Below are 72,089 nucleotides of genomic sequence, written 5' to 3'. Positions count from 1 at the left end.
ACAGAGCAAGTCCCAAGGACAATTTCCCACTACCAAATATACATATTCTGATCAACAATTACGCCAAGCATGAACTCTAATACTTTGTATATTGCTTCGCGAGTTATCATCAGATTTGGATGGACGAAGAAGACGTAGACAAAACAGCTTTCATGGGGAGTATATTGCTATAAAATGATGCCATTCGGTCTGAAGAATACTAGGGCTACCTATATGAGGGCCATGACGACCATCTTCCATGATATTATACACAAGGAAATAGAGGTATATGTTGACGACGTCATCATCAAATCCAAGAAAGTCGCAGATCACATGGCAGACTTGAGGAAGTTCTTTGACCGGCTACGGAAGTACAATTTAAAACTGAACCCCACAAAATGTGCATTCGGAGTTCCTGCCAGAAAATTATTGGGATTCATCATCAACTGCCGAGGAATCGAGTTGGACCCATCAAAGGTTAAAGCTATCCAAGAATTACCACCACCGAAGAACAAGAAGGACATGATGAGTTTCCTGGGATGCCTCAATTACATCAGCCGCTTCATAGCACAGTCCACAGTAATATGTGAACCAATTTTCAAAATGCTGAAGAAGGATGCTACAACCAGTTGGACCGAGGATTGTTAGAAGGCTTTTGACAAAATCAAGGAATACATGTCCACACCGTCAGTCCTAGTCCCGTCAGAGCCTGGTAGACCACTGCTACTCTACCTCTCTACATTAGATGGGGCTTTTGGTTATGTTTTGGGACAACATGATGAGATAGGAAGAAAAGAGCAAGCCATATATTACTTGAGCAAGAAGTTCACACCTTATGAAGCACGGTACTCTCTACTAGCATAAAATCCGAAAAACCGAATTCCGAACCGGACCGAATTAATTTGGTATTTTGGTTTCGGTTTTTTTGGTATTTCGGTCTAATTCGGTATAACATTTTCGGTATTTCGGTATTACGGCACGGTCCTCGGTATTAGGATCTTGAAATTTCGGTATACCGAATTACCAAATTTTTAAAGACTTTTTATTTTTTTAAAGTTGGACCTATAGTTAGCTACTACACTGCCCAGTGCCCCAGCCCAACAATTTCTAATCTAATTCCCAGCCCACTACCCACTCCAGCACCCCAGCCCAAGTCCACTCTCTATTCTTTGTCTTTCATTCAATTAGGGTCTAAAGATTAGGACATTAGGCAGTCACAACTCACAATATAGAACTCACTCCTCACTCCTCAGAAAGGATTTAGGGATCGGCTACTGCTTTAGAAATTCCGGGCAAACAAAGACCAAAATTCAAAGAGATCGGCTGCTTTTTCAAGAGATCGACTGTTGTGACTTCAAGAGATCGGCTGTTGTGACTTCATATGCTTTCATATATTTCTCCTACATTTTGTTTATGTTTCATATGCTTTCATATATTTCTCCTTAATCACTTTATCAGTAAAATCATTTTGATCTAAATGTTCTCCTTGTTCTATTGGGTTTCTTGTGTTCTTACATTTTGAGTTAATTGAAGAGAGGACTAAGTTCAGCTCATATTTCTTTTGGAGCAGCATGCTTATGTTGTTTTTGCGGTATATATCTTCTGACATTTCCAACAGTTCTTGCTTGATGGGCTGCTACTGTCGCATGTTTATTTAATAATAGATTATGGCATTAAGCCACACGAATATGGGTTGGCTCCAAATGCCAGCATTTAGCGAAATGGCTGTTCAATTTCATGTGTATTTGCTTCTTTCTATTTACTTCTTTCTGAGTATATGCTGTTACTATCATGTTAGGACTTAGAAGTAGAAAAAAAGATATTTCTTTCCAATGATGATAACAGAAACTGTAGATATTGTATACTATGTATTACGAAATGGCTGTTCATTTTTATTGTATTTCTTGGCTGAATAGTTAGACAGCAGTCAGCAGGGCATTCAAACATAGGATAATTATCACTCGTTAGTGTTGCTTATTTAGCGAATATTAAACCGAAACCGTACCGAACCAAAATAATAAATACCGAACCAAAATAATAAATACCGAACCGTACCGAAATATTTTGGTACGGTATTTGGTATACATAATTGATAAACCAAATACCGAAATACCGAACCAAAATTCTTAAATACCGAACCGAAATACTGAATGCCCACCCCTACTCTCTGCTGGAATGCACTTGCTGTGCTCTGACGTGGATAGCTCAAAAATTGAGGCACTACTTCTGTGCCTATACCACATACCTCATATCAAGGATGGATCCTCTGAAGTACATATTTTAGAAGCTTATGCCTACCGGGAAGCTGGCAAAGCGGCAAATATTGTCGAGTGAGTTCGATATCATCTATGTAACTCAGAAGGCAGCCAAAGGACAAGCGTTAGCAGATCATCTTGCCGAAAATCCTGTAGGAGGAGAATATGAATCATTAAAAACGTATTTTCCTCACGAAGAAGTGTCATTCGTAGGAAAGGACATTGCTTAAGCCTACGACGGTTGGAGAATGTTTTTCGACGGAGCTGCAAATTTTAATGGAGTCGGTATCAAAGCCGTCTTGGTATCGAAAACTGGTCAGCACTACCCGGTGTTCGCAAAACTCAGGTTTCCATGCACCAATAATATGGCTGAGTATGAAGCCTACATATTAGGGCTCAATTTGGCCGTCGATATGAATGTTCAGGAACTGCTGGTAATCGGTGACTTAGACCTGCTGGTGCATCAGGTATAAGGAGAGTGGGCTACGAAAAACACCAAGATACTGCCATATCTACATCACGTACAAGAGATTATGAAGAGGTTCACAAAGATAGAGTTACAACATGTCCCTAGAATCTAGAATGAATTTGCAGATGCATTGGCCACCCTGTCCTTAATGATGCAACATCCAGGCAAGAATTTCATCGATCCCATTCCAGTGGCAGCCGGCATACTATGCTCATGTATAAGAAGATGCAGATGGAAATCCATGGTTCCATGATGCCAAGGAATATTTAGCAAAAGGAGAGTACCTAGAGCAGGCGAACCATACTCAGAAACGCACACTACGGAGGCTGTCTAATCATTTCTTCCAAATCGGAGGAATTTTATATAGATGAACACCTGATCTAGGACTATTAAGGTGTGTTGACGCCAAAGAAGCTTCCAAATTGCTCGAGGAAATACATACTGGAACCTGCGACCCACATATGAACGATTTTGTTCTAGACAAGAAGATACTCAGGGCCGAATACTTTTGGATGACTATGAAAACAGATTGCATCTGGTATGCTAGAAATGCCACCAATGCCAGATACATGCAAATATGATACGAGTGCCGCCAAACGAACTAAATGCAACAAGTGCACCTTGGCCATTTGCTTCCTAGGGAATGGATATCATTGGTCCAATCGAACCCACTGATTCGAACAGGCACATGTTCATTTTAGTGGCCATCGATTACTTCACTAAGTGGGTTGAAGTTGCTCCTACAAAGTGGTAACCAAGAAAGTCATCGCAGATTTTGTCTGGGATCATATTGTTTGTCGATTCGGGGTTACCGAGTCCATCATCGCTAATAATGTCACCAATCTCAATAGTGATCTGATGAAAGCCATGTGTGAAACTTTCAAAATCAAGAACAAAATCTTCACAACATACATGCCTCAAATGAACAGAGCCGTGGAAGCTGCCAACAAGAACATCAAAAAGATACTAAGGAAAATGGTAGAGAATCACAAGCATGGCACGAAAAGTTACCATTTTCCTTATTCGGATACCGTATCACAGTCTGTACATCAATCGGGGTAACTCTCTATTTGTTGGTTTATGGTACCAAAGTTGTCATTCCCGTCGAGGTAAAAATTCCTTCTTTAAGGATCATACAAGAAGCCGAACTCAGTGATGCAGAATGAATAAGGAGACGCTATGAGCAATTATCCCCCATAGATGGAAAAAAGATAAATGCAGTGTGTCATGGTCAGCTTTATTAGAATAGAATGTCCAGATCTTTCAACAAAAGGGTCAAACCAAGACAGTTCACACCGGGGAAACTGGTGTTGAAGTGGATCTTTCCACATCAAGATGAAGTCAAAGGGAAATTTTCACCCAACTAGAAAGGTACTTACATGGTTCATAGAGTGTTGGCAGGAAGAGCACTTATACTCGCAGAAATGGATGGAGAAATCTAGCCAAAGCCTATCAATTCAGATGCAGTCAAAAGATACTATGTGTAAACTATTTATGTTTTTTAATATGATATAATTGAAATACGCTTGACCTGATTCCCGTTTAAGAGGGGATACGTAAGCAGCCCTGTGGGTTTGGTCACAATTTAGTAAAATTTCCATTTTCCCACAATCAAAATTGGGGCAGAATTTTGAGGAGGACCCTCAAAATTCCAAAGCAAGTTCAGCCAACAACATTACATACGGAATAGCCAGAAGGTCATTTAGATAACTGGGGCAGAATTTTGAGGAGGACCCTCAAAATTCTATGGCAAAGGAGGTCGCAATGTCTCTAATAACGTCACAGTTACTGGTTCATCTAACTGATTTTTAATTTGCATATTACTATGTCTTTGAAAATCATACACAGATACATTTTGAAAAGAAACTTTATTTTCTAGCCAGTTGTTACCCATGGTAACGTGAACAGGATCTTCGGGTAGAGCGGAGCAAAGCAAGCAGACAAAGGCACAAACCAACCTCCCCCGCAAAACTCACAAATTTTCTTTAGATGCAGGAATAGGTCACCACTAGAAGCATCATCACAACAACCGAATTCCCATGCATAAATATATTGCCATCTAAGAATACTTCACTCTTACTCTTACTCTTACATTTGCAGGAGGCTAAGCCTTGCCTCCCTATTTGCATAAGGCTAAGCATTGCCTTCTCTTTGCATGAGACTAAGCTCTGTCTCAATTTTTGCATGAGTCTAAGCCATGCCTCCCTATTTACATAAGGCTAAGCATTGCCTTCTCGTTGTATGAGACTAAGACCTGTCTCAATTCTTGCATGAGGCTAAGCCCTGCCTCCCTACTTGCATAAGGCTAAGCATTGCCTTCTCTTTGCATGAGACTAAGCTCTGTCTCAATTCTTGCATGAGGCTAAGACCTGCCTCCCCATTTTCATAAGGCTAAGTATTGCCTTCTCTTTACATGAGACTAAGCCTTGTCTCAATTCCTACATGAGGCTAAGCCCTGCCTCTCTACTTGCATAAGGCTAAGCGTTGCCTTCTCTTTGCATGAGACTAAGCCCTGTCTCGATTCTTGCATGAGGCTAAGCCCTGCTTTCCTATTTGCATAAGGCTAAGCATTGCCTTCTTGTTGCATGAGACTAAGCCATTGCCTTCTTGTTGCATGAGACTAAGCCCTGTCTCGATTCTTGCATGAGACTAAGCCCTGCCTTCCCGTTTGCATAAGGCTAAGCATTGCCTTTTCGTTGTATGAGACTAAGCCCTGTCTCAATTCCCACATGAGGCTAAGCCCTGCCTCCCTATTTGCATAAGGCTAAGCATTGTCTTCTCTTTGCATGGGACTAAGCCCTGTCTCAATTTTTGCATAAGGCTAAGCGCTGCATCTCCATTTGCATAAGGCTAAGCACTGCTTTCTCATGAGACTAAGCATTGTCTCCCTTTGCTAAGTGTTGCTCTATTTTAAACATTGCATTGTCCTTGGGGCAAAGCTCTGCTCCCAAACAAGACTAAGCTTTGTCTTGTTATTACCTTTGGTTTCATGTCTTTGCACTTCATGTGCTAATGTATAGCTAACTTGTCCAAAGGCGCCATAGTCTGAAGGCATAATATGGAGTGAGGATCTCTTAAGCTTGCACATCATTATTCAAAGGCATCATGGTTCAGGGGCGCCATTCTCATGGCCTACGAATTCCTTATCTCATGATTCATGACCGGGACGTCATGGTCTAAAGACATCATCCTCACCGTCCAAAGACAACCTTCATGGTCTAAAGGGAATTTGTATCATGTTTAAATTCTCACAATAATCCATATATATTTGCACGCATCGTGTTTTAAGTTTTGAAGGTAATCCAGAAAGTAACTGTTCTTCAAATAGGAGCAATCTTCGCTTCGGTTTCTGTTTGCAACGTTCACATTCCGCAAATGTTTAAACGTAACCAAACCACAATCAATTCCCGCTTCTTACTCTTTGGCCATTCAGATACTTGCTATATAACACATCCGTTACGTTTCAGATTCACATTCATAACTCCTCATAAATCCATCTGATACTATCCTTCCCAAAAGAACCCTTTCCGAAACACACGACTATTCCTATAACAATTCCATCGGTTTGATACCGTTGGGTCCAGAACTACACACGGCTCAATTCCTGTAAAACCAGGGATATGTAGGCAGCTCAGAAAATAGAGTGCGGCCTGTATTTTTCAAATCACTCCATTCGGTCAAAATCGGTCATCATTTCTTTACCTGACAACTCTTTCATCCTTCCCGGGTAAAGAGGAGCAGATGTTGATACCAATTTTTTCCCTCATATATTTCAAATATGCATATATACTTTCAAAATAGTGCATGAGCATCATCAATTAGGGGTGTCAATGGATACTTAAAAATCGACTAAACTGGCCAAACCGTATCGTACCGAACCGATTTTAGGTATTTTTAATAAAATTGTAGGTTTTTATATAAATTGATAACCGTACTGATAATTAGGGTAGGTTTTTTATTTTATGAAAATAAATCGAAAAAATACCGAACCATACCGAATAAATTTACATGTGAAAAACATATTTATTTATTAAGTTTAAAAATAATAAAATATTAAATTTTCTTGGGTTTTGTAATTATGAAAATAATTACAAGCCAACAAGTAATAAATACAAAATTATAATTCTCAAACCTATTATGATACTCCCATCGAAAATAAATTATTTCCAGCATATTCACCACCAAAATACAAGGCAAATAGCGATTATGAGTAGCAAATTACAATGTATTGATTATATTTCCTTTCGTATGATTTAAATTTATTTTTTGAATATTTAATCTTCTATAGACTTTATTTTTGAGTCTCAGTCCCAGTTTGGTTAATATTTTTTCCCTCGTGTGATTTATATTTTCTTTATATTAGATTGTTTAGTTTCTTTTACGCTATTATAGAGTAGTTGATGGATCTATACTCTAGCCATCTTTCATATTTTCTTAATTAATCACCCTTTAAAATGTAAAAATATCTAGAGAGTTTTGCTAAGTCCTATAAAAGTATGTATGTTATTGCATTCTACTTCTACTACTGATTTTTACATGATATTTTAAAAAAATATCAAAAATTAACCGAACCGTACCGATACCGAAGAGAAACCGTTATAATTGGGATGGTTTCGAAAAGTCTAATTTTGGTTATACATAATGAATAACCAAAAAATTGGTATGGTACAAACTTTACAAAATAACTGGCCGAATCGAACCATTGACACCCCTATCATGAAGTATTTTTCCTAATTTTTTCCATAATTTTTAAAGATTTTTTAATCAATTTATTTCCATATTTTATTGTATAAATAATCATTAATTGCATCAAAAATTATTTTTATGATTATTTTATTATCTAACTTCATCACTTATATCCATATTAGCCTTAAATATTTTTTATGCATTTATTATAATTATATTTGCATCTTTAGGCTAAAATTGTGTATTTTGCAATAATAGCCCATATATACTTATAATTACTTTATTTTTGCAAAAAAATAATTTTTTTATATTTTTATAATATTAAATAATTGTTTTTATCTATTTTTACACACAAATAATTTTGTTTACTATTTTATTTATTATTCTATAAATTATTTTATTAATTAAAAATGAGTATTTAACTAATAGCCCTAAATTCCTATTTTTTCGGACCTAGGCTACCCAAACCAACTCAAATTACCTAACCCAACACCTAAAATGCCTAACCCAGTCTGCCAGCCCAAATCAAATAACCCAGTTACGCATACTCATTCATTAAACCCAATCCCAATCCGCCTAAATCCTAACCGTTGCTTAAAATTGATCAACGACCCACAACTAAATGCCTCCCTTCCCTTATATCCTTTCTCTACACCCTAATCCCTCATTCCCTAACCCCGCCACCCCTGAACGCTCTCTTCTTCTCCTCCTCTGAAACCCTAGGCGCTGTCACCCATAATCTTTCTTCGATTCCAATCGGATATAGAATCCCTTGATAATTTTCTTACCTTATCAGTCGTATCTCACTACTGGATACTCGATTATGAGATTGTTTAGTAGCTTGCCTAACGTTACAAGCTAATCTCTCCATTTTCAGACCAAATCTGGTTCGAATCCTCCCCCTTTCTCATCTGTGTTCGTCTTTCCTCTCTCTATGTACGAATATCTGAGATTTTCTCTGTTCTCATTTATCCTAAATATTAGGGTTTAGATCTTTTACAGATCTATTTATAATTTTTTTTATCATTTTTGTTTAAAAAAACCTTTTTATGTTCTCGTATGTCTGTTTTGTGATTTTTCGTTAAAAACCTTGCCTAATTTATTTATCCCTAAAATTAGGGCTCAAATCTCGCTAAGATCTGTTTTGGTCCTATTTTGGTTGAGTATCTTAACCTTCTCGTATATCTGCCTTCTATTTTTCTGATACTATTTTGCCTAAATTATTGGCCCAAAATTAGGGCTCATATCTGTTAAGGGTTCTTATTCTTTTATTAACATTTTTCTTCAATGTTTCCTATATCTATCTATGTGCGTATCATTTTGATTTCCCTTTGATTATTCCAATTAACTGTATTTACCCTTAAAATTAGGGTTTCTTATTTCTCTTCTCTTACTGATTCTGTCTATGGCTGATTGCCTTAGTTGTTCCCAGACCTGTTTGATTACTGTTATTTCTGACTTGCCTTAATAATATTCTGAGTTTTCGTTAAATAATTTGGTAGATTATTGTAAGCACATGATTTTTGCCCTATATGAGAACTACTCCAAAAAAAAAGCAAAATAAAATAATTTTTGTTTGTTTGCAATTGTTGTGAATTTGTGTGGCATTTTTGGATAATTATTTGTATTTGTCTGTACATGTTTACTTATTAAATTAATACAAAAAATATGTTGCATTTGCATTTAGGATTTAATTTTACAATTAGGAGTAATTAAGTTTGTTTTACAAAAATAAAAAAATCACAAAAAATAATGTACTTCGCATTTTAAAGTTTAATGTCAAAATTGTGTGATTTTCTTTTAATTTGGTATTTAATTATTTGTGATAATAACTACTTAGAGTTAATTAATAGTTTTAGGATAATTTGGTCGAGGATTAATTTAGGATTGTATTTTATTTTAATTAGAAAGAAAATTGAAGAAAAAAAAAGAAATATAAAAATAGTTTGGAAATAAATAAAGAAAGAAGGAGTCAAAATTGGCCAATTCTTGAATTAATCCCCAAGCCCAAATCAATTTCACCCTGAACCCAACCAAATCAAGCCCAATGTTATACCCATACCCACTCCACGACCCGACCCACTCCAATTATAACACAAATATACACAACCCTAAAGCCTAAGTTGGGTTTTTTCAGCCGCTACAGTGCAAAAGACCCCCTTTCTCTTCACATCTTCATCTTCCTCATCTCGCACCCCTTCCAACGCCAGCGAACCTCCCCGTCCGCCATTGACGAGCAGCAGAGCTGCTGCGTCGACCACCCTGACTTCTTCTTATTCTTCATCGCACAGCCCCGCCTCACGACCGTGACAAGTTCGTCGACGTGAGCCGCCATGGACGACCACAAGTTCGTCGACGTGAGCTGCTGTTGCGTGCAGCTTCGACGCGTGCAGTTCGTCGTCTCCAAACGACCAGCAGCTTCGTTTTCAACGAACCTTCCCAGCTCTCGTCCCCGTCGCCCATAACCCCGTCCATCGAGCTCCAGCCATCGACGACGAACAGCTCGTCGACCTCCAGCCAACCCAAACGTCTCACGTCCCATGGTTGCCCTTTTTGCATCTGCTTCACGTCCAAATCGCCATGTCTGCTGCTTCTGCTACTTCGTCTTCTTCGTCATTTTCCTCCGCTCACCACTGCCCAAACCACCACCATCACTTCTGCTTCACCTCTCATGACTGCCTCGTCGAGCATCTGCTTAAAAACCAGCTGCACCTGCTGCGTTGCTGCTGCCTTCTACTTCGTCCAGCTTCAACGGGCTGCCACTGCTTCGTTTTTCAAACGACACCAAATGACCAGCTTCTTCGATCGTCTGTTCGTGGTCGTCTTCGGCGTCGAGTTATTTTGGTGCGATAATTATTTCCGGGCAGATTTGTTTTCGTTCGAGTTCATCGTCGTTCCGATCTGGTTAGTTGGTTTAAGTTTCGTTTCTGTCCGTAATTTGTTTGATATTTTCGGATCAGAAATTAGATATGTTTGATATTAATTTCGTGTTTATCGTTTTTTTTTATTTTCTTCAGTTTGTTTCATTTTTTCTTGTTTATTTTTATGTAGAAATTGTTAGTTTAATTATAATGTTGTTAGTTTTAAGTTGAAGTTCAATTAATTATTTCTTCAGTTTGTGTTTATTAATTTAAAAGGATTTAGTTTTAAGATAGAAATAGGTTAGTTTGATAACTTGAATCCTTCGTCTTGACTGTAATATTGTTAGATTTAGTTTGAGGTTCAATTGGTTATTTAATTTAGTGATTTGAATCTGTTTATTTGTTCTGTTTAAGTTTAATTTGAATTTGATGCTCAATGATTTGAATATACTTGTTTGTTATTGTTGTTGAATCTGAAAGTAGATTTGTTGTTTAGAAATATTGTTTAGTCAAAATAATTCCAGTTGTTTCTTTGATGTTCTTCATTTAGTTTGAATTTGTTGATTGAATTTGATTAGGAATTGGTTATAGCTGCTGTATTTTGGTTAAAATTGATTAGTTGAATTGGTTATACCTAATGGGGTAGAATGGTAATTTCAGTAATTTCAGAGGGGTATTTTTGGAATTGAAAATCTGAACAATTATTTATTTTTGAGTGCTCTGTCCAATAAATTAATAATATTAAAATAATGTATAAAATAATTCATAGTGGGAGACAAGACATAATGGTGAGGAATAATGCATTTGTTTAATCAATAATGGGGGAACAAGACATAGTGGGATTGCAGGGCTCAAGAAAAGTTGATTAAATAAATAATAATTGTATTTTATATGTAGTAGTGGGTTTGGTAAGAGAAAGTGGATGATTTTATTATTTGATTAATTGATTAAGGGGTCTGTTTTGAGACATAAATAGAGCAGACTTGGACAGAAATAGAGGAGAAGAAAAAAGGAGCTGAAAATAGAGAGAAAAAAATTCGAAAAATATTAAAAGATTTTTAGGGATTCGAATTTGAAGAGATTTTAAAAGAAAGAATTTTCTGAACATTAAGAGAGAATTAAGGGTTAAACATTAACTGGTCTTTCAATAAAAAAAAAGTTCACTTTGTTATTGCCCGTTGATTATTATTGGTGTTTCTGGATTTTCATGTGGTTTGTTTCTCGAGTTTAATTGGTTATTTGCTACTACTTCACTGGTTAGTGCTGGATTTTATTCGGTTTTCAAATCTGTCACTGGGTGTTCCGTTTGTTGGATATTGCTGGTTATTTGTTGTTGTTGCTGTGTTACATACTACTTTGCTAACTTTCTTCTTCTTGTATTGGCAATACCAGGTACACAACTGTAATTTTGGCATTTTGTAAGCTGAAATGTGAAAGTATGAATACATATGAAGAATGGAATTTTAAAGTTTTAATTTAGCTTTTTCTTTGTTTTTTTACTAATTGTATTTAGGCTATTTCATGTATTATTATTCTGTAAATTTCTGTCGCTCTGCATAACTAGGCATCTGGTAGTGATGTATTAAATAATACTTTGCTTTAACTTGATTATTAGGTAGTATATATTTAAGCATGCTCATTACTATCAAACTGTTTAATAATTGGAATAAGAGAAAAATAACATAAGTCGGTCTTTACTAAATCGGCTTGGCAAAACTGATTAAGTTCACTAGTTATGAAGGTTATAATATTGTCAACATTAAGTTAATCGAAAACATGTAGCTAAATTTAGTTAAAGCATGAATTTAAATTAATTTCGCGAATTAGGCATTATGACATGATTTGAGTTCAAACAAGGCGAGTTAATGTTAAATTTAATAAATTTTAGAAATATGCATTAGTAATTAAGATTGATTCTAATTTTCAGTAGTTGTAAATAATTAATTTCAACAGTTCAAGTCATCTAACAATGCGAGTTTAATCTGGTTATGGGATAATTAGTTTCTTTTAAACATATATTATTTGACAATTCCATATTGTATTTATAATTACAATTTTAGTAATATTCCTTTCCGTTAACATTTGTCTTAACCTAGCATTTAATATGTTATTTTTAAGTATGTAATTAATTAGGATTTTTTTTTCTCTTTTATTTTTTAGAGACAAATTTAATAGGAAAAAATGTAGGCACTTTAGGAGTATCTTTTTAAAATAAAGGAGATGAGCCTCGCCCAATAAAACGCACAAATTGCGGGGCCCTCGATAAATGTTTAATTGAATACTTAGACTTCGGGATGGCCGTTTAGCAAATTTCACGACCTTCCCCAAAGTAATAAAGAGTTAGATTCTTTAGACACGATTTTAATAATATTACATCCCTAAACTCGGGTGCGCATTTATGCGACCCAAATCCAAATCTCAACGGATTCAAAATGTGTCAACAACCACGGGTGCATTGATTGCGACGTGGTTCGAAACGCATTTTCACGACGTTGCAATTCTATTAAAAATAATAATAAAAGCGGTTTAAAGTTGATAAAAGCACATAAATTATAATATGTATTAAAATCAGATATCTAGCCATTACAATAGTTTAAGCGACCGTGCTAGAACCACGGGATTCGGGGGTGCCTAACACCTTCCTTCGGGTCAACAGAATTCCTTACTTAGAATTTCTGGTTCGCAGACTTCATTTGGAAAGTCGAATATTTTCCTCGATTCGGGATGCAATCGGTGACTTGGGACACCATAAATCTCCCAAGTGGCGACTCTGAAATAAATAAATAAATCCCGTTTAGATTGTCCTTTAATTGGAAAAAAAATCCCTTCCGCACCCCTTTGCGGGTGGCGCGGGCGAAAAAGGAGGTGTGACAATTATTTCCATATTTGCTTACCCTAGTCTAAGGCTATTTAGACCACTTCCCTTTCCCCTTTAGGACAAACTGGAATCAATATACTCTCACTAAAAAAAACTTAGGTTTTGGCTCTATATTCTCTTTGCTATCTCGTTTGCTTCTGGTCTTGGCCGGCTGAAAGCCAAGGCCAAGTAATTCTGGACTCTCGACTATTGTGGTGAATTTCTTCTTTTCTTGCTTAACTGGTGAGTGACTATCCTTTTGTCATTTCCTTTCTATGTATCCATGAACTGTGTTTGTGATCCAACATGTTTAAAGTTCATTCTGAGCATAATTCTACCACTTTTATGTTCCTATGATTCCTTTAGTCCTATATGATACTGTTAGTTCTGAGATTGGTTATTTTTTGAATAATATGAATCCTCTTAGAGGTTAACTTAATATCTTTTAACTTGTTTCATGTATGTTGTTTTGCTAGTTCTGAAATTGTCTTGAACTTAGCATCTTTAGGATAATACTAGTACGTTCATCAATTAATCAGTCCTGAATCTTTACAAACTTGTATTGTTATTAAACCTTTCTCTGTCATTCATGTGCTCTGATAACTTGCCTTCTAATGTGTTTTGCATCCGTTTGGATTCCTGTGATTATCTGACTGTTTGCCTTAATACATTGTCTAAATATTTTCTGTGATTGAACAAAGCTGTCCTAAAATATTAGCATGTACACTTAGCCTAATTAGGCCTTTCAGACTTTAACTCATTAGATACTTTGCATGAACAACTTTGCAAATCTTTCCAGTTTGTCTCTCTAATGCAATTCTACCTATATATTCTATGTCTTAAACTCTGTCATGACGGCTTTTTTCCTAAAATCAAATATGTTTTAAAATTTATCCTTTACCATTGTCTCCTTTTATATGCTACTACTTTTAAACTCCTATTCTTAGGTCCTTTAGGTTCTATCCTTCACCTCCTTAGTGTGAGCACTGCTCGGGGTCCATGTGAGACTCTTGTGAACTCTGACATACTAGGTCCTTTAGGAACGCTTATTTGCATCACGTTGCATTTGACTTAGGGGGCTCAACACAGGGGTTGGGTCCGTCTAGGACTAGCAACCTGAAATGAAAAAAGACCATCCTGCTGCATCATGTTTGTTTTGCAGATTTATTTGCTTCAGATCTGCATGCTGACCGGCTTCTGAAATCGAGAATTTTTGAAAAAATTGTGAAAAAAAAAGAAAAAGAAAAATAGCAGTGTAGGGAGATAACTACTTATTTTTAGAAAAATAAAACCAATGTCCAAGTAGTGTCAAAACCCTGCCGAAATTTTGAAAAATGATTTTTTTTAGTTTAGTTTGATTTATTTGAAAAACAAAAGAAAGGAGTCTTGTTTACAAGTTTAGTTTATGTTGGGCGAACTACGCCGGTTTGATTCTCACAGGGCGTGATATACGTAGGCAACCCTCGTCGGGTTCAACCGCCCATTTTGCAAAAATATCCAAAACAAATATGTCAAAATTTTAATTTTTCGTCATAGAATCGAGTGATGCCGTTTTTATCAAAAATACCAAATGTTCCCAAAAGGAACGCCGGAAGGCTAGCTTTGTATAAACGGCCACTTTTGTCATTTTTTATTTTTATTATTGATTGGTTAACTCGCACAACCTTAAAATCTTCGTATCTTAAGTGCTGAAAGGTCGTGTTCGGAAGATCTGGTTTTTTTAGGAAAAATGATCAAATCGTTTTGAGTCAAATAAATTTTCTTTTGTTTAATCATATTAATAAATGTGCAGAATGAGCACGACTCAAAATGAACCTTTTTCAATCATGAATAAAATCCCCCTCCAGTTGCGGCTATGGAGGAATGATTTAGGCAAAGAAGGGCATGCTGAAATCAAGAAGCATCTGAAAGGTCTCACAAGTTTGTTGGGTATCAGGCCTCGAGGGGATATTATAAGGGCACTGATCCCTTACTGGGACCCTGCGCACAATGTCTTCCACTTCTCGGACTTTGACCTCACCCTAACTTTAGAGGAAATAGCAGGGTACATCGGCAGTGCTGAAGTTCCGTTGAGGCATAAATACTTGGTTGCTCCAAGAGCCGTAGCGGTGCATCGGTTTTTGGACTAATTAAAGATAGTCAGAACAATCCATAACCCTGACTTGGCAAAAGGTTTCTGCACTCTGAGCTTCATATACCAAATATACGGCCACATAGGAGGATTTGACAAGCTAGAAAACAAGTTGTGCAGCAAAAGTAACCGTCGAAAGTGGGATGAACATAGATGGGTTGCTTTCATGATAACCTTCTTAGGGCTTTTAGTATTCCCAAGAAAAGACGGGAATATTGACATAAAGATAGCTGGGGTCGTCAGTACTTTGCTCACTCAAAAGGATACCACGCTTGCGCCCATGATTGTATCTGATATGTTCCGAGCTCTCACGACCTGCAAAGCCGGAGGAAACTTTTTCGAAGGGTGTAACTTGTTATTGCAAATGTAGATGACCAAACACCTATGTCACCGAGCCTAGTTCCTGAGCCATGGATCTTCTGAAAAGACCTGCATAGAGGAGTTCTACACCAGAATTAATGAGGTCCGCCTACCTGAAGGAGTCTCGGCATGGACCTCATATTTCCGGACCCTCAACGCCAGTCAAATATAGTGGACGCTGGGATGGTTACTGATCGACGAAGTTATATACATGCCAGCAGCTAGGCCCCATTTTCTCTTGATGGGACTTAAGAGCATTCAACCTTATGCGCCGTATCGGGTTTTGAGGCAACTTGGGAGGTGTTAGATAGTGCCGAAAGATGAGGATCTAAGCACCCAGGTGATTGAGATCAGTACCGATGGCCAGTTTCCTGAAGCAAGGGTCCGCCAGATTTGGAGCCAATATCAATACTTAGAGGCAAATACTTATGTACTGAATCAGGCAAGAGGGGAAGTTTCACCCGGATATCAGGCTTGGTACAAAGGGGAAATGTCATCTGGAAGGCTGGTTAAAAGACCTCACCTTTAAGAATTTGCCAAGTCCTCACAAGAGCATTGGGACTGGTTGGCCAAAGAGCGGGAATATCTTGCCGAAATAGGCAAGCTGAAACAACAGATTAAGGATCTGAAATTTGAGAACAAAGTGCAGGTTGCTGCCGACGAAGGAGAAAAGAACAAACTAGCCGGAGAAATCAAGATCCTCAAAGCTCAGATCCGGAAGATGAAAATGGATGCCGACAACCAACGGAGAAGCCGGGCCGATAAAAGGTTGATAGCAGGGTTAAGAAATCAGGTCGCTGAAAGCCGAAAAGACTTGGAAAGATCCAAGGATAGCATAGCGAGAATACGGGCCAGATGGGCAAAAGGTACAACAGCGCGAAAAAAGCACCTATGGCAAGTGAGAAGGGATTATGAAGGGAACGTTACAATATTAAGAGAAATAAATTCCACTCTCAGTGATCGGGTCCTTAAACAAGCCCGAGATGCTAGAACAAACAAGGAACGCTGCTATGATTCAATAGCCCGAATGGAAGAACAAATGGAGAGGTTCCAAGATCAGCTCTTTGACAACACTCGAGTATTGGGACTAAAGAATCAACGAATAGAACAGCTGTGCATAGAAAGGGATAGAATCAGGGGTAGGATCAATGAGATTGGGCGCTACATCACAACGAAGTGCCTAGCATGTGAAGAAATGCCCCGTGATATCCTTTTTGCCTCAGTCATGGGTTATGTCCACCGGATCATGGAGGAATTAAAAAGCTTGCAAAGAGGCCTGGCACCAAAACCCGCGAAAAGGCCGAGCGATGCCTCGCGGGCACCAAAATTCAAGGCTTTGATGTATCCCTAGTTCAAGTCTACACTTGTTTGTTTTAAGAGTATGTTGTCTACCCCTTTGTTCTCTTTTCATATCAAACAATGTTAACAGTGTGGAGTCTGTATTTCGTTTGTTTCTTTTTCAAATAATAGCTTGTAATAGCATATTTTGGTAATAGAATGCAAAATTGTGTCTTTATTTTACTTATGGCAGAACTACGCCCGGTCTGATTCATGCGGGGACATGATACGTAGGCAATCTACATAAGATTCGACCACCACTAAAAGATAAAAAGAAAGGGCAAAGTGAATAAATAAAGGACATAAGCCGGAATGACGCATGCAATCGAAGCAAAAACATATTAGAAATGGTTAAACTGCCTAGGATTGCATTCCCCAATTGCACTATGTGTTAAGCTCTAACGCTAACAAGTTTGTTGTTTATACCAGAGAAAGAGATTTCAAAACAGTTAGCTCGTTAGAACGTTCTGGCAGATTACCATTACCACACAAGATCAAAAGGGCCCATTCCGGAAAGTATGTCTGGTTCGGACAAAAGTGTTGAGGAGGAAAAGACGGAGATGCAAATGATGAAGGAGGAAATGGACAGGTTGAGACAAGAAATTGCTGGGATGCACCTAGCCTGAGCTAAGGGAAAAACACCACCAATACTTCCCCCTACTCCTACCCTTTCACCAGCTCGAACTCCGGAATACCCTTCCACTGGTCCATCAGCGAGCTTCCCCATTGACCAACACTATCAAGGGGAAACTTCCTATAATCCCCAAGCTTCACCACCTAAACAAAACCCTCCTCCACCAACTGTTCCTATTTTCGTGGCACCTCCACCCGCCATGTTGCAAAAATCACCTGATGAACCAGTGTTTCAGGTTCAAGACAATCAATACTATCCTCCTGAACTCACCTTCAAAGCACCCGAGCCATACACTTACACCCCTCACCTTCAGTTCCCAACAGAAGCTGAGAGGCCAGCTAAGAATCCGGAGCAGGATGAAGTGCTCCGTAAAGTGAAAAGCTTGGAGCAATCCTTCAGGAATATGCATGGATTAGGCAGCCAAGTTAGTGTGGCCTACAAAGATCTGTGTCCCTTCCCCGATGTTCAATTGCCGGTAGGTTTTAAGATGACAAAGTTTAACTTATATGAGGGACATGGTGATCCCATGGCACATCTACGAGGTTTCTGCAGTAAGATGAGAGGAGCAGGTGGAAAAGATGAGTTGCTGATTGCTTATTTCGGTCAAAGTTTAAGCGGGTCCGCATTAGAATGGTACACGAGGCAGGATCCCAGCAGGTGGTATACTTGGGATGATCTAGCACAAGCATTTGCAGGTCATTTCCAGTATAACCTTGAAATCGTCCCCGACCGTGTCACACTGTTAAAACTTGAGAAAAAGCCCGGAGAAAGCTTCAGGGAATTTGGATTCCGTTGGAGAGAACAAGCAGCAAGAGTCGATCCGCCAATGAGGGAAGGTGAAATGGTGGACTACTTCTTACAAACGTTGGAGCCAACCTACTTTGGTCACCTGGTGACGTCGGTTGGTAAATCTTTCAATGAAGTAGTAAAAATGGGTGGCATGGTTGAAGAGGGACTCAGGTCCAACAAGATAATGAGTTATTCGGCGATCAAGGCCACAACTCAGGCTATCCAAAGCGGCACGGAAGGTGCTCAGGAAAAAGAAGAGAGAGGAGGTCGCAACAGTCGAAGCAGATACTTGGTCCAGATCAAGAGGTCCAGCCCCTCGCTATCAAACCAGACCCCATTACCCAAACTATCCACATGATCCATACAACCCTCCACAACTATATTATCCACCACAAGAGCCCCATTTCTCCGTCCATCACGCCCAAACTTACACCCAGCCTCCGGCTCGTCCGCAATGGCATGCGCCGGCTCCCCAACACATATATCCACCTCCACAAAACACATATCCACCTCCACAAAATACATATCCACCACCAAGAGCATACAGGAATCCTTCAGGGCCAAGCTTCCGTGGAAATCAGACTTTCAGGAATGAAAGTATGCAGAAGCCGAGAACATTCACTCCGTTGGGAGAAACCTATACTACTCTGTTCCACAAGTTGAGATAGATAGGTCTATTAAGTCCTATTGAACCCAAATTGCCAAATCCCCTTCCCAGAAATCTGGACCATTCAGTAAGCTGTGAATATTGTTCAGGAGCTCCGGGGCATGATACTGAGAAGTGTTGGAAATTGAAGACTGCCATACAAGATCTTATCGACACAAATAAGATCGAGGTTCAGGCACCAGAGGCACCCAACATCAATGAAAACCCGTTACCGGTGCACCATGAGGCCCACATGATCGAGATAGTGCATTAAGGAGGGAAACTTAAAACACCCTCACAAACGGTAATGATAATTCGTGCCAGTCCAAACGAAAATTCAACCAGTGGAAAGGCAGTGGTACGGTTGGGAAAGGCAGATGATAAGCCATTTGTGGTAATGGGGAAAGATTTGTTTGTTGCTGCGAAGAAACCAGAAACAGCCAAGGCAGTACTGCAGGGAGTATCAAACACACCAGTGTTGGTGGTAAAGGGGGTCCACGTAGAACCAGTTGTTATCAGACCAGTCATGCAGCTGCTGGTAATAAGTGAGAAAGCTGTACCGTGGAGCTACAGTCAAGTGACAGTGATGCATAAGGGGAGGGAGGTGGTGGAAGAAGTATGCGAAACTCAGGGACTAACTCGTTCGGGAAGGTGTTTTGTTCCCGCAGAATTGAGAAGGGTCAATCCTGTAACAATAAAGAAGCCAGTAATGGAGGAAGAAGCAGAGGAGTTTTTAAAGAAGATGAAGGCACACGACTACTCAATTATAGAGCAGTTGAGGAAGACCCTGACGCAGATTTCGTTGCTATCTTTTTTAATCCATTCAAGTGATCATTGTCAGGCCTTAATGAAGATTCTGAACGAAGCCTATGTCCCGGACAAGCTCTCAGTGAACCATTTGGAGAAAATAGCGCACAAAATCTTCGAAGTAAACCGAGTAACATTCTCTGACGATGAGTTACTGGTAGATGGTACTGAACACAATACAGCACTCTACCTGACAGTAAAATGCAAAGAATCGGTGGTCACTCGAGCACTAATTGATAATGGGTCAAGTGCCAATATCTGTCCTTTGGCCACTCTGAACAAACTAAAGGTTGTTGATGATAGGATCCACAAGAACAGTGTCTGCGTCCGAGGTTTTGATGGGGGCGGTACTGACACAGTGGGTGATATCGTACTGGAATTAACCATTGGTCCAGTCGAGTTCACCATGGAATTTCAAGTGATAAACGTGGCGGTGTCTTACAATCTTTTATTGGGATGACTCTGGATCCACGCAGCTAAAGCAGTGCCTTCTACACTGCATCAAATGGTCAAATTTGAATGGGATAGACAAGAGATTGTGGTACACGGGGATGACGGCACACATGCCGTCAGTGATGCTATTGTGCCCTTCATAGAAACCGACGATGACAAGGGCCCATGGGTTTATCAGGTTTTCGACGCAGTCTCAGTAGACAAATTTCCTGAGGGTGAGAGCCTTCCACTTCCCAGAATCACAGCTGCAACCTTCATGATAGCCTCAGAGATGTTGAACAGTGGGTTTGTACCAGGGAAAGGTCTGGGGATTGATCTGCAGGGAATGATCCAGCCAGTTTCCTTGCCTAAGAACTTGGATACTTTTGGGTTGGGATTCAAACCTACCGCAGCGGATGTAAAACGGGCTCGCAAATTGAAGAGAAGAGTCTGGGTCTTTCCTAACCCAATCTCACGCCTGTCTAGATCATTCGTCAAAGCAGGGTGCAGAAAGTTGCCAGTCCCGGAAGTATTTGGACCCTTGATAGGGCCAGATGGAGATTTGAATGAGGGCTTTGAAAGAATGTTCGCAGATGTCAACATGATAGAAGCTAGAGAGGGTTCCAGTAAGGCATACATACAGTTTGTGGGTCCTAAGGCCAAGATCAACAATTGGATAGCTACTCCTCTTCCTACTCGGAGGGAGTCCTGGTAGTTGGCTCTGATTTTCCTTTTTGTTTTCTGGATTATTCCAGGGTTGTAATCCAGATTCCTTTTTATTGTGTTCAATAAAGTGTTAAACCTTGTTATCCCATAATTCAATAAAACAAAAAGTTTCTTCTGTATTTCTTATTTTATATGTTATTTTTAATTTTGTTTCCTTCGTTTCTTTTTCTGAATAGTTCTTTTCATACCGGTTCTAACAACATGGCATGCACAACGGATCTTCAACCTAGTCTAAAAAATCAATCTGATTCCGAACTAACTATACAAGAGGACGATTATGATAATGAATCGGAATATGATGAGGATGAAGCCTTCGAGGAGATAAATAGGGAGTTAAGCCAGTTTGAAGAAAAATCCAAGCCCAACTTAAATGACACAGAAGCCATCAATTTAGGGGATGCCGATGATATCAGAGAAACTAAAATAAGCATCCACATTGCACCAAATATCAGGGAGGAATTGATCAAAACACTTATTGAGTTCAAAAATGTTTTTGCATGGTCATATGATGACATGCCGGGGTTAAGCACAGATTTAGTGGTTCATAAATTGCCCACTGACCCGGCATGCCCTCCCGTCAAGCAGAAATTGAGGAAGTTCAAAACGGATATGAGTGTGAAGATTAAAGAGGAAGTAACCAAGCAGCTGCAAGCAAAGATTATTCGTGTCACTCGATATCCTGATTGGTTGGCTAATGTGGTGCCGGTGCCAAAGAAAGATAGGAAGATCAGGATGTGTGTCGATTACCGCAATCTGAACAAGGCAAGCCCAAAGGACAACTTTCCTTTACCCAACATTCATATCTTGATCGACAATTGCGCCGGACGTGAGATTGGATCTTTTGTAGATTGCTATGCTAGGTATCATCAGATTCTGATGGATGAAGAAGATGCAAAAAAGAAGGCATTCATCACGCCATGGGGGACTTATTGCTACCGGGTAATGCCATTTGGTTTGAAGAATGCTGGGGCAACGTACATGAGAGCAATGACCACTGTGTTTCATGACATGATCCACAAAGAGATTGAGGTGTACGTGGACGATGTGATCATAAAGTCCAAGCATCAGGAAGACCATGTAGCAGAACTAAAGAAGTTTTTTCAAGACTTCGAAGGTATGATATTAAGCTCAACCCGGCCAAATGTGCATTTGGAGTTCCATCTGGAAAGCTATTGGAATTCATCGTCAGTCGACGAGGTATTGAACTGGACCCGTCAAAGATCAAATCTATCCAAGATTTGCCACCGCCGAAGAACAAGACAGAAGTAATGAATCTGTTGGGAAGGTTGAATTACATCAGCAGATTTATTGCTCAACTCACGGCAACCTGTGAACCCATTTTTCAGCTACTGAAGAAGGATGCTGCGATAGAATGGACGGCAGAATGTCAGGAGGCATTTGACCAGATCAAAGGATATTTATCAAATCCACCTGTATTGGTTCCACCTGAGCCAGGGAGACCGTTAATTCTTTATCTAACGGTATTGGAGAATTCGTTTGGCTGCGTGTTGGGGCAACACGACATTATAGGAAGAAAGGAGCAAGCCATCTATTATCTCAGCAAGAAGTTTACAGTATATGAGGTTAAGTACACTCAACTCGAGAAGACATGTTGCGCCCTAACTTGGGTGGCCCAGAAATTAAAGCATTATTTGTCCTTATATACTACTTATCTCATTTCCCGCTTAGATCCGCTAAAGTATATTTTACAGAAGTCTATGCCCACAGGAAGGTTAGCGAAATGGCAAATATTACTCATGGAGTTTGACATCGTCTATGTGACGAGGATAGCCGTGAAGGCCCAAGCGTTGGCAGATCACTTGGCTGAGAATCCTGTTGATGAAGAATACGAGCCATTGATGACGTATTTTCCTGACGAGGAAGTAATGCATATAGATGAGTTGGAATTACCTGAGGAACTAGGTTGGAAGCTTTTCTTTGATGGAGCCGCAAATGCGAAGGGTGTTGGAATAGGGGCAGTACTTATTTCTGAAACAGGATGTCATTATCCTGTTACAGCTCAGCTGTGTTTCTATTGTACCAACAACATGGCTGAGTATGAGGCATGCATTTTGGGTCTGCGACTGGCTGCAGACATGGATGTCCAAGACGTTTTGGTCTTGGGAGACTCGGACCTCCTGGTGCATCAGATTCAGGGTGAATGGGAAACACGGGATTTGAAACTCATACCATATCAACAATGTTTGCACGATCTGAGCAAGCGATTTCGATCAGTGGAGTTCAGACACATCCCGAGAGTTCACAATGAGGTTGCCGATGCTTTAGCCACTTTAGCATCAATGTTGCACCACCCAGACAAAATTCATGTTGACCCGTTGCACATCCAAGTTCGTGATCAGCATGCCTATTGCAACATGATAGAAGAAGAAGTGGATGGCGAGCCATGGTTTTATGACGTCAAAGAGTACCTCAGGATGGGGATATACCCGGAGCAGGCCACCGGAAATCAAAAAAGAGCTATTCGGTGATTGTCAAGTGGATTTTTCCTCAGTGGAGGAGTGTTGTACAAAAGAACCCCATATTTGGGATTGCTGAGATGTATAGATGTCAGTCAAGCCACGACAGTTATGACAGAGGTACATACTGGAGTTTGTGGGCCACTTATGAGCGGATATGTATTGGCGAAGAAAATTCTTAAAGCAGGGTATTATTACTAACTATGGAGCGTGATTGTATCAATTACGTGCGGAAATGCCATCAATGTCAGATACACGGAGATTTGATTCATTCTCCGCTGACAGAATTGCATACAATATCAGCGCCATGGCCATTTGTTGCATGGGGCATGGATGTCATTGGACCTATTGAGCCGGCAGCTACCAACGGTCATAGGTTCATTCTGGTGGCCATCGACTATTTTACTAAGTGGGTTGAAGCTAAAACTTTCAAATCAGTAACCAAGAAGGCAGTGGTGGATTTTGTTCACTCCCATATCATCTGTAGATTTGGGGTCCCAAAAGTGATCATCACGGATAATGGTGCTAATCTTAATAGCAATTTGATGAAAGAGGTATGTCAACAGTTTAAGATTGCACACCGCAATTCCACCCCATATCGTTCTAATGCGAATGGAGCAGTTGAAGCAGCCAACAAGAACATCAAGAAGATACTGAGGAAGATGGTAGAAGGGTCCAGACAATGGCATGAAAAATTACCATTTGCATTGTTGGGTTATCGCACCACTGTCCGGACTTCAGTAGGTGCAACCCCTTATTTGTTGGTATATGGAACTGAAGCAGTAATACCGGCAGAAGTTGAAATTTCATCCCTTCGGATTGTCGCTGAGGCTGAGATTGATGATGACGAGTGGGTCAAAACCCGTTTGGAACAATTAAACTTGATTGATGAAAAGAGATTGGCAGCTGTGTGTCATGGCCAATTATATCAAAAGAGGATGGCGAGAGCCTGCAACAAGAAGGTGCGCCCCAGAAAATTTGATGTGGGGCAGCAGGTGTTGAAACGGATCCTGCCACATCAGGCCGAAGCGAAAGGCAAGTTCGCCCCGAATTGGCAAGGACCGTTCATTATAACCAGGGTGTTGTCCAATGGCGCTTTATGTTTAACAAATATCGACGGGAAATGCGTCGACATGGCTATCAATTCTGATGCAGTAAAAAGATATTATGTATGATTTCTTTTGATTGAAATTGTTTGTTTGTAGTTGGCATTTATCGGAGAATGAAATGACGGAGGCAATTCTTTCTTCTATCCAAACACTTTAACCTTTGCTTCCCCCTTTTTTTGAGCCTTATTCATTCTTTCATATCCCTCTTTTGGAATCAGTAATTAGAATAAAAAAAAGAGAAAAACAATGATAATAAAGACAAAAGGAAAGTCACAAGAAAAACAAAGGCATGGGAACTACGTTTGACCTGATTCCTCAAAGAAGGATACGTAGGTGCCTCACGGCTCGGTCATAGTGTAACAAAAAATTAAAATCCCCCAAGCAAGAAAACTGGGGCAGAAGTTATGTTTTAAAGTTTCAAAAGAGGTTTGATTCCAAGAGTTGTAATGTTTCACCCATCAAAGTTATTTTTGAATTTTTATAGCCTTTTCTTTTAGCCAGACACGAAAACCCATATTGATGTCCAAAAAAGACCTCCCGATCAGTATCCAAGAAGTGTCAAGTCATGCAAACAGAAGTCGGGAACAACACTCTGATCCCCAGCAAAGAAGAGAATCATAAACCGGAAATGAATTGATAACCGAAAGAATCCCCAACAGAGAGAGTCATATCGGCAGCACTCCAATCCCCAGCTGAAAAATAAAATAAAATGAGAGAGTCTTATCGGTGAAAACCTTCACAGGCACCGTAAGGCGATGAGAGTTGAGAGAAACGAGAGAGTCTTATTAGTGAAAACCCCTCGAAGGGCACTATGAGGCGACAAGACAAGATTGGCAGAAAGGATCCGCATTTGGCAAAGAGTTGAATGCCTGTTTATCCCCAACAAAAGGAGGCCATCCGAAAGATTGATTAATACAAATAGACTGGGTTGATCAATCCGGAATGCACGACATGATCATTGGGATCGGTTATATCATTCAGATAAGTTCTTTCCTTTCTTTTACCCACCATTTGTTCAGAAAGACTTCTTCTTTTTCTATTTTTTGAAATCATCACTTTTTCATTTCTTGGTTTAAAGACTTTACCTCCCCAGCAGTTTATTTTTCAAAAGGATTTTTAGAGCTTACTACCAATTGCCAAAATGGTGCAAAGCAAAATACGAATAAGACAGGCCAAATATAAGGCGACAAAGCAAAAAGAAGTTGGTCGCAAGACCAAATGATGAATGAGTCTAGATCCTAAGAGGACCAAATTTCCAGGGGACGTTGAAAAAAAAATGGAAAAGCAACAGTTAAAAAGGTTATGAGGATCCTCAGCAGATTTGCGAGATATAGGAACAACTCCGACAGATTCTCGACCAAGTTCCACAATGGTCGGACAACACAGAGCGGGGAAAGAAGAGAAAAGAAGAAAAAAACAACCATCCCCAGCAGGAATATCATCCCCATCAAGTTTTGTAGCAAAGCAAGGAAAAGAAAAAAGGGAAAAACCATCCCCAGCAGAAGTGGCACGACCACTCACCACATTTTAAACTAACAAATTTTTCTTTGATTTAAAGCAGGGAAATGAAATATTATTGACCACAGGAAGACAGGGTCACAAAGAGGATTATTAAACTGGGGCAGAAAATTTTCTTGAAATCATATAGCCATTTGGAAAAGAGAGAAGATAACACAAGTTTTGAAGAAAATAAAATCCCCAGCAGTATACAAGAAGGGAGATACAGGTTTTAAAAGAAGAGCAATCTTGGAAGAAGCAAGATAACCCAAAGTTGTAAAAGCAATGACCTTTGAACCAATATCATCCTCGCCATTGTTAAAAGGAGGAAGATAATTCCCCAGTAGTGTTATTCCCAGCAGTTTTCAGAGGAATAAAACACCAGTTTTGAAGAAAGAAGTTTGTTGAAGTCAGGAGCCCGCCTGTAGAACGGAGGTTGTTATATTTTTAAGTGGTTGAAGTCAGGAGCCCGCCTTGAGAATGGAGGTGTTAAAATTTTAAGAAGTTGTTGGAATCAGGAGCCCGCCTGGAGAATGGAGGTGTTATATGTTTAAGTAGTTGAAGTCAGGAGCCCGCCTGGAGAATGGAGGCTGATTTATTTTCAAAATTGCTGAGGAAGTCAGGAGCCCGCCTAGAGAATGGGGGTTGATTTTGTTACAAAGTTGTTATGGAAGTCAGGAACCCGCCTGGAGAATGGAGGTGCTACATTTTAAGTTGTTGATGAAGTCAGGAGCCCGCTTGGAGAATAGAGGTGTTAAAATTTTAAATTGAAGAAGTCAGGAGCCCGCCTGGAGAATGGAGGTGTTAAAATTTTAAATTGAAGAAGTCAGGAGCCCGCCTGGAGAATGGAGGCTGAATTTATTTTAAGTTGGAGAAGTCAGGAGCCCGCCTGTAGAACGGAGGTTGTTAAATTTTAAGTTGAAGAAGTTAGGAGCCCGCCTGTAGAACGGAGGTTGTTTATTTTAAGATGAAAAAGTCAGGAGCCCGCCTGTAGAACAGAGATTGTTAAAATGTTAAGTTGAAGAAGTCAGGAGCCCGCCTGTAGAACGGAGGTTGTTTGTTTTAAGAAGTTGTTGAAGTCAGGAGCCCGCCTGGAGAATGAAGGTGTTAAAATTTTAAATTGAAGAAGTCAGGAGCCCACCTGGATAATGGAAGTGTTAAAATTTTAAATTGAAGAAGTCAGGAGCCCGCCTGGAGAATGGAGGTGTTAAAATTTTAAATTGAAGAAGTCAGGAGCCCGCCTGGAGAATGGAGGCTGAATTTATTTTAAGTTGGAGAAGTCAGGAGCCCGCCTGTAGAACGGAAGTTGTTAAAATGTTAAGTTGAAGAAGTCAGGAGCCCGCCTGTAGAACAGAGGTTGTTTATTTTAAGAAGTTGTTGAAGTCAGGAGCCCGCCTGGAGAATGGAGGTGTTAAAATTTTAAATTGAAGAAGTCAGGAGCCCGCCTGGAGAATGGAGGCTGAATTTATTTTAAGTTGGATAAGTTAGGAGCCCGCCCGTAAAATGGAGGTTGTTATATTTTAAGTTGAAGAAGTTAGGACCCCGCCTAGAGAATAGAGGTTGCGTTACCTTTCAAAAATCAAGTTGGTGTCAGAAGCTTCCCCGCCTGCAGAATAGAGGAATACATTTCAAGATCAAACAAAGGTCAGTAATAAGGAGGGTTACAACAAAAATACACAGCATAGCAAGCTCTAATGTAAGAAGCAGTGTCCACAACAGACAGAACGGAATAATAAAACTTGTGTTCAGAAAAGCAAAAGGCCAGTGTCATCCCCAACAGTTTTGAAAGAAAGACACCGAAGGAAACACAAGCCGACAAGAAAGCAAAGCAACCAGAGCCGTGGAAGATAGATAAGATTTTATAATTCCTAGTTCAGTCTAGCTTTTAGTTTTCTTTTGAGCACAATGTAACAAGGAGATCAGTAAGCAGTAGTAACAACATGCGACAGCAGTAACAGCAAACAACAGTCCCATGGTAGTCTCAGCTACCAAAACTTCCCGAACTACATTAACCTGATTCCCTTCTAGCCAGGGATATGTAGGAAACCTTTGAAGCAAAGGTTCGGTTAAATCTTTTTCAAAAAATGCTTCACACGGAGTACTCGGATGGGCAAAAATCGCTCACTTTATCTTTGCACGAAAACCCTTCGTGTTTTCGGACAAAGAGGGGCAGCTGTAAGCACGTGATTTTTGCCCTATATGAGAACTACTCCAAAAAAAAACGCAAAATAAAATAATTTTTGTTTGTTTGCAATTGTTGTGAATTCGTGTGGCATTTTTGGATAATTATTTGTATTTGTCTGTACATGTTTACTTGTTAAATTAATACAAAAAATATGTTGCATTTGCATTTAGGATTTAATTTTACAATTAGGAGTAATTAAGTTTGTTTTACAAAAATAAAAAAATCACAAAAAATAATGTACTTCGCATTTTAAAGTTTAATGTCAAAATTGTGTGATTTTCTTTTAATTTGGTATTTAATTATTTGTGATAATAACTGCTTAGAGTTAATTAATAGTTTTAGGATAATTTGGTCGAGGATTAATTTAGGATTGTATTTTATTTTAATTAGAAAGAAAATTGAAGAAAAAAAAAGAAATATAAAAATAGTATGGAAATAAATAAAGAAAGGAGGAGTTAAAATTGGGTCAATTCTTGAATTAATCCCCAAGCCCAAATCAATTTCACCCTGAACCCAACTAAATCAAGCCCAATGTTATATCCATACCCACTCCACGACCCGACCCACTCCAATTATAACACAAATTTACACAACCCTAAAGCCTAAGTTGAGTTTTTTCAGCCGCTACAGTGCAAAAGACCCCCTTTCTCTTCACATCTTCATCTTCCTCATCTCGCACCCCTTCCAACGCCAACGAACCTCCTCGTCCGCCATTGACGAGCAACAGAGCTGCTGCGTCGACCACCCTAACTGCTTCTTCTTCTTCATCGCACAGCCCCGCCTCACGACCGTGACAAGTTCGTCGACGTGAGCCGCCATGGACGACCACAAGTTCGTCGACGTGAGCTGCTGTTGCGTGCAGCTTCGACGCGTGCAGTTCGTCGTCTCCAAACGACCAGCAGCTTCATTTTCAACGAACCTTCCCAGCTCTCGTCCCCGTCGCCCATAACCCCGTCCATCGAGCTCCAGCCATCGAGACGAACAGCTCGTCGACCTCCAGCAAACCCAAACGTCTCACATCCCATGGTTGCCCTTTTTGCATCTGTTTCACGTACAAATCGCCATGTCTGCTGCTTCTGCTACTTCGTCTTCTTCGTCGTTCTCCTCCGCTCACCACTGCCCAAACCACCACCATCGCTTCTGCTTCACCTCCCATGACTGCCTCGTCGAGCATCTGCTTTAAAACCAGCTGCACCTACTGCGTTGCTGCTGCCTTCTGCTTCGTCCAGCTTCAACGGGCTGCCACTGCTTCGTTTTTCAAACGACACCAAACGACCATCTTCTTCGATCGTCCGCTCGTGGTCGTCTTCGGCGTCGAGTTATTTTGGTGCGATAATTGTTTCCGGCCAGATTTGTTTTTGTTCGAGTTCATTGTCGTTCCGATCCGGTTAGTTGGTTTAAGTTTCGTTTCTGTCCGTAATTTGTTTGATATTTTCGGATCTGAAATCAGATATGTTTGATATTAATTTCGTGTTTATCGTTTTTTTTTATTTTCTTCAGTTTGTTTCATTTTTTCTTGTTTATTTTTATGTAGAAATTGTTAGTTTAATTATAATGTTGTTAGTTTTAAGTTGAAGTTCAATTAATTATTTCTTCAGTTTGTGTTTATTAATTTAAAAGGATTTAGTTTTAAGATAGAAATATGTTAGTTTGATAACTTGAATCCTTCGTCTTTACTGTAATATTGTTAGATTTAGTTTGAGGTTCAATTGGTTATTTAATTTAGTGATTTGAATCTGTTTAAGTTTAATTTGAATTTGATGCTCAATGATTTGAATATACTTGTTTGTTATTGTTGTTGAATCTGAAAGTAGATTTGTTGTTTAGAAATATTGTTTAGTCAAAATAATTCCAGTTGTTTCTTTGATGTTCTTCATTTATTTTGAATTTGTTGATTGAATTTGATTAGGAATTGGTTATAGCTGCTGTATTTTGGTTAAAATTGATTAGTTGAATTGGTTATACCTGATGGGGTAGAATGGTAAATTGCAGTATTTTCAGGGGTAGAATGGTAATTTCAGTAATTTCAGAGGGGTATTTTTGGAATTGAAAATCTGAACAATTATTTATTTTTGAGTGCTCTGTCCAATAAATTAATAATAATTAAATAATGTATAAAATAATTCATAGTGAGAGACAAGACATAATGGTGGGGAATAATGCATTTGTTTAATCAATAATGGGGGAACAAGACATAGTGGGATTGCGTGGCTCAAGAAAAGTTGATTAAATAAATAATAATTGTATTTTTTATGTAGTAGTGGGTTTGGTAAGAGAAAGTGGATGATTTTATTATTTGATTAATTGATTAAGGGGTCTGTTTTGAGACATAAATAGAGTAGACTTGGACAGAAATAGAGGAGAAGAAAAAGGAGATGAAAATAGAGAGAGAAAAATTCGAAAAATATTAAAAGATTTTTAGGGATTCGAATTTGAAGAGAGTTTAAAAGAAAGAATTTTCTGAACATTAAGAGAGAATTAAGGGTTAAACATTAACTGGTCTTTCAATAAAAAAAAAGTTCACTTTGTTATTGCCCGTTGATTATTATTGGTGTTTCTGGATTTTCATGTGGTTTGTTTCTCGAGTTTAATTGGTTATTTGTTACTACTTCACTGGTTATTGCTGGATTTTATTCGGTTTTCAAATCTGTCACTGGGTGTTCCGTTTGTTGGATATTGCTGGTTATTTGTTGTTGTTGCTGTGTTACATACTACTTTGCTGACTTTCTTCTTCTTGTATTGGCAATACCAGGTACACAACTGTAATTTTGGCATTTTGTAAGCTGAAATGTGAAAGTATGAATACATATGAAGAATGGAATTTTAAAGTTTTAATTTAGCTTTTTCTTTGTTTTTTTTACTAATTGTATTTAGGCTATTTCATGTATTATTATTCTGTAAATTTCTGTCGCTCTGCATAACTAGGCATCTGGTAGTGATGTATTAAATAATACTTTGCTTTAACTTGATTATTAGGTAGTATATATTTAAGCATGCTCATTACTATCAAACTGTTTAATAATTGGAATAAGAGAAAAATAACATAAGTCGGTCTTTACTAAATCGGCTTGGCAAAACTGATTAAGTTCACTAGTTATGAAGGTTTTAATATTGTCAACATTAAGTATCGAAAACATGTAGCTAAATTTAGTTAAAGCATGAATTTAAATTAATTTCGCGAATTAGGCATTATGACATGATTTGAGTTCAAACAAGGCGAGTTAATGTTAAATTTAATAAATTTTAGAAATATGCATTAGTAATTAAGATTGATTCTAATTTTCAGTAGTTGTAAATAATTAATTTCAACAGTTCAAGTCATCTAACAATGCGAGTTTAATCTGGTTATGGGATAATTAGTTTCTTTTAAACATATATTATTTGACAATTCCATATTGTATTTATAATTACAATTTTAGTAATATTCATTTCCGTTAACATTTGTCTTAACCTAGCATTTAATATGTTATTTTTAAGTATGTAATCAATTAGGATTTTTTTTTCTCTTTTATTTTTTAGAGACAAATTTAATAGGAAAAAATGTAGGCACTTTAGGATTATCTTTTTAAAATAAAGGAGATGAGCCTCGCCCAATAAAACGCACAAATTGCGGGGCCCTCGATAAATGTTTAATTGAATACTTAGACTTCGAGATGGGCCGTTTAGCAAATTTCACGGCCTTCCCCAAAGTAATAAAGCGTTAGATTCTTTAGGCACGATTTTAATAATATTACATCCCTAAACTCGGGTGCGCATTTATGCGACCCAAATCCAAATCTCAACGGAGTCAAAATGTGTCAACAACCACGGGTGCATTGATTGCGACGTGGTTAGAAACGCATTTTCACGACGTTGTAATTCTATTAAAAATAATAATAAAAGCGGTTTAAAGTTGATAAAAGCACATAAATTATAATATGTAATAAAATCAGATATCTAGCCATTACAACAGTTTAAGCGACCGTGCTAGAACCACGGGATTCGGGGGTGCCTAACACCTTCCCTCGGGTCAACAGAATTCCTTACTTAGAATTTCTGGTTCGCAGACTTCATTTGGAAAGTCGAATATTTTCCTCGATTCGGGATGCAATCGGTGACTTGGGACACCATAAATCTCCCAAGTGGCGACTCTGAAATAAATAAATAAATCCCGTTTCGATTGTCCTTTAATTGGAAAACACTCCCTTCTGCGCCCCTTTGCGGGTGGCGCGGGCGAAAAAGGAGGTGTGACAATTATTTCCATATTTGCTTACCCTAGTCTAAGGCTATTTAGACCCCTTCCCTTTCCCCTTTAGGACAAACTGGAATCAATATACTCTCACTAAAAAAAACTTAGGTTTTGGCTCTATATTCTCTTTGCTATCTCGTTTGCTTCTGGTCTTGGCCGGCTGAAAGCCAAGGCCAAGTAATTCTGGACTCTCGACTATTGTGGTGAATTTCTTCTTTTCTTCCTTAACTGGTGAATGACTATCCTTTTGTCATTTCCTTTCTATGTATCCATGAACTGTGTTTGTGATCCAACATGTTTAAAGTTCATTCTGAGCATAATTCTACCACTTTTATGTTCCTATGATTCCTTTAGTCCTATATGATACTGTTAGTTCTGAGATTGGTTATTTTTTGAATAATATGAATCCTCTTAGAGGTTAACTTAATATCTTTTAACTTGTTTCATGTATGTTGTTTTGCTAGTTCTGAAATTGTCCTGAACTTAGCATCTTTAGGATAATACTAGTACGTTCATCAATTAATCAGTCCTGAATCTTTACAAACTTGTATTGTTATTAAACCTTTCTCTGTCATTCATGTGCTCTGATAACTTGCCTTCTAATGTGTTTTGCATCCATTTGGATTCCTGTGATTATCTGACTGTTTGCCTTAATACATTGTCTAAATATTTTCTGTGATTGAACAAAGTTGTCCTAAAATATTAGCATGTACACTTAGCCTAATTAGGCCTTTCTGACTTTAACTCATTAGATACTGTGCATGAACAACTTTGCAAATCTTTCCAGTTTGTCTCTCTAATGCAATTCTACCTATATATTCTATGTCTTAAACTCTGTCATGACGGCTTTTTTCCTAAAATCAAATATGTTTTAAAATTTATCCTTTACCATTGTCTCCTTTTATATGCTACTACTTTTAAACTCCTATTCTTAGGTCCTTTAGGTTCTATCCTTCACCTCCTTAGTGTGAGCACTGCTCGGGGTCCATGTGAGACTCTTGTGAACTCTGACATACTAGGGTTTGGTTCTTAACCTCATTTGAACTACTTCTGAGCATTTGATCCTCTAGTGTGAGCATTGCTATGGGTCCTTGAAGCCCTTGGAAACTTTGACACACTAGAGATCTGGAATCTATGTGTGATTGTTTTATACCTGTGAAAGTGAGCCTTGGATCTGCTATGGTTTGAAGGCCTGGGTTGCCCAGTGTATTTGGGCCTATTGTAGGTTCTCTATAGTTTATTTCATTATTATGTAATTCATTCATTAATCTAGTTTGTAATAATTTTATAACAAATAACTCTGGGGTATTTAGTAAAATCGGGAAGGGTTTCTTATTTTCATTTGCTAAATCGGGTAGAAATCCTTCCTATAGGATCTCATTTGTGCTGTTTCATATCATGCTTATAAGTCCTATGTTATGTCTACATACTAGAGATCCTACCTATATGATTGACATTATAATTTGTTGAGAATCCTATCTTTAGGTGTATCAATTTATCCAATAAACGTGTGTTAGCAATCATGCCTATAGGATCAATATTTGACTTAATTGTTTTCTGGCTCAGTGTGTATAAATTCCTGCTCCTATACTATTCAATTTTAGAAATTATGCCTATAGGATTAAAATTAGCTCAATTCTAGAAATCATGCCTATAGGATTAAAATCAATTCAATGCTAGAAATCATGCCTATATGATTAAAGTCAGTTCAATGATAGAAATCATGTCTATAGGATTGAAACCGGTTCAGACCTAGAAATCATGCCTATAGGGTAATAATAATCACATTCGTAGAAGTCATGCCTATATGATTCTATTAACTATTTCAAAATTCGATTATCACTGGCAATCACTTGGACAACATGCCTATAGGATTGAAAAATAATTCCGGACTTATGATTGTGATTTACTGTTATTCATTAATGCATGAAATGCCGAGATATTGTACTGAATTAAAATTAGTAGGAAAATATATGTAGGCCCTAACACTCGCATTAAAAACTGACTCAACATACTACTGCTCGCCTATTCATCACATAGATATCCTGCCCATAGGACTCCACGATTTATAAAGCCTGCTAAATCAGTTGCGTGCATTTGCTGTTTACATGCGGAGGTTAACATGAGCTCATGTCTGTCTTTATTTGAAAAGTCCTAATTGTTTTGCTTGTCGCCTAGTATTTTACAATTTTGAGAACCTTAGGCCTAGTCTAGGACCTTCCTAAATAGAGGTCCTATTGCCTCCAGGACTTTAGGTAAGGGACGGGTAGTGCACGCAGAAGACACGAGTTAGAATCAACTAGAGCACTTTAGGTAAAAACTCAAAGATAGTAATCGGGTAGCAGGAGATGATAGTCTGTGCCCGCTGAATAATATGAGTAACAACCCCGTCTTGGGGGAGTTACGAAGTATTATTTATGTTGCACGAGGTGATCCTATAGGCTAAAAAATTTAGGACCCCCCATCATTATTAAATAGTTTATTCGCTTCCTTAGACTGATTCACATAATTTATGTTCGGCCGGGACCCACCGTTGTGAATCTCGAGGGGTGCCTAACACCTTCCCCTCAAGGTAATTTGAGCCCTTACCCGATCTTTGGTGATGCAAACTGGTATAATCTGAGTTATTTGCTATAGGTGCCCTAACACACCTTAATCTATTAGGTGGCGACTCTAATAACCAATTCCTTTTCCTACTCTCTCAAAAGGAGTTGTCAAATGTCGAAACCTGATTTCGCGAGAAAAGGGGGGCGCGACAAGAAACAAGACTAGCCTCAGTAGAGTAGTGACGAGGGACAGTCAAGACACCTACTGGTCTGAATAACCTGGACATGTACAAGCATAGAACTAACAGAATATGATATCTCTACAAAGCTATACATAATGACAATAAGAATGCGGTACTTGCAGTAGGAAATAGAAGCAACAACTAGCAGCGGAATACAAAAAAAAAACAAGTAATAACACAGTGGAGCAAGCTGAACATATTTAAATCCGGCGTAAACAGATGAAGGAAAGGTAAGTAACAACTCAATAAGAACGACTGCTTTTACACCAGGTTTTAGCTAATAATCACCACGAGGTACCGAACCTCAGAATATTCACAATTCACGAGTCCTAATCCTTAAACCCTAAATACTTGGCATCATGTGCCCTCAAACCACACAAACGACCCACGTGCCAATAGAGTCATTTTTTACATAGAAGGCAAGTAGATAATGGTGTATAAAAATGACCAATAACATCAGGATCCATCTTCTTAAACCGTTAGGAGTGAATAAATACGTGTATGCTTGTGCCAGTGTTCTATCATAGTTCAAACCAACTAATAAGAATAGAAATAATGAATGACACACAAGAGACGACTCCCAAAAAATGTTCATAGTATAACACATACAGGGTAAGTACGCCACTACACAAATATCAACAACAACAATGACCCCAGGCCATCATAAGTCACCACAAACAATTCCCGACATAGCCCACCTTGTCTAGCCACGTGTGCAATAATAAAGTAAATGTCCGCTTTGTCTTGCCACACGTGTATAATAATATTTCTACCTTGTCTCGCCACATGCACAAACACACGGATATAGCCCGCCTTGTTACGCCGCATGTGCATAATCAACAGTAACAATAGCATGGCAGAAATCTCGTGCAAACACCTGAACCAAATATCCCAACAACATCACGTGTCAAAGCAGACATACCATTATTCTAAATGAACTTCTCGAGTGAAATAACTTCTAGACAGCTCAAATCTAGCAAAAATAACTTCAATGCATAAATAAAACTCATAAAAAACTATTCCGGATAATAAAGCTTCAATCTTTATCAAAAATTAAAAACAATCCAAAAGTCGACCCCCGGGCCCGCACCTCAGAACCCAACAAATTTCACAAAATCCGAACACCCATTCCGATACGAGTTCAACCATACTAAAATTATCAAATTCCGATACCATTTCGTCTCCCAAATCATCATTTTATACTTTGAAAGTTTTTTTCAAAATCCCCATTTTTTCCTCAACTCAAATCACTAATTTAAGGATAAAAATAAAGATAGAATCATGGAATATAATAAATTTAGAGTGAATAACACTTACCCAATTGATTTGCTTGAAAAACCCACAAGGAATCGCTCAAAACAGGGCTCTAGAACTCCAAAAATGTTAAAAATGGCTAACCCTCGGAGTAGAGTACTATATAGTCTGCCCATGTATTAATGCATCGCGATCACGAAGAAGAAAAATAAAGGCTGCCCAAATTGTGCTACGCGAACGCAACTACACACTCACGAACGCGAAGAGGAAACTGCATGATGCCCAAATCCGCCTTACTTCTATGCGACCGCGAACCTATGAGCGCCAACGCGAAGGCAAGGATCTCCAACCTTCGCGAACGCAAGCCTCCCTTCGCGAACACGAAGGGACAAATGCTTCTTGCCTTCAAAAACACTATGTGAACGCGATTGCTTCATCGCGAGCACAATGAAGAACACCAGACACCAGCACATCAACAGTCCAAAAATAGAAGAAAATGGCCCGTAGCCTATCCGAAACAAACCCGAGGCCCCCGGGACCTCAACCAAATATACCAACACATCCTAAAATACGATACGGACTTAGTTGAGGTCTCAAATCGCATCAAACAATGTTGAAACTACGAATCACACCATGGATCGAGCTCATGAACTTTGAATTCTTCCAACTTCTAAAACTCGCTCCGAAACCTATCAAATCAATCCAGAATGATGCCAAATTTTGCAGTCAAGTCCCAAATAATACAACAGAGTTGTTCCAACTCCTGGAATTGTATTCCGACCCCGATATCACCAAAGTAAACTCTTGGTCAAACCTCTCAATCTTCCAAAATTTTAACTTTTCCAACTTTCACCGAAATGCTTCAAATTATCCTACAGACCTCCAAATACAAATCATGACGCATGCCTAAGTTCAAAATCACTATACGAAACTGTTAAAATCATCAAAACCCCATTTTGAAGTCGTTTATACAAGAGTCAAATTCTGGTCAACTCTTACCGCTTAAGCTTCTAAAACAGAAATTCTTCTTCCAAGTTGACTCCGTATCATCCGATAATTGAACTCAGCCACGCACGCAAGTAATAAAACATAATACGAAGCTGCTCAAGACCTTATGCCGTCGAACGAGGCTTTAATTCTCAAAACGACCGGCCGGGTCGTTATAGACGAAACCCCCAAAAACAAAACTCTTACCATTTTTTTTTTGAATCTCAAATTGATATCAGAAGCATAGTACTTACTGAAATATTCTTCCAACTATCAAAAAAAAATATTACTATACAATTTTAAGTTTGAAACTTCTGATTAGTGAGACAACGAGCAGAATGGTATTGAACTATATTAGGTTTACACAAAGGTCAAATTTAGCTTTCGCAATATAATGTCATTTTTAGTAGGCGTTTGGACATAAAAATTATAATTTTTGAAAAAAAATTAGTATTTGAAATTAAATTGAAAAATAGTATTTGGAATTAACATGCATCTCAATTGAAAAAATAATTGCAGTTTTGTGTGTGGGAACCAAGTTTTTCTGAAAATTTTAAAAAAATGGTCAAACCCCTTTTTTTGATTTTTGAAAAACTCATTTTCGATTTTTTTTTAAAAACTTACAAAATTTCATGGACAAATATATTTAGAAAAAAATCAATAAAAGAAAAATCTTTGGACAAACGGGTCCTTAAAACATAAAACAGTAGATGGACATTGCTCGTTTTGACCATTCACTTCTATATTTTACTCTAATAAACAATGAAGACAGAATATTATTCACCAACTAGGACGTTAGAAGTTGTTATCATAAAAAATAAAAAAAATAAAAATAAAAAAGGGAAAAAAAGATCTTGCTATAAGAGAACCAAAGATTACATTCCCATGTTGAAGAACGTCTAAAGTCATGCATTTAAATGCTGCTATGTCAAAAATAGTAACAACAATCCCCTAAGAATCTGAACTTGATCAAGTAGTTAAGTCGTTATTTTTCAAAAATACATAATAGTCAAATGTTAGAAAATATAAAAAATCATTAAAAGTTTACCCATACCAGTTAGTTATATCAAAAAAAAAAAAAACAAAAAAAAAACGTGTCTTTCGTATACATATTTATTACTTAACCACGGTATGATCAAGTAGGTAATATGTATTACATTATCATTTTATCTAACTGCTAAAATTAAATTATTTGATTTGACATAAATATCAAATGTAAATTTTATATATATATAGTTGTTGTTCCTCCTCTCTTCGCTGGCACAAAATTTATAGGGAAAATGATATTGTATTGCCACTCTCAAGATAATAGTTGATTTTTGTTTTTGTATATATATACATTTTGTATGTTATTTACAAAACTTATACAAATTTTATACACTTTTTCGACTATCAAATATAAATGATTTCTGACGCGGGCTAAAATTAATAAAAGCCCAAATTTATATAGTATTGTAGAGAAGCCAAAAAATAGAAGTTTCATGGAAAGGTTGACATTGGACTATAAGTTGAGGATTGGACAAAATATGGGAAGTCAAAATGTCAATATCTTGAATCCTAGACAAACTTCAAGGAAAAAGTCCAACCCTGCAGTAATAATTTATTAATGCGTATTGAAATATTGGAATCAGCTTTCAAACATGGATTAGGTCAATTGCTTAGTTATATAATTCTGCTTAATTTATATTAACCAAATTAATTTAGTGAATTAGGAACGTCACATCCTCCTCAAGCAAACGTAATTACACGTATATAGGAACGAATTTATGCCAAGAGTTGAAAAACTCTGTAACGTACAAACAGTATAAAATGATCAATAACTTTTCTTTGGTCGCTTATTATGTTCCCAATAACAAAAAAATAATCGGAAAATGACTACCTAACTATAGACAGGATTAGTTAAAGAATAAAAAGAATATAGTTTCTATTTTACAGAAAATTGGAACAATTCTACGTCAGAGTGTTGAGTTTTGGGGCTAGCAAAGAGCAATTTTGGACTTTTATTACAACCGTTAGTATTTATCATAAAAGTTTTGTGGCAATATTATTGGATACATACGTGTATCGAGGTAAAATTGATAAATGACAGCAAATTACTGACATTAGTTACGAACATGTGACCGATGCTGAATCAGTTCCGAAGACAATGAAACGAAGAACGAAGATTTGAAGGGAAGATATCGATTGGGAAATACAACATTCAATGAGCAACTGTTGCAAAGAATCTTTGCATTAATGCCAGTCGTTATTCAGTCATCAAGATGAGCTTTATTCATATTAGAGAAGAACTTGATTTTGAGGATCTTGTCTCCGTGAATAAAGCTATAAATAGGAGAAGTTGTATTCATTGTAGGAAATAAAAAAAATTATTTGTATACAAAAGCCAAAATCTGCTGTTATATTCTATTAAACTAGTTTCTGTCTTTTTGTTCTTGATATTGCTCTTACTATTGCTATCGGAGAAGCTAAGCCCACAATGATGCTTGTATTTTCTTCAAGTTATTTCTATTCTTAGTTATTTCGTATTCTTGGATCAAATTAATTCACGTATCTATAAATCATGTTATGAATTCAACTGTATCATTTTACGGATAAACATACGTAGATCTCTAAACTTGTAATTTTCACACAAAGAAAACTTATAATTTTAAGGAATCAAATGAAAATGTAAGCCATCGACAGTTCTAAACAATCCTTACGTAGATAGCTATCACGTGTTTATTATTTTTAATTATCAAGATTTTATTGGAATTCCAAAATGGATATCTCCGAATGGAATTTGCTGGCTTCATAATGTGTTCCCGGTTGATGAATTGACTTCCACTAAAAGCAGAAGCCAAGTTTTCACGTGGCGCCAACTTTATTTAAGATTGTTATGGTATAGATAAAAATGATATTATTGGTGTGAGTTTCTTGAAAATGCATGTGACCATAAACTTTTTATCATCTAGGTCATTCGAAGGGGAGCTCTAGAGCAGGAGCAACGGTAAAATTATTTCTGTATGATCTATAGCTTATGGGTTCGTAGGGTTTAGGGTTTATGGTTTAAGCAACCACTAATGTTTGGATTAGAGTAGGTTTGAATATATCACATTCTTTCGAATTCGACCTTTTCTTGACCATACATAAATACAGGATGTCTTGTGCACCGAGCTGTCCTTTTTTTTAGGTCATTTGTTGTAAACTATTAAGTATTTTTTTTTTCTCTTGCATATGTAAATGATACCCAACTAACAACTTGTTTGGATGGTTGTTATATGTTGATCATAATGTATTGTATTGTTTGATGAATACAATGCTTGGATAGATTGTACCGTTTGTCGTCGTTTCATGATGTCACGCACCAAAAATATAAAAAATAAACTGGCAACATTACTAAGAAAGAAAAAGGATAAGTAGAATTATTATATAAAAAAAGTGGGGTAAAAGGATAAAATATGATTATTTAATAAGAAAAAAAGGATAAAATGAGAGGAAAAAATCAAGGTAACGACGTCACCACACACCAAATCCGTCGTTACATAAAGTGACACTTTTCGTCATTACGTAACGGCGTTAAATAATAAAATTTAAGTAACAATTAAAATAAATAATATTGTATTTAAAGTAACAATATCATGCAATACAATAGGTAACAACCATCCAAACAAGCTGTAAAAGAAAATCTTGATATGGTCAGATTTCAATTAATTATGTTTCACTTTTTCCCGACGAATTTTATTCTCCAGTAGCAACAAATGAAGGTTTACTTAAAAACAAAAAAATACAAAAGAAGAAAGAAAATATGAGTGAAAAAGCCAAAAGGATTATGGACTCTTAAAAAGAAATAGCTTAATATGCGTACATATGTAACTCGTTCTAGCTATATATGACTAACTACTATGAAAATGAAACCTCGTAAAAGTCGACATGAATAGACCAACGTAACTTTTCCAAATAAAACTAAACAATGTGCAGTCAATAGAAGATAGATGTTTGTCTAAAATTTTGATTTTATTGAGTAAATGTTTGGTGCAATTCCACTAATAAGAGGGTATGGTAGTTGTAGTTTGATTGTATTTGTTCATCTTATTTTTTGACCTAGCTTTGGCAATCAAAACTACTGTAATTTTCAGTTTTTCCTTTTACCTTTTAACTCTAATTAATTGTGTTACATGTAATTTTATAATTTACAATTAATTATAAATTAGTTATATATTGGTCAGTTTTTCTCGACCAATATTATATAGAGTATTAACATATTTTAATTTATGGAGTGATTAATTGCTACTAATAATTTTTATCATTAACGTAGCATATTTCCTACTGCTGCCATTTTATTAGCTTATACACCTTAGTTTCTAGTTATAATCTGAAATCTCTAGAAATATGACAAAAAAGTTGAGACAAATAAACATATACTGATTATTAACTGATATAGTATAAGAAATTTAAACAATAATGTCCGTTGACTTTTGCAAAGTGATGGCTAAGCTTTTTAAAATTACAAAACTGTCCTCATCTACCTACCACTTCATTTTTACATTAGAAACCCCCATTTATATTACAGCCCTTTGTCAAATGATCCCTTGCATAGCACTGAACAGTTTCTGACCGATCATTATCAACGACGGTTGTGGTGGAATAGTAAATATTGCTTCATCCTTAATCAGAAGTTTCGAGTTCAAGTTCTAGATATGAAGTCACATTTATTATGGAGCGTTTTACCCCTCAATATCGGATTTCCCAGCGCAAATCGTTAATCAGGCCTCAATACTAATACCAGACAAACGAATGAAAAATCAAGAAAATAAAGCTGACCTAATCACAAGAATATTATGTTGCGATGATGTCTTACCTACTATCTTCTGACCCTATACCCAATATTCGTTTGTTTTACACTTCTAAAAAATTATGCAATAGGTTCATTATCTAGATCTAATTATAAATGGAACAACCACAATTTATTGGGTTAATAACATGGATTGAGGTTTTAAAGTTAGAATATTCAACCATAATTATCTACTCAATAATATTAAAAACTGGAATGTATAAGATACTATTACTACTCATCCAGTATGAAAAGCTGGTCGTCTTTAAAAGCTTTCGTGCTTTAATTCGTCGTCGATAATCAAAGCATATTGTTCCCACAAGTTTGAATATTGATTTTGATATAATATATGGTTAAATTATATTTACCATGTTTTAATGTAAAACAACTGATCAAAACTTAAAATGCCGTTCTATTTTTTTTAAAAAAGAAAAGCCAAAACTTATTTTTTGTAAGTTAATAGTAGGTTTATCAAGACTCGTTCGTAGTGAAGTGAGAAGACAATATTGAATAAGTAATAGATCGTATCTTGAATGCAACTAGTGTAAATAATTCATATGATAACTCCCTTATACAAAAAATAAATACAAGATTAACTCAATAAATAAAGATTAATTAGAATAGTTTAATTATGTGATTAAAAAACTTTACATATAATTTGTCCATGAGCTAAGCTTCTAGAACATCAACCACTGTGCTAACAAACCTACCATTTGCTTACAAAGTCCTTTTGGATAGATTTTGACCTCTGACTAAATCATTGGAGAGAAAGCGTGTCTATACCCTACTTTTATAATTTGAAAAAGAAATGACTAATAAACTACGAAAATGGGGAGTATTTCATAGAAAGAAATCATTAGCCACTTCTGCATATAAAGCATGCTCCGATAATATATTTACATTTGAAAAAATGACACTATATAGCCACTTTCAAAATAATAGTTGGAAAAATATATATTTTTGTATATATATACATTCTGTATATTATATACAAATTTTATATTTTTTTAACTACCGAATATAAATAATTTATGGCGCGGACTGAATGTAAAAAAAGTCCAAATATATTTAGGTATAGAATTAAGTATAACGCTATGCCAATGATTTGAATATAATCACTGCATTTTTTTTTGGATCTTTCTAGAAGTACTGAAAGCAGTGCTGAGAAAATGTGTAACAAGTTAACAACCATTAGATAATCTTAATTATAAGAAATAGTTAATACAATTTTATATATTGACTATATATGAGTTATATTAATAAGTAAAATATAAATGAAAACCAACGTCAATTAGACCAAGCAAGTATAATTTCTTAATCAAAATTAATAGGCAAAGAGTGAAAACCCAACTTGTTGCATTTTGAATAGTGACCTTTTGATCACCAATGTTGCGTTAAACTGGCCGAGAAGATTAAGTGCCCGTTTGGCCATGATTTTTTTTCGACTTTTTTTTACTTTTTTTCGAAATTATTGTTTGGTCATAAAATTTTCAATTTTCACTTGAAGATGAATTTTGGATCTTTTTGAAAATTTTAAAAACTGTTTTTCAAAATTTTCAATGTGTTATATCACTCACAAAAATTTAAAACAACTCAAAATTATACTCATGTCCAAACACAACTTCAATTTCAAATATCATTTTCACTTGAATTTTTTTTATTTTTTCCCGGACTTTTACAATTCTTATATCAAAACGTCCACTAACAAAGTTCTTATTACAATGAAATGAAAGATCTTTCTCTATAGTGGAAAAAAGACAAGTGGCTCAATGCATATTTCAAAATACTTGTATATATTTTAACAGACTGTCTAAGCAAACTCTAAGCAAGTAATTAAGACATGTTTGTCCAAAATTAATCCTTTTCTTTGTCCTATTTAAAGATTTTTGTAAGACATAATTTTTGTCCTATTAGCTACTTTCAACAACATTTTTAAATATAGGTGGATGATAGGCAAGTCATCGTCAAAAATCAAAGAACCGGGGCGTGGAAACGCGCAGAGAATTGGCCAAAGCAAGAGTGTCTGAGATTTCATTGAATTTCTTATATGTAGTAATTTGTATGTTGTGTATTTCTCTGAAATTTCAAAACAAATTTGAAAATTGCTCACGAAGAATTTCTGCCCAAAAATATTTGATCAATAAATTAATTAATTAACGGAGAGTCTTTTTTTTTTTTTGGTTTAATCATCTGATATTTCACATCTGGTAGCACTGGTGGAAGCAAGATTTTCACCAAGGGATTCAAAAAAATAAAAAAGTAAATACGAAAATAAGTTAAGGGAATTCAACATCTAATATATATATATGAAAAAAAATTAATTGACCTTATATAAAAAGTAATTTTTCGACGAATAGGGTTCTGTTGAACCCGTTCCGTCCACTTAGCTCCGTCCTTGTTTATAACTGGCCCAACTAATCAAGATTTGAATCATGAAAACTTATTAAAAGAGAAACACATTCTACTATATATATGAGTTACTCCGTTTTCAAGGCTCATATCGAATCATCTAATTAAGGATAATTGTATTCGATTCATCCCACCACACCTTTTGATGAAAATTAGAGGTGAGTCAAACAATTCCCAAGTTTCTTTTTAGGGATGGAGCCGTTAGAAAATGGAAACAAATGCAGAAAGTCTGGAAACAGATTTCTTCCAAAAGCTTCCTAAAAACAAGAAGTAGTAGTTCTACAGAAACAAAAGTCAAGATAAGGGGGCAGCCTAGTCATTTTCCATTCAACCAAATATATTAGACTTATGACTCCCTTTTGCCCACCACTTCATAAATAATACTCCACTACTTTAATTCGTCCTTCTAATATTCTTTCTTTATCTACACGTCTTTATACACTTGTAAAAAATGTTATAAAATTGGACTCGTCAAAAAATAAATTTTATATGGTATAAATGGGAGAAAATTAAACAGTGCATGAGATCATGTTGTATACATATAAAGGTATTCCTAGTCTTTTTTCTTTGTATCAGGTAGCTAAAGCAGTTGGATATTTTGAATATTAGCCTTTTGCTTTCTCCTTATAAGTCCTTAGCAAACCATTCTTCCATTTCCATATCCAAACAACCACATTTGTTTCCTATTTCTTGTTCTCTCTAGCTTTTCTTCTCCTCTTAGGACAACAAGAACAATCCAATATATCATATTTTTATATATACATAGAGAGGAGAAGTATTTTTTTTTCTTAAATATAACAAATGACAGTGATGAAGATTGCATGGGAATCTCTAGTTCCAAACTGTATTAAACCTGATCAAAATACGAAGAAAAATCCAAAGGAGAAGAAGGTCATTAGAACGCAAATTTCGTTCCATGGGATTCCAGTCTCAGATATTAGCTCTTCAACTCTGTCCTCAGATCTTTCAATTTCTCTGGCTGGTTCTAATATTCATTCTTTCAATCTTCAAGAACTTAGAGTTATTACACAGAACTTTTCGACGAGTAATTTTATTGGTGAAGGAGGGTTTGGACCAGTTCATAAGGGTTTCATTGATGATAAACTTAGACCTGGTTTGAAAGCTCAGCCTGTAGCTGTTAAACTCCTGGATTTAGATGGCTCACAAGGTCATCGCGAATGGCTGGTGAGTATTATGCATTAATAACTATAGTTATCTTTTAAATGACCTGATAGTATAAAAATTTTAGTAATATTTTTTTGGTTAAATGTTACTTGTACTACGTATATATGATTGATACTATTAGTTATTGACTTTGTGAAAATGTGTTTTATTATTTTGAACAGACTGAAGTGATATTTCTTGGGCAATTGAGTCATCCACATTTAGTGAAGTTGATTGGATATTGTTGTGAAGAAGAACACAGATTGCTAGTATATGAGTACATGCCCAGAGGAAGCTTGGAAAATCAGCTCTTTAGAAGTATGCTCTCTTTTTATCATTAATCCACTAGCTAATTTAAAAGTATTTAAAAGTTTGTTAATTCTTTAATATTTATGCATGGCTTTTGGAAGTTCGAGTTATTTTCATTTGGCTCCTCAGCTTTTTTGGAAAATTCCCAGCTAAACTCACGGCCGTGCGCTACCTTTTGGGTGTGTATTGGATAACCTATTTACTGTGCAATAACTCTTAAATAACATATAAAATATAAATTGCACTAGACAAATCCGATACGACAAAATTTTGCTAGTTAGCTGTAACCCAGTAATCCACATGGAATCGGTCATAAAATTTCTGAAAATTCAACAATGAAATATAATATAAAAAGTCAATAATGTGTAATTTTGTGAACGTTGACTGAGGTTGTTGTACCATACTTTTTCTTTCTTTTACCAATTCCGGATGTTAATTGGCGACGAGTAAGAGTAGGTCAACTAAAGTTTAGTTACAAAGCAACTATCGGTTTTGTACGTATAAAATCTTACTTTATCTCATTAATTATTGGTGGATTGATATCACCAATTATCATAAAATAAAAAAGAAAAATTGTTCACGTTGTCTAACGAAGCAAGTTAATTTTTCTAAATATATAATTATTGTTGAACTAATGGATTTTATTATTGATTTTTTTTTCCAGGATATTCAGTATCACTTCCTTGGTCAACAAGGATGAAAATAGCACTTGGTGCTGCAAAAGGTCTGGCTTTCCTACATGAAGCTAAAAAGCCTGTCATTTATCGTGATTTCAAGGCTTCAAACATCTTGTTAGATTCAGTAAGTTCATTTCCTTTTTTCTTTTCATTTCATAGTTAAAGTTCATTCAGAGGCAGATCGAGTAATATTTGAAGTTTATGACTTATGACCCAAAAAAAAAAGAAGTTTATGACTTCTTATAGAGACTTGATAATAACTGACAGTCAAATATTTATAAATATTCAGTGAATTTCGTAATACATAAGTATAAGATTTGAGCTAAAACTACCAGGGTCAACGTGAACCTGTAACTAACACTGTAAATCCGTCCTTTGAGTTCATGCTTGCAAAACCCTAATTAACTAGTATGATCACATGTAGAGTAGTTGTTGACTAATTACAGACAAACCTCTCTATAACAGCCTCGCAATTTCGATATTTTTTTGTTGCTATAGTGAAATGCTGCTATAGAGGACATATATTATAACCTAACATATAAATCAGTTCTGAGAAAAATTTAACTTTTATAGTGAATAGTTGTTATATAGAGATGCTACTATAGAGATGTCTGACTGTAATTAATTTTTATTTGTCTTTTCTTCATCAGGATTACACTGCCAAACTCTCAGATTTTGGACTTGCAAAAGATGGTCCAGAAGGAGATGACACACACGTCTCCACTCGAGTCATGGGAACACATGGTTATGCTGCTCCTGAATACATTATGACTGGTAATAATTTCATTCTACACTACAAATAAACTACATTTTTCAATCACACATTTTTAATTGCTTAATTATGTTATGTCTCAATAGTCACACATCCTAATTCTATTGAAATCTTATGTAGGTCATTTGACAGCAGCTAGTGATGTCTACAGTTTCGGAGTAGTATTGTTGGAACTTCTAACAGGTAGAAGGTCGGTTGACAAAAATCGTCCACACAGAGAGCAAAACTTAGTAGATTGGGCACGACCACAACTAAAAGACCCTCGAAAACTACGTAGAATAATGGATCCGAGGCTCGAAGGAATGTACTCAGAAGAAGGAATCCAAAATGCAGCATTAGTAGCATATCAATGTCTAAGTCACAGGCCGAAGGCCAGACCGGACATGAGCACAGTGGTGAAAACCCTAGAACCTTTGATGAACTATGACGATAGTTCTTCAATGGTAACCTTTGTATACACAGCTCGAGCTGAAAGCAGTGACGTCAGTGAGAAAGATATTCAAGGCGAAGATAGCCAAAAGGAATTGAAGAAAGAAAGTATTAGTAGTCCTCATCACCAAAAACAACACCATCACCATAAGAATCATTATAAGCATAGAAAGGAACTAAGTCCAAATTCACCATTGCACAATGGTTTCAAAAGAGCTTAATTAGTTTAAATTATCAAATTGTATATGAGATACTTAGCTAGAAAATTATTCCTACGCACATCCACAGTTCTTTTTAATCTTAATTAACTTCATTATACTTCAAATATTTGACCAAAAGCTATTTTTTAGGTTTCTACTTTTTTGAATTATTCTTCCCTTTTTTATTTTGAATGAAAGTTGTACTTATGTAGCCTTTTACATTTTATCTTAATGGTGTTTGGATCAGTTATACTTTATCTCAATTATAGTGGAAATATATGAAAGTTATATATATTTATTAGTGGAACAATTTAGATGAAAAATCACTTCTTTTTTGCTGCAAAATATATTTTATATATAACTAATATTATAAAGCATTTTGTTTACCCTCAAAATAGGATAACAATTGAATTTGTAAGTGGTTTTAAGGATACGTGGATCAATTTGACACAAAGCAATAAATTGGATTAGATTGGACAAGTAAAGGTAAAAATAAATTCAAACCACACGTATAGGATAATTTCAGCTTTAGGGAGACGTTCACCCTCGATCCAGGCTCGCAGTGGTCAGCAGTGATGAACAAAAAAAAGAGCTAACAACATAGAAAAATAATAATTATATTGGCTTGGAATGCATGATACAATGTATGTCGTGAATCATTTGACCCCCTTTATATAGTAGGAGAGTCTCACTCTAGGTATAATTTTTATAAAAGGTAAAAATCTTCTAATTAACTGATTGCTAGTTCCTTATCGATATGTACCGAGATCCCCGCCATGATATCATGGCCCTCTGTTGGCCGTGCTTGATTACCTAACAACCCCGAACCATGATCTCGATATTCTGGTGGGTAGTTGTCGTGGTCCCGGACTCCGAATTTGCCTTGGTTTTGGCCCTTAGTTATCATGTCTCGATCTTGGATTATCATGTCGAGGATTGGGGTGTATCACGAGATCGGTTTTATCCGTGTACAGATAGTTCCCTCATTTCTCGGAGAGTAAGCGATAAGAAACGACATGAGCTGATCATGATTCGTATTTCGATACATTGTGACAGAAACAATAAAACATCTGAAATGTCTCGTCAGTCACGTCATAATGGCATTACATGCATGTCAGCTGCTGGTCGGCTATCCCTAGATGTGAAACGTCACTGAGTTCTTGTAAATACCACATCCTTTGTTCATTTTCACTTTACAACAAATCTTCTACCCTCGTATCCTTAGGATTTCATTACTCTTTAGCACTTTTACCCCCGTTATTCAAGGTCCTTTGCAAGAATTTCTACACATCCTCTTTTCAAGACAACAAGTCCAATCCTTCAACTTCCTTTCCTTCTTCAACTTTTCTATATTTTACTCTATTTTTACTTTCTAAAGGAATGGCAAAAATTTCCAACCCGTCCCTCAGAAAGAAGCTCCTTCTACTTTACGGTCGGCCATTGAGGTCGAGGAGACCGCTCCGGGCATGGCCGTTGATGAACCAGTGCCTGAACCCCCTTTGAAAATGTTCATCCCCGGGGGATGTTCGGTCAATGATGATTTCAAAATTGAAAAGCCTTCCTCTGTACAGGGTCGGTGTGAGGAGGTCTCGATATACATCTGCTCGATGGCAGAAGAGGTCCTTCCTAAGGTCCAAAGAGACTGCACTTGGCCGATAAAAACATAGTGGTCCCTAACCCCGAGGAGGCCATTACCCATGTCGAGAGATATCTGAATGTTTACACTTAGTCCTTTACGTTAGGACCAATGGACCCGGTCATCATAGACTTCTGTAAGAGGTACGAGGTATGCCTTGGTTAGATTCATCCTTCAATGTGGAGGATTATGATCCTCCTTCGGTTTTTTATGAGCAAAATTGACTTTTGTCGGTTCACTATGGATCATCCACTTCGTTTGTACAGTCCCAAAATGTTCCAAGGAAGGCTGATGAAGCTGGTGCGCCGGGCCAGCAAGGCCTCATTCTCAAGTATCGATAAGGATTGGGATCGAGGATGGTAAGGTCATTTTGTTTGAGTGAGGACCTCGAACGTGATTCCAGCCAAATACGGGCTATTCCCCAAGAAGTGGAATACGACACGTAAGTAGATCTTTCCTTCGAATGTTTAATCTTATGTTTTACTTCTCTTTACCTTACTGGTACTCGCAGTAGTACAGCCGTCACTCGGGTCTCAAATGATGTCCCTCGACTCAAGGAGTGGGTCAAAGGTATCATTTCACAGATGCCTTACTCCGAGCGCTCGTGGCGCAAACTTTCGAAGGGCCGTTGGGAGGCTCGTTTCCATGGTAAGATTTCTTTCCCAATTAGGTTGTGTTAGGATTCTTGTTTTAACATCAAGTCCTTATTTCCTTATTCCATTTTGCGGGCTTGCCTAAGGAAATCGAGCTTAGACCTTCGGTCGGTGGCGAGGACTTGCATATGGAGTCTCATGCTCTAAGGCAGACCGGAGAGAAGAAAATAAAAAGGGCTCGGAGTTTTCCGAGCTCGGAGAAAAAGAAAATGAGAAGAAGGATGGTGCGTAAGTCAAAGGAGAGCACCAGCTCCAGAGTGCTTAACTTGGACTCACTCATTCGGATCAGGTATGAGCCCGAGGAGGACGATCTTTTCTGGCCCATAGGTCATCTGCATTCGACGAACGTGTGACAGTCGAGGGGGAAACAACGGAGTTCAGTCCCCCTCAAGTTCGTGAGGTCGATGCAACAGCGTGGGTTGAGAACCCTCAAGATGTTAGTTCTACCCCACCCAGTGTCATCGATATAACATGATTGCATTCATACATAGAATCGATGTTCGATGAAGCTCGAATGACGAAGAGCGATCGAATTAGGGGGTCCATGGAGCGGACGACCCTCTCCAAAGCTTTTTTGACGGCATGGACTCCACTGCCACAGAGGACGTCACCAGATTAGGTAACTTAGAAATACCGAGGAAAAGCTCATCCTCGAGGGCATGTGGGTCTAGTTCGACCCCGAGAATGGTCAACCAATTCCCCACCCTGAGTGCAGATCCCAGTCGAAAGCGGTCAATTATCATCACCGCTCCGGAGGATGCGTGTGTTCTTTCTGACCTTGTTGGGGTAGCTAGTTACCTACGGTGCCTGGTAATCGAAGATGACCAGCCAAAAATGAACGAGGTGGATTCTCTATGCTTGTTAATGAAGCACAACAGGCGCTGAACATGTCAGAAATGCCTCTATTGAAATCTTGTGTAGGTCATTTGACAGCAACTAGTGATGTCTATAGTTTCGGAGTAGTATTCTTGGAGCTTCTAACAGGTAGAAGTTCAGTCGACAAAAATCGGCCACACAGAGAGCAAAACTTAGTAGATTGGGTGCGACCATAACTAAAAGACTCCCGAAAGCTACGTAGAATAATGGATCTGAGGCTCGAAGGCATGTACTCAGAAGAAGGAATTCAAAATGCAACATTAGTAGCATATCAATGTCTAAGTCACAGGCCGAAGGCTAGATCGGACATGAGCACAGTGGTGAACCCTAGAACCTTTGATGAACTATGACGATAGTTCTTCAATGGTAACATTTGTGTACACAGCTCGAGCTTAAAGCAATGAAGTTAGTGAAAAAGATATTCAAGGGGAAGATGGCCAAAAGGAATTGAAGAAAGTAATACTAGTCCTCATCACCAAAAACAACACCACAAATATCATAATAAGCATAGAAAGGAACTAAGTCCAAATTCACCATTGCATAATGGTTTTAAAAGAGCTTAATTAGTTTAAATTATCAAATTGTATATGAGATACTTAGCTAGAGAATTATTCCTACGTACATCTACAGTTCTTTTTAATCTTAATTAACTTCATTATACTTCAAATTTTTAGAACAAATATTTGAGCAAAAGCTCTTTTTTAGGTTTTTACTTTTTTGGATTATTCTTCCCTTTTGTCTTTTGAATGAAAGTTGTACTTACGTAGCTTTTTGCATTTTATCTTAGTGGTGTCCGAACCAGTTATACTTAGCTTTCTCAATTATAGTGGAAATATATGAAAGTGATATATTTATTAGTGGAATAATTTAGATGAAAATCACTTCTTGATTTGCAGCAAAATATATTTTATATTTAGCTAATATTCGTGATGCATTGATTTTGGGATTATTCTACTATATTTCGTCCTATTTTTATCCAATACCTATGTATAGGTCAAAATCTGGCCATAGCGGTCGACCAAGCTGGGATTTCATCCAGGTGGCGAAATAGTGAAAGGCACCACGACCGACCTTGGGGTCAAATCATCGACATCATATGTCAAGACGTTATGTACTCAAGTAACGACAAAAAGGACCGCCGCAGAGGATCATGTTGGTCAAAGACCACTTAATGAAATTTCCAGGGGCTATACATAGAAGTGGGAATTTTTGGAAAATGGGGGCCTGGGCTTTTTCCTCTCTACTTTTACTCTTACAATTTCTATTTTGTTTAGAATGTAAACTCATTTTTCCTCTTATCGGAGATAAGATTATGACATCAATAAATATGAGATGTTCCTACCTTTAACTATTTCTTGTTATATACTTTAAGATCTGAAGTTAATTATGCTTGGCTAAGATTTACCTTCTTTATTATCGATAATTGAGGTTGGCAAAATAGTCTCAAACTTTTTGTTCAAACAATTTGGCGTCGTCTGTGGGGATCTCTTAGCCAAATTTTCTAGTCTCCTTCAGATCCAAAACCGGTGAAACATAATCACCCACCAGAAAGAGTGGTAAGTAAACCTCACATGTTAATCTTGATCATGATGCTAAATAAAAACAGAAGTTACAATCCACGCAAAGCCCACAAGAGGAGACGACACCTGCTACGCAATCCTACAAAAGAATGGGCACATCCTGCCCTACTCTGCCATTCCCCCCACACACCGGATGATCCATAAACAAGCTAAGGTGAACCCAATCCACTCGGATCTAGGGAACTTTCAAAAAAGAAGGAGAGCTGAATACGGCCACCGAATCTAAAAACCACCAGTCCATCAACCACTTAAACGCTTTGTAGAGCAAACAACGCTGTAAGGCTACCCTCGTTCATCGACTCATTGGATCGAGGTAAGGAAAATCTCATTTTGGTTTATCTTCTGTTGTTCTCTTAAATAGGAACACAAGTGCCGCATGGGAAAGCAAGAAAAGGAGCATTCCAACCAGAGAATGGAAGGAAAACTACTACAGAATAACTGGAATATCGCCCATCTCACACTTTGACTTCTGGAAAATAACGTCCCTTAGGTCGTACTCCCTTTCCCACACCCAGTTGATGTCCCAATTGGGTTTTCTCGAGGAGGTTTTAAATGAGGCAATGAGGGGGAAGTCACCAAGTTCAAGGGATAATTCATTACCCCGCTTACCGACGAGCTCTCCAGATGGACAATGAAGGGACTAGACAGGGAAATTCCAATATATGCATGAAACAGATGTTAGCAAAATAGCAACATTTTATACTATCCGACATTACACTCTCCAATATAAACAAAATTAAGCAAACTGGGACTCACCCAGGAAACACAGAGGTTAAGCGAAATTGGGACTCCCCCAGAGGACACCCGAAACTCTCCAAAAAACTAGGACTCACAACGAGTTAAAATTTCGACATCATCTCGAAATAACAACCCTACGGCCAAGAATCATCACCAAAAAGAAGAGTTCGACCTCGTTTGAATCACAACGGGTTAAAATTTCGACGTCAACTCGAAATAACACTCCTACGGCCAAGAGCCATCCCCAAAAAGAAGAGTTTAAGAGGTGTGTCGGCATAAAAAGAAGAGTTAATGGCAGTAACTACGAACAACGTTTTGAATCAGCACAACGGGTCAACTCCGAACGGATGCGACAATCCAAAGGCATCGTTGAAGCGGTGTGTCATCGCTTCGATCTAAAAATCTCGCTCGTACAATCAGATTTCTTCTAACCTTTGAATCAACAAAATCCACCCATCGAGCCCGCTAAGAGACGACCTCAATGGACGGAGGGACTAACTGTATAGGTCAAAATCTGACCATAGCGGTCGACCAAGCTAGGATTTCACCCAGGTGGCGAAATAGTGAAATACACCACAACCGACCTTGGGGTCAAATTATCGACAAGGCGTTATTGTACTCAAGTAACGACGAAAAGGACTGTCGCAGAAGATCATGTTGGTCAAAGACTACTAAATGAAAGTTCCAGGGGCTATATATAGAAGGGGGAATTTCTAGAAAATGGGGGACCTGGGTTTTTTCCTCTCTTCTTTTTCTCTGATAATTTCTATTTTGTTTAGAATGTAAACTCATTTTTACTCTTATCGGAGATAATATTATGACATCAATAAATATGAGATGTTCCTACCTTTCATTATTTCTCGTTATATATTTTTAAATCTGAAGTTGATTATGCTTGGCTAAGATTTACCTTCTTTATTATCGATAATTGAGATAGGCAAAATAGTCTCAAACTTTTTGTTCAAACAACCTACAAAAGAGAAGATTGTTACCAACTTTTATATAATCTATATTTTTATGTACGGAGCATAAATAATGGAAAAAAGAAGATTCAAAACACAGTTAAGCGATGGGATCACATCAAAGGTTAGCGTGATAAAAACCAATTTATCTAGTGAGAGAAACTCTCACCTATCACTAAAAAGAAGCTAATGGAAAACCCACCCAAAATACCAAACATACCACCGGAACCACCGGACAACACTATCATGGAAGAGGACACCCCAAGCCCATTCATACAAGAAAATGCTCCTAGATAAACAAGATACCTCACAAGCTGACTACTTTGCTTTCGAGTTAGAATCCACAATAACCCAACATAAAGGAAAGGAAACAAGAGGCCCAATCCTACTATCCCAAGAGGAAAAAAATAGGTTATATGAACCATTGTATTACTCAGTCATCACCAAGTTCTTTGGAAGGCGTATGCCACACTATTTCCTCCGATCTAAATTAATTGAATTATGGAACCTGTCACACCTCCTTTTTCCATACCCGAGTGGGCGCAAAGGAGTTTTTTCCAATTAAAGGATAATCGAAACGGGATTGGTTTATTTATTTCAGAGTCGCCACTTGGGATATTTAGGGTGTCCCAAGTCACCAATTTTAATCCCGAATCGAGGAAAATAATGACTCCATGTTACAGTCTGCGTACCAGAAATCCGGATAAGGAATTCTGTTAACCCGGGAGAAGGTGTTGGGCATTCCCGAGTTCCGTGGTTCTAGCACGGTCGCTCAACCGTCATATTCGGCTTATTTATCTGATTTTAAATACAATTATGAACCAATGTGCCAATTTTAACTTTTAACCGCTTTATTATTATCGTTTTTACAAGAATGTGAACATCTCTTAAAACACGTCTTTGGACTGCGTCACATGAAATGCACCCACAATCCGGAACGCATTTTATTTGATGTTTTGAGATTTGGATTTGGGTCACATGAAATGCACACCCAAGCTTAAGAAAGTAAATTATTAAACACGCGCCTAAAGAGACTATCGCGTTATTATTTTGGGGAGGTCGTGAAATTCGCTAAACGACCCTCCTGAATTCTAAGTAATTTTAAACAAGTATTTACTGAGGGCCCCGCAATTTGCATTTTTTGTTTGTCGAGGCTCGTCCCATTTATTATTTTAAAAATGAATTTGCAACGTCATGGAAATGCATCTCAGACCACGTCACAATCAATGTACCCGTGATTAGAAACACATTTCGACTCCGCTGAGATTGGGATTTGGGCCACCTAAATGTGCACCCGAGTTAAGGAGAATAAATTATTAAAGGCGCGCCTAAAGCAACTAGCGCATTGTTATTTTGGGGAAGGCCGTAAAATTTGCTAAACGGCATGTCCCGAATTCTAATTATTTTAATATATATATTTTTGTGAGGGCTCCGTAATCTGTACATTTTTTATTTTTGGCGAAGCTTGTCTCGCTTTTTTTTTTATTATTATTTATTTTTATTTTTATATTTTTTTTAAAAGGATGTCATTTTTACGCCTTTAACAATACTAAACCTTACGGCTTCTTTACAACTAAAATCTCATAACTTATCAAAATTTAATAAAATAAGTCTGGTGAATGGGTGTTTCGGAAGTGGTAACAACAAGTACTAATGCTAATTTTGCCCGAACGAACTAAGAAAAAGACCACGAACAAATTAACATCAAACTTGTGTCATAGAACGACTAGCCCAACTTAATTAAATGACATCAAATAAACAAGAATAACACAACGCAAAATGAACAAAATGCATACGATGAAAACACGAGCAGAAAATTATCATACCAATTTCTATATTGCATCTTCGAACATTTAACGTAACATTTCCTTATCTAATACTTGAGGTTTACTAACCTTTGAACCTCAACAACCTCAGAACGACAAACACGATTCCGACGGAACTCAAGCCGGACCTCTCTGAATGAAGAACAATGACGGAACCTCGGACAGCACCTCGACGTACCGGACCTCGACGAACCAAAGTCGACCTCGACGGAAAACAGAAAACTCGGCCAAGCAAGATCGCAGCAACCCACCGCTGCTCGGAAACGCAGCTACGACTGCTTGGCATGCAGCAATAGCTGCTCGTTGGACTGAAAATGGCGGACTGGTTCTTGGCTACGGCGAAGGAGAAAAATGGTCGTGGGGCTGCTTGGTTCAGCAGGTGGTGATGGAGGTGGGAGTTGGTTGCGACGGGCTGTCGACGATGGAGCTAGGAGGATGAGGAATGGTCGTAGGCAGTTTGGGTGGTTTGACGATGCTGAGGAAGCTGGTGGCGACGTGAGGAGATGGTGGTTGAAGGGTCGTTTGGTGGTTTACTGGAGGGGTCGTGACGGAGAGGGGGTCAACTGGAGCGACTGGTTTGGAGGTGGAACGAGGGTGGTGGTGTTTGGTGGGGGTGACGACGGGGTGAGAGGATGGTTTTACGTGAGGGAGTGGTGGTTTTGGGTGTAGGGTTGGTGGTGGTTTTGAGACAGTAGTTTTACGGAGGGAGCTGATGGCGGGCTTTGTTGATGGTGGTCGACGATGGTTATGGCGTTTGGACAGTGGTCGACGATGGAGGAGTTGGGTGGTCGTTCATGGAGGACCTGCAGGCAGTAGGTGGTTTCATGGGGTAGCTGATGGCGGGCTTTATCGATGGAGGAGTCCGGCGTTGATGGAGGTGGAACGATGGTGGGTTTTTTTGGTTTGCTAGGGTTTTTCTTTTCTTCTTGAGGAAGAAGACGAGGATACAGTACTTCCCCCCTTCAAAAATTCAAAAGTCCTCCCATGCTTTGGCCTTGTCCGTGTATTTGATACACAATGCCCAGAAAAATGAGCCCCACGCGTGGTGGGGTTCAAGGTTTGTGTCCCCCACGTGTGGTGGGGTTCCCCATGTGTCCTGGACTCGGTTTATTATGGGCTAGGTCCGAAATTAGGCCTAAAACCGGGTAGTTTGAACCCGAATATTATTCTTTTGCCCGGACCCGAGAAATAGGAAACGTTGCTTAACTAGCCCTATGTAAGCAAAACAACTACCAAAAATAAGACTAATATTTAAACAACACTATATCTTTTTTTAAAATATTTTTTCAAGATTTAAAATAGCTACAAAATATTACTAAAACTAATTTTGTAATTTTCGTTTTTATATGTAAAGATAAAATATGAAGTAATATTTTTTGTATTTTTTCAAAATTATAATGACTGCAAACATTAATAGAACTATATTTTTTGTGATTTTCGAATTTATATAAAGTACCAAAATAAAGTACAATTTTTGTATTTTTTTCAAGTTTATGAGAAATACATAAACTAAAATTTATATATGTATTTTTGTGATTTTTTCTTTTTGCAACGAAATAAAGTAAAATAGTTAAAATGGCTATATTAGACCCAATTACATATTTATGCTAACAAAATGTGAAAATCCTCGGGGAGGGTCAAAAATCACGTGCTTACAGCTGCCCCTCTTTGACTGGAAACACGAAGAGTTTTCCGACAAAGAACGACTAGACGTGTTTTTGACCCGATCATTATTTAGAGGGACCACACTAGGGAAAAAAAAGAAGGGGATGTGACCGAGCCCTGGTATCTGAGCTGCCTACATATCCTTGGTTATACAGGAATCAGGCCACGTGTAGTTCGGAAATGAGAGAGATGGTAGAGTGTACCGAGGTGAGGAGCCGATCGAGGTGTCGTTCCGTTGAGGTTCCGGTCCGCGGTCCTGTCGTTACAACAAAAATGAAGACCGAAAAAGACTAACTAAGCCTATCAGCTACTAGTTACAGGGATTCCTATCTGTAAGTCTTCTGAAACTTGGTCTTGAGTCTTGAATGGTGCTTCATACAGACTTCAGATTTGAACCTTGATACTGCTAGTTGTAGGTGCTAGTTCTTGAGCAGACCGCATTTGTTCTCCACTTCCGTACCTTGGGTTCTTTTCCCCTCTTTTCCCCTCTTGTTTTTTTTTGTTTCTGTGCAAGCTTTTGTTGATCATCCCAGACTGTTGACTCGCATTCTTGAGGCGAGCTTCTACTATTTCTAACTTGGTTGAATGCTGGGGACTTCTGTTGTAGCCTTCTGCTTTATTGGTTCTAAGTGTGCTCCTTTCTCATGTGAGCGGGTTTTTGACTTCAATACTTCAATTGTATTCCCTTATTCTCCAGGTGGGTGCCTGATTTCTATTTCTTTTCTTTATCCTTGTTCTCCAGGTGGACGCCTGATTTTTTCTTCTTTGTCCTTGTTCTTTAGGTGGACGCCTGATTTCTTTCTTTCTCTGTCCTTGTTCTCCAGGTGGACGCCTGATTTCTTCCTTTCTTTATCCTTGTTTTCCAGGTGGACGCCTGATTTCTTCGATCTTCGACATGCAACAACCTCCGTTCTACAGGCGGGTTCCTGACAACCAAAACAAACAAACAAACAAAATTTCCTAACCCAGTTTGTACTGGGAAGATTTGTGAGTCGTTGGCAAAATTATAACTCATTTATACTACTGATGCAATGATGAGTAAACTAAAGACTAGGCTCAGGATGTGCATCTCCTACGAGTAAAATCAAAAACTCTTGTTAGCAAATGCGTATGCTAAAATAAAACCTGACTGACTCAAACTAGGAAGTGTGTCTCCTACGGTCGAATCGGAATGACCTAAACTAGGAAGTGCATCTCCTATTGGTAATGATATGCCTGCATTTATACTTGTGGGCAACCTAGAATATGGAATGAACAGACAAAATGTATTCCCGCATTATACTGGTGGGCGACCTAGAGCTGAAATGTATTCCCGCATTTTACTGGTGGGCGACCTAGAACTGAAATGTATTCCTGCATTATACTGGCGGGCGACCTAGAACTGAAATGTATTCCCGCATTATACTGGCGGGCGACCTAGAACTTAAATGTATTCCCGCATTATACTGGTGGGCGACCTAGAACTTAAAAGTATTCCCGCATTATACTGGTGGGCGACCTAGAACTTAAATGTATTCCCGCATTATACTGGTGGGCGACCTAGAACTTAAATGTATTCCCGCATTATACTGGTGGGCGACCTAGAACTTAAATGTATTCCCGCATTATACTGGTGGGCGACCTAGAACTTAAAAGTATTCCCGCATTATACTGGTGGGCGACCTAGAACTTAAAAGTATTCCCGCATTATACTGGTGGGCGACCTAGAACTTAAATGTATTCCCGCATTATACTGGTGGGCGACCTAGAACTGAAATGTATTCCCGCATTATACTGGTGGGCGACCTAGAACTTAAATGTATTCCCGCATTATACTGGTGGGCGACCTAGAACTTAAATGTATTCCCGCATTATACTGGTGGGCGACCTAGAACTTAAATGTATTCCCGCATTATACTGGTGGGCGACCTAGAACTTAAAATGTATTCCCGCATTATACTGGTGGGCGACCTAGAGCTTAAAGTGAAAGGACAGAAATGTATGCCTCTGTTATATGGGCGGGCTCCCAACTTCAATACTAACTTAGAAGGAAATGCCTCTCTCATGGGTGAAAACTAAACTTAGGAGGAAATGCATCTCCTATGGGTAAAACTAAACTTAGGAGGAAATGCATCTCCTATGGGTGAAAACTGAACCTAGGAGGGAAATTTATCCTATTCGAGGGCGGACGAACCCAAAATATCCTATTCGAGGGCGGATGAACCCAAAATATCCTGTTTGAGGGTGGATTAACCCAACATATCCTGTTCGAGGGCGGATGAACCCAAAATATCCTATTCGAGGGCGGATGAACCCAACATATCCTATTTGAGGGCGGATGAACCCGACATATCCTATTTGAGGGCGGATGAACCCGACATATCCTATTTGAGGGCGGATGAACACGACATATCCTATTTGAGGGCGGATGAACACGACATATCCTATTCGAGGGCGGATGAACCCGACATATCCTATTTGAGGGCGGATGAACCCGACATATCCTATTTGAGGGCGGATGAACCCGACATATCCTATTTGAGGGCGGATGAACCCGACATATCCTATTTGAGGGCGGATGAACCCAACATATCCTATTTGAGGGCGGATGAACCCAACATATCCTATTTGAGGGCGGATGAACCCAACATATCCTATTTGAGGGCGGATGAACCCAACATATCCTATTTGAGGGCGGATGAACCCAACAGATCCTGTTTGAGGGCGGATGAACCCGACATATCCTATTTGAGGGCGGATGAACCCGACAGATCCTATTTGAGGGCGGATGAACCCGACATATCCTATTTGAGGGCGGATGAACCCGACAGATCCTATTTGAGGGCGGATGAACCCGACAGATCCTACTTGAGGGCGGATGAACCCGACATATCCTATTTGAGGGCGGATGAACCCGACAGATCCTATTTGAGGGCGGATGAACCCGACATATCCTATTTGAGGGCGGATGAACCCGACAGATCCTATTTGAGGGCGGATGAACCCAACATATCCTATTTGAGGGCGGATGAACCCGACATATCCTATTTGAGGGCGGATGAACCCGACATATCCTATTTGAGGGCGGATGAACCCAAACATATCCTATTTGAGGGCGGATGAACCCGACATATCCTATTTGAGGGCGGATGAACCCGACATATCCTATTTGAGGGCGGATGAACCCGACATATCCTATTTGAGGGCGGATGAACCCGACAGATCCTATTTGAGGGCGGATGAACCCGACAGATCCTATTTGAGGGCGGATGAACCCGAAACATATCCTATTTGAGGGCGGATGAACCCGACAGATCCTATTTGAGGGCGGATGAACCCGACAGATCCTATTTGAGGGCGGATGAACCCGACATATCCTATTTGAGGGCGGATGAACCCGACATATCCTATTTGAGGGCGGATGAACCCGACAGATCCTATTTGAGGGCGGATGAACCCGACATATCCTATTTGAGGGCGGATGAACCCGACAGATCCTATTTGAGGGCGGATGAACCCGACATATCCTATTTGAGGGCGGATGAACCCGACATATCCTATTTGAGGGCGGATGAACCCGACATATCCTATTTGAGGGCGGATGAACCCGACATATCCTATTTGAGGGCGGATTAACCCAACAGATCCTATTTGAGGGCGGATGAACCCGACATATCCTATTTGAGGGCGGATGAACCCGACAGATCCTATTTGAGGGCGGATTAACCCGAAATATCCTATTTGAGGGCGGATGAACCCGACAGATCCTATTTGAGGGCGGATGAACCCGACAGATCCTATTTGAGGGCGGATGAACCCGACATATCCTATTTGAGGGCGGATGAACCCGACATATCCTATTTGAGGGCGGATGAACCCGACAGATCCTATTTGAGGGCGGATGAACCCGACATATCCTATTTGAGGGCGGATGAACCCGACAGATCCTATTTGAGGGCGGATGAACCCGACATATCCTATTTGAGGGCGGATGAACCCGACATATCCTATTTGAGGGCGGATGAACCCGACATATCCTATTTGAGGGCGGATGAACCCGACATATCCTATTTGAGGGCGGATGAACCCGACAGATCCTATTTGAGGGCTGATGAACCCGACAGATCCTATTTGAGGGCGGATTAACCCGATATATCCCATTTGAGGGCGGATGAACCCAACATATCCTATTTGAGGGCGGATGAACCCGACATATCCTATTTGAGGGCGGATGAACCCGACAGATCCTATTTGAGGGCGGATGAACCCGACATATCCTATTTGAGGGCGGATGAACCCGACATATCCTATTTGAGGGCGGATGAACCCAACATATCCTATTTGAGGGCGGATGAACCCAACATATCCTATTTGAGGGCGGATGAACCCAACATATCCTATTTGAGGGCGGATGAACCCAACATATCCTATTTGAGGGCGGATGAACCCAACATATCCTATTTGAGGGCGGATGAACCCAACATATCCTATTTGAGGGCGGATGAACCCAACATATCCTATTTGAGGGCGGATGAACCCAACATATCCTATTTGAGGGCGGATGAACCCAACAGATCCTGTTTGAGGGCGGATTAACCCGACATATCCTATTTGAGGGCGGATGAACCCGACATATCCTATTTGAGGGCAGATTAACCCAACATATCCTATTCGAGGGCGGATGAACCCAACATATCTTATTCGAGGGCGGATGAACCCAACATATCCTATTTGAGGGCGGATGAACCCAACATATCCTATTTGAGGGCGGATGAACCCAACATATCCTATTTGAGGGCGGAATATCCTATTTGAGGGTGGATGAACCCAACAGATCCTATTTGAGGGCGGATTAACCCGACATATCCTATTTGAGGGCGGATGAACCCGATATATCCTGTTTGAGGGTAGATGAACCCAAAATATCCTGTTTGAGGGCGGATGAACCCGACATATCCTGTTTGAGGGCGGATGAACCCAAAATATCCTATTTGAGGGCGGATGAACCCGACATATCCTATTTGAGGGCGGATGAACCCGACAGATCCTTAAGACTTGAAGATGTCTTACCTTGAATACTTGTTAGGGATTGGGATGAATTTTCCCTTTCTTCCTTCCCCATTTATTTTTTATTTTTTATTATTATTCTCTTTTTTTTATCATTATTATTATTAGCTTCTTCCTTTGAAGACTAACTCCTTTGAGACTTGTTTTGCCTTAACCTGAAAGGAACCGCTGAGGATACCGATTTTCACCAAACTTGTGTTGGACTCCTCAAACCTGCTAGGAATAACACTGTTGGGATTATTTACTTACCTGCTGGGGGGTAAAACGTTATCAGCTGGGGATAACGCTGTCGTGGATAATACTGCTGGGGAATTCTGATTCCTTTAGAACCAGTGCTTCACTGAGCTCAAGTTTCATCCATTTGCTGTTGGGGGCAACACTGGTTCTAAGACCATTTCCCTTGAGGCTGCCGTTATCTTTATTCCTCCCTGAATGGGTATCTGACTTTCAGAAAATTTTCTAAACGAAAAGAAAATTTTCTGCCCCAGTTTGATAATCCCTTGTGGCATGCATTTCTGTCATCAATGCCACTTCATTTACCTGTTAGTTTAAAACACGGTGGTTGGTTGTGATACTCCCACTGGGATGGTTTTCCCTTTCTCCTTCCTTGCTCTGCGTTCCACAACTTGTTAGGGATGATATTGTGTGCTGGGGATAATCCCTTCCTGCTGGGGATATCCCTCTTCTTTTGTGGCATAGCTCGGAAACTGGCATTTTCCCGACCTTTTAGTCTAGTATGGATTTCGCCAAATCATACTCACTGCTCTCCTTGCTCTGTTCATGGGCCTTGGCCTTGAGGTTTATAACCTTGGTTTTGGCAAGGATATCTCTCTTGACGCTCGTCAATCCTTTTGTCAATTCCCTTTGCTGGGGATATCTTTTTTGACACTGGCCTCGCGCTTGTTCCTCGCTGACTATACCATTTGGATATACTAGTCAGATCTCATCTTGGAAAGTTGATGGCATATTTTGCAGTCATTTCATACTTGTTCTGACCGGACAGACTCTATTGGGGAATTTTTTATGAAAGGAGAAAGATAAAAGAAACAAAATAAAAGACAAAGGAAACGATGACTCTCTTACAAAAGAAACTATAAATAAAAATGTATCAAATGCAGATACCGACTCTAATGGCCATGACATGCGTATGTGGCCTATCCTTTACCGTCAATCATCTTTCAAGATCTTCAATTGGCGATTCCCCATCTGATTCTCAATCTTATTCGACTTGTAGTGCCCGAAGGGTTTTCACTATCAAGCCTCTCTCATTTTGGTTTTCTCTCAGCTTTTATCGCCTTATGGTGCCTGTGAAGGTTTTCACCAATAAGACTCTCTCATTTGTATCACTTTCCAGCTGGGAATTTGGAGTGTTGCCGGCATGACTCTTTTTGTTGGAGATTAGAATCCTTTCTGTTGTGGAACAGAATGTTATGTTCGCCGGTAAGAATCTTATTTGTCTGACTTGGCATCTTTTGAAGATTGGTCAGAAGGTCTTTCTTTGGACCGTAATGTGGGTTTTGGATAGGGCTAGAAAGAAAGGGTATTAAAGGCTCAAAAAATGAATCGATTTTGGGTTATTAATTACAACCTTCGGAACTAGATTTATTTACAACAAATGCAACCTTTGCCCCAGTTTCTTGCTTGGGGATATTTTACTTGATTGATTTATATTTTTTCAAAACTATGACCGAACCGTGAAGCGCCTACGTATCCTCTTTGAGGAATCAGGCCAAACGTAGTTCCCAATTCCTCTTTTCCATTTGACTTTCTTCTTTTTTTTTCTTTTTTCTTTTTTGTTATCACTTTTCTTTTCTTTTCTCTTTTCATTTCTCCTTTCTTTTTGTCGTTTTTTCTTTCTCTCTTTTTTTCTTTTATTCTTCTTTTTCCATTTTGTTGTTTTCTTTTCTTTCTTTTCTCTTACCTGCCATGCTCGCGTATTTTATTCGTTGCTACTAATTCCGAACGAGGGGTATGAAAGAAAATAAATAAGGCTCAAAAGGGGTAACAAAGGATAAAGTGTTTGGGTAGCAGAACAAAATGCCTTCGTCATTCCAGTCTTCAAAACATGCCAAGTGCAAACAACACAACTTAAATTTGTAGTCTCTTCTGATGTTTGGTCATTTGTCACTTCTAAAGCACCGTTGGGCGACACTCTTATTTTCATTATTATGAACGACCCTCATGCCAATTTAGGCGAATCTTTCTTTAACGGTTTTCTTTGCGTTTAACTTGCCCCAGTTCCACATGACTCGGGCTCCAAATAATCTCAAACCGTACTTATTTCCTTTAAATGCTTTGATCGCCTTTCCGAGGTTTTATGATTAACTTTTAAGCTTAGGCCCAAACTGTGTGCGCGTGTCATGTCACTAGAATCGGCGCCGAACAAAAATGATAGAAGGACTAAACAAAAAGATGACTGGAAATAATAAAAGACCGGCTTTTGTATTAGATTACCGGTGAAATGGTTTGAAAAAAACAAAACAAACCGGAATAAAATCCTAAACAACCTGGACAAAACTTAAACAAACCGCTATGATAAAAAAAATGGAAAGATAAGAAGGTTTGACACAGGACAAAATCCGAATTACAATCCTAATAATCCGAACAACAGAAATGACAACAAAATAAACCACCACAAGCTTTTCTCTTGCTAACCAAGGAACGGAGCGTCCTCCCATTTTATCAAACTTGGTTTCGTAGCCACTGAGCTTCGCATCAGCATTGCCTAGACCATTACCAACTTCAATATCATCAACCTTAGTCAACAAGTCCCCAATAGGATTCGAGTGCTTCTGTTATCAGGCATGATCCTAGCAGAGTGTGTATCATGAGGTGCAAGTAAAGGATTCTGGGTGTCATTGTCTGGCTTACCACAAACCAACCACCTTAACAAAATCTGCAAAACAAACAGGTTAGAATGGACTCAGTCGGTCCCCATTATTAACATCTTTTTTTCTTTTTTTTCGATTTTTTCCTTTTCTCTTTTTTCATTTTTCTTCGTTTTTTTCATTTTTTTTCTTTTCTTTTTTTTCTTTCTTTTTTTTTTCATCCTCTTTTTCATTTTTTTTTTTGCTTTTCTTTTGTTGTGGTCGAATCTTATGGAGATTGCCTACGTATCATGACCCCGCATGAATCAAACCTTGTGTAGTTCGGACAATAAGAGATAAACAATAACAAACAATTTTTTTCAATTTTCATATTAAAACAAACTGGGTTTCAAAGGTCTGAAGATGACCTACAACTGAAAAAAAAATCAAACAACACACATATTCTAATTAAAAGATTTACAAACTCCAAAAACAAATGATCAGCTCCCTTTCTCCGTTTGACAAATGCAACCAAACGGTTATTTTTGCAAATGTGGCCTCTTCCAAATTCATATGAATTTTGAGGTCGGGGAGGATTATTTTGGTACTTTACAAACTTGTCCATTCTTTTACAAAAATAACCTTTTGACAACTGAAAGATACTCTAAGGCTATTTCGGCAAGAACGGTTTAAGACGCGGCCGAAGCTGGCTCGGCTTATTATGACAAAATTCGAACGGTATTCACCTGACCGTTGACTCTTTGTTTTTTTTTCAAATTACGGTAAAAACGTAGTGTTGCAAACACGGCCCTTCAGCGCCTCGGGGACGAAGATGTTTTAAGGCTGTGTGGGTCAACTGGACCAAAAATCCTAAAAAATGACCCAAAGGTGGCTGTTTATGCAAAGTCAGCCTTCCGGCGTCCCTTTCGGGAACATTCGGCTATGTCTTGATAAAACAGCGTCACCTGACTTCTTTATGACAAAATTAAAATTTGACATATATTTTTTATTTATTTGATTTTTGGCTGTTTTAGCAAAAGGTGGGTTGGACATCACCCGACTTATTTATGACAAGATTAAATTTTTTGATTTTTGGCTTTTTTAGCAAAAGGTGGGTTGGACATCACCCGACTTATTTATGACAAGATTAAAATCTTTGATTTTTGGCTATTTTTGCAAAAGGTGGGTTGGACATCACCCGACTTATTTATGACAAGATTAAAATTTTTGATTTTTGGCTATTTTAGCAAAAGGTGGGGTTGGACCCGATGAGGGTTGCCTACGTATCTCACATCCGGTGAGAATCAAACCCGCGTAGTTCGGGCAAAAGAACTACTTTAAAAGAAGAAAGGAAGCATTTTTTTTTGATTGATTTTCTTTTTAAAAGAAACACTTCTAAGATATATTTTTTTGAATTTTAATTTGCTTTTTTTTATTCTAAAGAAGAAGAAGAAAATATTTTTTCGGAATTTTACTTTTAATAAAAGAAATGCTTCTCAAAATGTTTTTTTTTTGAATTTTGAATTTTCTTTTCAATTTTGAAAAAAGAATCAAAATATTTTCGGATTTGTTTTTTTTATATTATATTATTTTTTTTTAAAAAAAAACAATTAGAAAGACTTTCTAAAGAAGTCAATAATGGAAAAAATATTTTTGGATTATTTTAATTTTGTCATTTTCATAAACAAATAAATAAAAACTATTTTAAAAACAAGACTCTTTTGGATTATTTTGATTTTTTCTGCTTTTCCTTTGCTTTAATAAAACAAACTAATAAGACATATTTTTTTTTATTTTCTCAAAATTTCGGCAGAGTTTCGACACTACTTGGACATTTGTTTTTTTTCTAACAATAAGTAGTTATATCTCTACACTGTTATTTTCTCCTCTTTTCACTATTTCTAATTTGTGGATGGTGATGAAAACATACACAATCTTTTTTTTTTGAATTTTAGCTCCTTATGTTTTGTTTAGGTTATTCAACATCTTGATTCTTAGTATATGTATATATACACACACACACACACACACACACACACACACACACACATATATATATATATATATATATATATATATATATATATATATATATATATATATATATATATATATATTTTATTTTTTATATTTTTATATTTTCAAAAATGTGGCATGGGGGACATAGGGAATTCCAAGACTTCTTGGATTCCGCAAATGTTCCCCATGTGCTTTTTCCCAAAAATCAAGCGTGGGGGACATAGGGGAATTCCAAGGCTTCTTGGATTCCACAAATGTTCCTCATGCTTTGATTAAAATAACACAATGCTGGAAATGACCAAATGACCCATTCGCCCTTGACTAAATACAACACGTTGCACATTGGATGCCGAAAGATGGTCTATTATTTTCAGGTTGCTTGTCCTAGACGGACTCAACCCCTGTGTTGAGTCCCCTAAGTCAAATGCACATGATGCAAATAAACGCTCCTACTAGGGATCCGGCATGTGGCTTTGTTATACTAGGTTCAGACCTGGGTGTTTGTTCTAGACCTGGCTTGCCCAAGCGGACAGCTCGAGCCGAGGGGGGGGCAGCGTACCGGGAATACAGAAGCTTCACCGGCTTAGCAACTTGTCCGAACCTCGTTCTAAATTGGGATTTGACACTATACAGAAAAGAAGTCATACGAAGTACACCCTTCTTCATGATTTAGCAGACTCAAAGAGGAGAGGGGTTTCGGCACAATTTATATACAGTTCACCTAATATCAAAGCAGTAAAAGCAGCATTTAGCACATTAGGCTCAAAACATGTAAAAATCAGATAATAAATAAAGCCAAATAATAACAATTATTTTAAGCTCGAATTCTTAACCCTGAACCAGTGGTTCTGGATTTAATTCCCCAGCAGAGTCGCCAGAGCTGTCACACCTCATTTTTCCATACCCGAGTGGGCGCAAGGGAGTTTTTTCCAATTAAAGGACAATCGAAACGGGATTGGTTTATTTATTTCAGAGTCGCCACTTGGGATATTTAGGGTGTCCCAAGTCACCAATTTTAATCTCGAATCGAGGAAAATAATGACTCCATGTTACAGTCTGCATACCAGAAATCCGGATAAGGAATTTTGTTAACCCGGGAGAAGGTGTTGGGCATTCCCGAGTTCCGTGGTTCTAGAACGGTCGCTCAACCGTCATATTCGGCTTATTTATCAGATTTTAAATACAATTATGAACCAATGTGCCAATTTTAACTTTTAACCGCTTTATTATTATCGTTTTTACAAGAATGTGAACATCGCTTAAAACACGTCTTTGGACTGCGTCACATGAAATGCACCCACAATCCGGAACGCATTTTATTTGATGTTTTGAGATTTGGATTTGGGTCACATGAAATTCACACCCAAGCTTAAGAAAGTAAATTATTAAATAGGCGCCTAAAGAGACTATCGCGTTATTATTTTGGGGAGGTCGTGAAATTCGCTAAACGACCCTCATGAATTCTAAGTAATTTTAAACAAGTATTTACTGAGGGCCCCGCAATTTGCATTTTTTGTTTGTCGAGGCTCGTCCCATTTATTATTTTAAAAATGAATTTGCAACGTCATGGAAATGCATCTCAGACCACGTCACAATCAATGTACCCGTGATTAGAAACACATTTCGACTCCGCTGAGATTGGGATTTGGGCCACCTAAATGTGCACCCGAGTTAAGGAGAATAAATTATTAAAGGCGCGCCTAAAGCAACTAGCGCATTGTTATTTTGGGGAAGGCCGTAAAATTTGCTAAACGGCATGTCCCGAATTCTAATTATTTTAATATATATATTTTTGTGAGGGCTCCGTAATCTGTACATTTTTTATTTTTGGCGAAGCTTGTCTCGCTTTTTTTTTTATTATTATTTATTTTTATTTTATATTTTTTTTTAAAAGGATGTCATTTTTACGCCTTTAACAATACTAAACCTTACGGCTTCTTTACAACTAAAATCTCATAACTTATCAAAATTTAATAAAATAAGTCTGGTGAATGGGTGTTTCGGAAGTGGTAACAACAAGTACTAATGCTAATTTTGCCCGAACGAACTAAGAAAAAGACCACGAACAAATTAACATCAAACTTGTGTCATAGAACGACTAGCCCAACTTAATTAAATGACATCAAATAAACAAGAATAACACAACGCAAAATGAACAAAATGCATACGATGAAAACACGAGCAGAAAATTATCATACCAATTTCTATATTGCATCTTCGAACATTTAACGTAACATTTCCTTATCTAATACTTGAGGTTTACTAACCTTTGAACCTCAACAACCTCAGAACGACAAACACGATTCCGACAGAACTCAAGTCGGACCTCTCTGAACGAAGAACAACAACGGAACCTCGGACAGCACCTCGACGTACCGGACCTCGACGAACCAAAGTCGACCTCGACGGAAAACAGAAAACTCGGCCAAGCAAGATCGCAGCAACCCACCGCTGCTCGAAAACGCAGCTACGACTGCTTGGCATGCAGCAATAGCTGCTCGTTGGACTGAAAATGGCGGACTGGTTCTTGGCTACGGCGAAGGAGAAAAATGGTCGTGGGGCTACTTGGTTCAGCAGGTGGTGATGGAGGTGGGAGTTGGTTGCGACGGGCTGTCGACGATGGAGCTAGGAGGAGGAGGAATGGTCGTAGGCAGTTTGGGTGGTTTGACGATGCTGAGGAAGCTGGTGGCGACGTGAGGGGATGGTGGTTGAAGGGTCGTTTGGTGGTTTACTGGAGGGGTCGTGACGGAGAGGGGGTCAACTGGAGCGACTGGTTTGGAGGTGGAACGAGGGTGGTGGTGTTTGGTGGGGGTGACGACGGGGTGCGAGGATGGTTTTACGTGAGGGAGTGGTGGTTTTGGGTGTAGGGTTGCTGGTGGTTTTGAGACAGTAGTTTTACGGAGGGAGCTGATGGCGGGCTTTGTTGATGGTGGTCGACGATAGTTATGGCGTTTGGACAGTGGTCGACGATGGAGGAGTTGGGTGGTCGTTCATGGCGGACCTGCAGGCAGTAGGTGGTTTCATGGGGTAGGTGATGGCGGGCTTTGTCGATGGAGGAGTCCGGCGTTGATGGAGGTGGAACGATGGTGGGTTTTTTTTGTTTGCTAGGGTTTTTCTTTTCTTCTTGAGGAAGAAGACGAGGATACAGTACTTCCCCCCTTCAAAAATTCAAAAGTCCTCCCATGCTTTGGCCTTGTCCGTGTATTTGATACACAATGCCCAGAAAAATGAGCCCCACGCGTGGTGGGGTTCAAGGTTTGTGTCCCCCACGTGTGGTGGGGTTCCCCATGTGTCCTGGACTCGGTTTATTATGGGCTAGGTCCGAAATTAGGCCTAAAACCGGGTAGTTTGAACCCGAATATTATTCTTTTGTCCGGACCCGAGAAATAGGAAACGTTGCTTAACTAGCCCTATGTAAGCAAAACAACTACCAAAAATAAGACTAATATTTAAACAACACTATATCTTTTTTTTTAAATATTTTTTCAAGATTTAAAATAGCTACAAAATATTACTAAAACTATTTTTGTAATTTTCGTTTTTATATGTAAAGATAAAATATGAAGTAATATTTTTTGTATTTTTTCAAAATTATAATGACTGCAAACATTAATAGAACTATATATTTTGTGATTTTCGAATTTATATAAAGTACCAAAATAAAGTACAATTTTTGTATTTTTTTCAAGTTTATGAGAAATACATAAACTAAAATTTATATATGTATTTTTGTGATTTTTTCTTTTTGCAACGAAATAAAGTAAAATAGTTAAAATGGCTATATTAGACCCAATTACATATTTATGCTAACAAAATGTGAAAATCCTCGGGGAGGGTCAAAAATCACGTGCTTACAGAACCCATCCGAACAATTAATCTTGATTGACCTAAGATGAGATATTTTCATAGTCAAATTTGGTAAGGAGGAAAATTTAGTGAAGGCCATCCAAAAAGCGTTGTGGTTCATCTCTGGCAGCTTCATCTCAGTCAGAAGGTGGGAACCTAAATTTGTCCCA

The 72,089-nt window shown here is 38.2% G+C and overlaps 1 protein-coding gene across 1 annotated transcript; it reads left to right on the top strand.

Annotated features, from left to right (window-relative positions):
• Positions 1 to 45,275: 45,275 nt before the first annotated feature.
• Positions 45,276 to 48,432, top strand: LOC107815341 (serine/threonine-protein kinase RIPK). Its single transcript, XM_016640910.2, has 5 exons — positions 45,276 to 45,899; positions 46,061 to 46,196; positions 46,852 to 46,988; positions 47,515 to 47,638; positions 47,757 to 48,432. The coding sequence occupies exons 1-5, from the start codon at positions 45,516 to 45,518 to the stop codon at positions 48,284 to 48,286; spliced, it is 1,311 nt and encodes a 436-aa protein (XP_016496396.1). The 5' UTR covers positions 45,276 to 45,515; the 3' UTR covers positions 48,287 to 48,432.
• Positions 48,433 to 72,089: the final 23,657 nt, after the last annotated feature.

This window comes from Nicotiana tabacum, chromosome 10 (assembly GCF_000715075.1).
Source record: "Nicotiana tabacum cultivar K326 chromosome 10, ASM71507v2, whole genome shotgun sequence".
Lineage (NCBI taxonomy): Eukaryota > Viridiplantae > Streptophyta > Magnoliopsida > Solanales > Solanaceae > Nicotiana > Nicotiana tabacum.
This window is presented reverse-complemented; position numbering and strand designations above follow the sequence as displayed.

What these genes read in the sequence shown, in the direction of transcription:
- LOC107815341 (XM_016640910.2), top strand. Translation starts at nt 45,516, where the DNA reads ATGACAGTGATGAAGATTGCATGGGAATCTCTAGTTCCAAACTGTATT. An exon ending in CAAACATCTTGTTAGATTCA is followed by an intron (nt 46,989 to 47,514) that starts GTAAGTTCATTT and finishes TTTCTTCATCAG; the next exon opens with GATTACACTGCCAAACTCTC. An exon ending in TCCTGAATACATTATGACTG is followed by an intron (nt 47,639 to 47,756) that starts GTAATAATTTCA and finishes AATCTTATGTAG; the next exon opens with GTCATTTGACAGCAGCTAGT.